Source organism: Panulirus ornatus, chromosome 31, assembly GCF_036320965.1.
Source record: "Panulirus ornatus isolate Po-2019 chromosome 31, ASM3632096v1, whole genome shotgun sequence".
NCBI lineage: Eukaryota > Metazoa > Arthropoda > Malacostraca > Decapoda > Palinuridae > Panulirus > Panulirus ornatus.
Window position 1 is genome coordinate 2,100,473 of NC_092254.1, and position 72,089 is coordinate 2,172,561.

At 44.7% G+C, this 72,089-nt stretch overlaps 1 protein-coding gene and 1 long non-coding RNA gene across 4 annotated transcripts; both read right to left on the reverse strand.

Annotated features, from left to right (window-relative positions):
- Positions 1-28,127: 28,127 nt before the first annotated feature.
- LOC139758676 (pancreatic triacylglycerol lipase-like) lies at positions 28,128-45,280 on the reverse strand. 3 transcript variants are annotated; one of them, XM_071680266.1, is made up of 12 exons: positions 45,141-45,280; positions 41,930-42,186; positions 41,616-41,770; positions 41,008-41,121; positions 38,113-38,259; positions 36,002-36,122; positions 35,596-35,712; positions 35,003-35,125; positions 33,640-33,945; positions 32,449-32,581; positions 31,911-32,102; positions 28,128-30,944 (listed from the first exon to the last, which is right to left on the reverse strand). In XM_071680266.1, exons 2-12 carry the CDS (start codon positions 42,111-42,113, stop codon positions 30,530-30,532), a joined length of 2,007 nt encoding a protein of 668 aa, XP_071536367.1. In that variant the 5' UTR covers positions 42,114-42,186; positions 45,141-45,280; the 3' UTR covers positions 28,128-30,529. The 3 variants fall into 3 exon arrangements, with proteins under 3 accessions (XP_071536367.1, XP_071536366.1, XP_071536368.1); XM_071680265.1 differs by having other exon boundaries at positions 38,113-38,262; XM_071680267.1 differs by lacking the exon at positions 38,113-38,259.
- Positions 45,281-57,124: 11,844 nt separating this feature from the next.
- On the reverse strand, positions 57,125-58,850 carry LOC139758866 (uncharacterized). The gene is made up of 3 exons (XR_011714957.1): positions 58,712-58,850; positions 57,765-57,931; positions 57,125-57,205 (listed from the first exon to the last, which is right to left on the reverse strand). It is a non-coding gene; the product is annotated as an uncharacterized lncRNA (long non-coding RNA).
- Positions 58,851-72,089: the final 13,239 nt, after the last annotated feature.

A 72,089-nucleotide genomic window follows, 5' to 3' on the forward strand; every position in this document is an offset into this window, starting at 1 on the left:
TAACAATGCCCCACACACACACACACACACACACACACACACACACACACACACACACACACACACACACACACACACACACACACACACACACACACACACACAGAGGCCATGGGGAGATATGAACCAAGGATGTGATGGGACAGTAGTTTTGCTCTGTGTGTCTCGAATCATTCCACGTCGTTCCATTACCCTAATCGTCTTCAGTGGCTGATGAAGCCTCCAATCTCATTAACGTTCAATATGATTAGTTCCCTTAGAGCTAATGGGTATGTCTCTCTCACTTCTACGTGGTCCTCATTGACTGACCCACATCACGGACGTGTCCTGAGGTAGAGCCGACCCCATGCCTTGAGATATTAAGCTCTGTTTAGAGCTGTGTTGAGCTCTGGGTCTCAAACAGAGCCCGCAGCCGTAATTATCTACCCCCCCCCCCCACCCCCATTCAGGCAATACGATCATGCCTAATGACACTGTTATGACGAGGCGTTTGTGTTGATTGCTCGCAATGAGATAATTTCTGATGCTTCTCTGATTAGGGTAGTCCGAGGGTACGGGTTCCTAGAGCTTCAGTGCAGGTAGAGAGAGTCTCTCTCTCTCTCTCTCTCTCTCTCTCTCTCTCTCTCTCTCTCTCTCTCTCTCTCTCTCTCTCTCTCTCTCTCTCTCTCTCTCTCTCTCTCTCTCTCCTCCACACACGTCCTCCTCCACCACCAGCAGGTCGCTCGACCTGTGGCTGGGGGAGATAGATAGATAGACTTGCTGTATGGGGCGGCTTCGACCGCTTCCTCCCACAGCTCGACCCTCCTGACGTCAATAGGCCACACCAGGCAAGGTGGTCCGAAATCATCTCCGTCGACATCAGGCCCTCCGTCAGCAGCAGCAGCAGCAGTAATCATGCACTTCAGGCCCCGGGTCTTCTGCCGTGACCTGTGCATGACTGGGTCGACGTGTGTGCATGACTGGGTCGACGTGTGTGCATGACTGGGTCGACGTGTGTGCATGACTGGGGCGACGTGTGTGCATGACTGGGTCGACGTGTGTGCATGACTGGGTCGACGTGTGTGCATGACTGGGGCGACGTGTGTGTATGACTGGGGCGACGTGTGTGTATGACTGGGGCGACGTGTGTATGACTGGGGCGACGTGTGTGCATGACTGGGGCGACGTGTGTGCATGACTGGGGCGACGTGTGTGCATGACTGGGGCGACGTGTGTGCATGACTGGGGCGACGTGTGTGTATGATGGACTGGTTATATTATATTGAGGAACCGACAGCCAGACTCACCAGTACACACAGAACGATTATATTTTCCATTATAATATGCCACTACACACGGAAAGCTGATTATATTTTGCATATGATAATCTCACGCAAATGCAGAATTATATTAAGTACGTAAGTGTCCACGGTGGAGTATAACTTTCTGTACGTAAACATTCGTAATAGATTGTGTTACGTTCCTAATAGTGTGTGACGTCACGTACACCAGCGTTCGTGATAGAGTGTGACGTCATGTCCGTAAATGTTCGTAATGAACCGAAATATCTGATATTGTACCTGTGTTTCTCTCGACCAATCACAGCGTCCAGGGCAAACTGATTGGCCGTTCAGCTGATGCTGGACGTTTTTTTGTTATTGAAACAAATAAAGCAGATTGGTCGCCCTGATGGATGATATTGTCTGGCAACAACAACACACACTACCAACCTTTTGTTACCGATCAACAGTAACTGTTGGAAGGATCTGGTGTTGGAAATGACTGTGTTTTCCTCTATTGGGCTCTGAGTCGGGGGGATGGTGGGGGTGAGGTGGGGGGGTGAGGTGGGGTGAGGTGGGGTGAGGTGGGGGGTGAGGTGGGGGGGATGGTGGGGGGGTGAGGTGGGGGGTGAGGTGGGGGGGTGAGGTGGGGTGAGGTGGGGGAGTGAGGTGGGGGGGGTGAGGTGGGGGGGTGAGGTGGGGTGAGAGATTTAAAACATAGGTCTGGGGGGAGGAAGGGAGGGAAGGGGGAGGGGTAGATTTAAAACGCAAGTTTAGAGGGGGTTATTTAAAACACGAGTCTGGGGGGGGGGAGGGGAGTAGATTTAAAACGTGCGTCTCCAACATTCGTCAGGAAGCAAGGGTGTCACATGTGTGGTATACACAGTGAGAGATCCACAGGTAAACCAGACGTAGCAGGCAAGTTGACCCAGGTCATGGGACTGGTGGAGAGTGACTGGGGAGTTTGGGGAGGAACTTCCTCGCTGTGGGTCGTCTGCTACTGATGGTGGAGCCCCCTGGGACTGGCCTTGGGACTGTCCCTGGGACTGTCCCTGGGACTGTCCCTGGGACTGGCCCTGGGGCTTCCAGAGCCCCCTAACTCCTTCACGATCCCCACCCAAGATGGACAGACGGTGGACGTCACCCACAGCGTCGCCTGCCCACACTCAGTATGGTGAGGAACTGGCCAGAGCAGGGATGAACAGCAGCCTTGCCTGTGGGCAGACAACCACCTCCCCTCCTCCTGTATTCTCACTACTCTTGACTCCTCCACTAAGGCCCGGGGTCTTCCTCCTGCCTGCATTAACCACTGCCTCGAAAATGAGAGCTAATTAAAGTTTAGACTTTGATAATGTCTTAATCACAACCAAGACTCTCGAGTCTGTACGAGCCACAAAGTTACTATGAAATGCAAACTTTTCTTTACCAACTTTACTGAGAGAGACGCGCATGAGGTCATCATGTGAGAGAGACGCGCATGAGGTCATCATGTGAGAGACGCGCATGAGGTCATCATGTGAGAGGGGAATAAGTCATATTTCAGCATATATATATATATATATATATATATATATATATATATATATATATATATATATATATATATATATATATATATATATATATATATATGAGAGAGAGAGAGAGAGAGAGAGAGAGAGAGAGAGAGAGAGAGAGAGAGAGAGAGAGAGAGAGAGAGAGAGAGAGAGAGAGGCGCACCATTCATCATAATCTCCTGTTGATGGTATAGCCAATCACCCAATCCCCATAGAGGGTTAGATTCGCTAATCCGAGGTGACAATTACCCCATGACCTCAGTTCATTACGGGTCACAAGGTCATCATTACCCCATGACCTCAGTTCATTACGGGTCACAAGGTCATCATTACCCCATGACCTCAGTTCATTACGGGTCACAAGGTCATCATTACCCCATGACCTCAGTTCATTACGGGTCACAAGGTCATCATTCACCAGTAGTGTCAGAGACTAGATATTTAGTTGACTGCACAATAAGGGCGACACTGATTCTACTAGTGCAATAGGAAGGTCAGCTTTATCTGCAGGCCAGGCGCACTTTAGTAGCTTTGGCAGTACAGTGCTATGTGAACTGATGTTGAATATATAGGAAACTAACTTTTATTGCTTTGTTTACGATACATAACTTTAATTAGGCACATTATATATATATATATATATATATATATATATATATATATATATATATATATATATATATATATATATATATATATATATATATAATTCTATTTATTCATCTCTTTCTATTTGTCTACCAATTTCTGTATGTATCTAACCCTGGCATCAGAGATCTTTGATGAATCTATATTTGCCACTTCCCGTGCGGCAAAATAAGACATAACCGTTATTTTACCGTGATTCTCAGTGATTGGGTAATCTGCCTTAAATGTTTATCATCATGTGATGGAGCGTGGGTGGGTCAATGACTGTTATCCCCTCACCACTGTGAAACACCAGTTCTCACTTTACCTCCCCCCCCTCCTCACCCCCCCCCCTCCTCCCCTCCGCCAAAGGGGGTAAAACTTGGTAAACTTTTTCTCACGGCAAAATTACACGGAAAAGTTTAGCGCTATCTTGTCCTTTTGGGACACGAAGCGAAAGCGTCTGTTTTTCCTGCCTCCAACCTAAACCTTTCAGTCTTTATGGTCACACGAGGCGATATGGGAGAGCCTTCCCCCCGTTTTCTTCGTTGTAAACACAGGAGGTACTTCAGGGGGTACTTAACCTTCAAGGTATATATTTTGCCTCTGTGGCAGGTGGAACTTTGATCAAGTTTCTCCTGGGGTTGTTGTACCTGAGTCTGGCTCCTCTGTATGTGTGTGTAAGGTTGACTTGATATAATATATATATATATATATATATATATATATATATATATATATATATATGTAACACGGACTCAGTTCTCAACGGTCCATAAACTTGAAATAAAACACTTACGACACAGAGCCACATGAACACAACCCTGAACTTAGCGAACTTTGGAGGGAAAAAAAAAAAAAACTTATTTTTCCTTGGAGTCCCCCCCCCCCCCCACCTGCTGTATTTCGAAATAAGATTTTTTTTTTTTTCAAACACAACCAAACAAGCACACACCCCCCACCTGGCGGGGGGGGGGGGGGGGGGGGGGGGGGGGTGGACCCGGTACTTTTCCCTTGCCGAGGCGAACAATGAGAGTCGCTATGGTCGTTCCTCCCGCAGTTATCCCCACTGACTTTCTGCCTTAAGGAAAAAAGCTATGGATATATTTGACTTTAGTGGGGGGGGGGGGGGGCACCAGTTCAAAATTCCCCTCGTTACGTTGTTATCTTTTTTTGGGGGGTTGGGTTGGGTTGGATGGGGGGCCCCCCCTCCTCTGATTCTCGGCGCTGAGGCTACATCTGTGAGGGTCATTATAGGGGTAATGACCTGTGAAACTGTGGGGGGTCATTATGTTGGTAATGACCCTGGTATTTAAGGGGTTTATTATCGAGGTAACGACCTGTGAGGGGGGGGGTCATTATCGAGGTGATGACCATGTCATTCGTGTGGGTCATTATATAGTAATGACCTAGAAACGTGTGAGGGTCATTATAACAGTAATAACCAGGGATCTTGTTCAGGTCATTATGATAATGACCTGGGAACTTGTGAGGGTCATTGACAGGTAGTGACCTGAGGAAAATATTGACCTAGAATTTCAATGAGACTTCAGAATTCCGAGAATTTTCTTTCTCTCAGAGAACACATGAATGTAAAATATTAATCTTTCATTTTTCAACAGTGAAGTACATCTGACACAAGTGGTGTATAAAACAAAACAAAAAAACAAACACAAGCAAAAACACAAACAAAAAGATGAAAATTATACTCGTTCAATTGTGTTGGTTTTGCCAGTGAACGAGAGGGTGGGAGTCGGTTTCCAATACACGTTCTGTACTCACACAATACAAGTCTAATCATTTCCCGAAGCACTATCTATCGCCCTCCCTAGCAGTATTATCTATCGATGAGCTGGGTTCACCTTCACGACCAATACAAAGACAATGTCTCGTGTGTTCTCATTCTTCAACCTACTGAATGGTTACAGTGATGGATATTTGGCTTTAATAATCTCACTGAATAGAGAGGGTGATTTGGGCTATGATAGATTCTATACAAAACGAGGGATGTGTGGTAAAGGCAACCCTCCCTCCCGAGAGAGAGAGAGAGAGAGAGAGAGAGAGAGAGAGAGAGAGAGAGAGAGAGAGAGAGAGAGAGAGAGAGCGTGTGTGTGTGTGTGTGTGTGTGGATCTCTTCCCTCACACACACTGGGAGACAAGGTTTGAGCGCTGTGTATGGACACGCTCCTTCAATGCCGTAAGATAGATATAGATACGAATAGACAGATAAATAGATGGATAAATGATTGGATAGATAAAGGGATTGGTACATAGATAGACAAATAGATAGATAGATAAGCAAATAGATAGGTATGTACATTTTTCTGTGATAATTTTGCTTTTCGTTCCACAATGATCTCATATGTACTCTACATCACATAAATTAAATATATCTGGACCAGAAATGGAATTTCTGATAAATCGTCTTGCTAATGACCCCTTGATTAATTAGTCTTTGTAATTACACCTCTTAATTACTTGCTCCGTGTGAATGCTAAACACTTTTATTTATGGATTGCGTGGTGGAATTCGTCGTAAAAATGTCCTTAAGTTTTATATAAATTTTAGGCTACCAAAAACAATACCTAAAATTTTAGTTTTGGAAAATATCATATTATTTATGAAGCCATTTATGAAGCCACATAAGCCAGGTCAAACCTGGCTTATCTGTGGGGTTGTGTGTCGGTTAACCCTGTAGGTTATTTGGGGTTCCTGACCTAACCTGACCTGACCAACCTGAGATAAGGGTTAGCATGATGTTGCCCCGAGCGTTGTGGGGTTGGAGAGGTAAGGGTGGATCTGAATGCAAATGATATACTGTTTTTTTTTAGACTTTTTATGTTATGTATTTGAAGTAAATATTTGAAGTAAATAATTCTTGTCGAGTTTTTTCACCATTTCTATTCAAGGGACAAAGGTTTTTATTCATTTGTTCAGCATATCCATTGGACTCCAACCCTCTAGTTCCATTTGTTCAGCAGATCCCATCGCAGAACAAAGCTTTTGTTCACCCGAAAAAGAAAACGACGGAAGGGGCAACTCTGGAAATTGCCAGACGCCTCGCGAGTTGTCGATATACTCTGGTCCTGGCCACGTTCCCAGGGGCGTGATGAATGGACCTTCCCTCCACTGCTTCCCCTCCCTAAGAGAGAGAGAGAGAGAGAGAGAGAGAGAGAGAGAGAGAGAGAGAGAGAGAGAGAGAGAGAGAGAGAGAGAGAGAGAGAGAGAGAGAGAACAATAATCACTTCCTCGGTTATCAGTGTCTGGAATATGTCTCATATCCTTGAGCCTTTTTTCTTTTTTCTCTATATAGTGTTTTTAGTTTTTGCTGCTATCAGGTGTGTGTTGCACAGGTGTGTTCCTGGCACAGGTGTGAGGGGCTAGGACAGCTGTTGGCCAGCACAACTTTTGGCTAGCACAACTGTTGACCAGGACAGCTGTTGACCAGGACAGCTGTTGACCAGGACAGCTGTTGACCAGGACAGCTCAACTCTGTTCATCAAACTTGCCATTCGTGTCAAGTCGTACTCTTCCGTTAGTCTTTCTGGTGATGTTACATGTTTAAGCCTCTGAGGACGATGTAGTTAGGTCAATCGTGATGTAGTTAGGTCAATCGTGAAGTAGTTAGGTCAATCGTGATGTAGTTAGGTCAATCGTGAAGTAGTTAGGTCAATCGTGATGTAGTTAGGTCAATCATGAGTCAGTATACAGTCCCCTGAACTTCCATCATAACAACCTGTGTCGATGCAACGCTTGCTCCGACAGACACCCAGTCTTTCAGAACATTGCAGTAGTATCCCTTGAATCATTGCTTGATCTCCGCGTTTTCTGTTCGTGCATTCTTCTTACAGTGATGGTTCTTTCATAATTCTTTCCCACTGTTCCAGCGACACCTCCGCCATAACTCTCCTGTCTCCCGAATGGCAACTCTGCCATAATTTTTCCCCCTCTCTTACAATGGACGTCCCGCCATCACTCACTTTCCCTACCATACGTCGACGTCTGTGGAAACTTCCCATTTCCTCTCGTTACATTATCCTTTTTCTTTATCTGTGCTCAACTCTGGAGTGAGTCTCCCATCTTCTTTCATCCTAATTTCTTATCTTGTCGGTGTCTGGGGGTCTTTATTAGATAGAAGGAAAGGATTTATTACATGGATGGACGACTTCATTAGACGGAAGAACACGGATCAAAGACGATAGGGAACAATCCGCATCCCATTTTCTCTCGGGTCGTATGAAATTAAAGGTCGAAACAAACTTTTGAGGAAGTTCTCATCATTTGTAAAGTCCCTTCGGTGAGAGAAGCCTCACTCCAACTCATTTACGAGTCTTGCAGAGAATGAGGGGATACCTGTGTTGTGTGCGCCAGTCAAAGAGAGGTGGTCGGCCAACAGACTTTAACTTTTCGTAAACAGATAAAGACGTGTATTTAGCCCAACCGCATCCATGCCTGCAGACCTCAGGCCAGGAAAAGTTGGAGAGAGAAATTCATTTTTAATGAGAAGATCCCCCGTTGCGGCTTTTAACTTGGCATATTTGGAAGGCAAACTCATGTGGTGCAGCTCCGCGTCTCACAGGCCTCAACTTGACTTATATCGGGAATATTTCTCTTTACGGAAATGAGGTAAAAGATGTTCATGGTTTGTTCGTGTTTCGACCCACTTCCCCCACCTAATTTTTAACGTTTTCTTTGCCACTTAAGGATGCAAACATGGTCGAAGTTTGTACCTTGTGATTCGAGGATTTCGACGATGTCAGGTTTTGATTACAAGAGGCTAATGGCTTCTCCCACCAATCGAGACAGTAATTCTCAAAATTTATGGATTCATTTATTGTCTATTGGGTCATTCTTCTGTCACCTGCATTCACTTACTGTCTATTATTGAATACGTACCTTGGGTCATTCCTGTGTCTGCTACATTTCTCTTCCTCTGTTTTATGCATTTCCATTCATCATCTGACGAGTGTCTATCGATTTATCATCCACTTTCATCCCACTTTTATCATCAATCTTCCCGTTTTCTACACTTTCAGGTCCTACTCATGTAAAACCCTGGAGTTCCCTCAAGCCTCAGGCAAGCCGCCTCTCGTGTATGTAAAAGACATGGGGTTTGCATGGATGGCTGGGCCCCTCCCCAATCTCCATGTTCTATTACGTTACCAGTTGAGGGTTAGTGAAACGAATGTAATCCACAAATTACGTTACTTCTTTTCAAACTTAATATGTAAATGAAGATAAACGCAAAAACGAAATTAGCGAACTCGTTAATCTAATTGTATTCAATCCTTTTTTTGTTGTTTTTTGTTTTTCTCCCGGATACAATAACAGCTTCAGAACTAATTTTGATTAGTAGATTCTTTTTTTTTTCCTTTGCAAATACGTTGAATTGGATGAAATATTGATGTTTCAACTTCGTATAATTTTCAAGTTCGACAAACCTCCGCTAGGGTGATGTGTAATTACGTCAGTCGGTTTATTTAGTGTACAACGTCACCAGAGACGACTTCGTTTCGTCATATCTACGTCACATCTGCAATATTTCGGCAGCCTTGGGTAAAATATTGATGCGAAGAAAACGGGATGCATATGTGTCAAATTTTCTTGCCCTCCCCCCTCCAGGAGGAGGAGGGAGGAGGGGGGGTTATCCGAGAGTTATATTGGCTCATTTCCATAATATATTATCGAGTCTGGCTACACAAGATGCCTCACAAATCCAGACCCACAGCCAGAGTTCACTCCTGAAGTTCAGCAAACGTTCATATTTGATGGCGTCAGCGCATACGAGGGACAGGTACCAGAAGACCTGCTTGTGGGTCCATCATGACGGTATCTGCTGAAGGACATTGTTAGTGTCCTGACGTCATACACTCCCGTGGTGTAGCGTTTAGCGTTCCTGACCGTGACGCATTCACGGGACGCTCAGGGTCGAGCGCATGGGTTCGAATCCTGGTTGCGGCCGTCGGTGCACAGTCAACCCAGCTGTTCATCCACAATTATCCATGCCGTCTCAGGGAACGTAAAAGAAATTATCTGCAGTAGAGACGGGATAGTAAAGCAGGAGGTGTCTGCTGCATCCACCTCTCCCTCCTGCTCAACAGCAGGCAGAGAAATAGCTGAGGAGGAACACCCTCGTGTGGAGAGAGTATACTGTCATGGGAATTCTATTGATAAGTGTAAACGGAAAAGTTTCCTGCTTTCCACATGGGTTGTTCCAGGATTCTCAGATCATAGTGGGAATATTTTCATACTGTTGTTGTTGATATAATCAGTTATCAGTCTAACATCTAAGATTTTAACAAATTTTGTATCTTGTTTCTAGCAATTTTCCCAGATGTCATGAAGCGTATTTTGCATCCTCTTATTTTGGAAAATTGGTGTTACATCTGCAAGTTTCCATCACTCAAAACTTTATTTTATCTTGGTTATTTCTTGAATAGTAGTTTAGTGATGAGAAATGCCATCTGTTGGCTCACTTCTGTAAATATTCCCGGACAGATATTGCCATGACCAGTCAACTTATTCCAATTCACATTTTCTATATATTTTGTCATATGTCTGCAAGTTCCTGATGTACCGTTAAAACATTTGTTGGACTGAAGACAAATAGTGAATTTTGCTCGTGAGTCGAGATTTTTGAAACACCCTGTATATCCGTTTTCTCTAACGTGTATATCCGTTTTCTCTTGCGTGTATATCCGTTTTCTCTTGCGTGTATATCCGTTTTCTCTTGCGTGTATATCCGTTTTCTCTTGCGTGTATATCCGTTTTCTCCCAACGGTCACAGTTACACAGATCTGTGGATAAGATCAAGGTTATCGGGAAGGTCTTCTTTCTGGAGGATGAAGTTATTATCTTTGGATGGAGTAGCCTCAGTCGTCCTGTGGTTTAAGATATATTATATTTTTTCGTAAAAATAATGTGTTGGGTAGTGAAGCTTCAACCATCATGTTCGGTGCTTTGGAACGCTGGTTTACTGTTTCAAAGCTTCAACCCTTTATGTCGTTGTTCTAAAGCCTCCAAACGCTGCTTTAAAGTTGAAGTTCTAGATTCCCTGCCTTTGGTTTCGAAACCTTACACTGAGTCAAGGCTATCTTGGAGCCGATGCCACTTGGTTTCAGTTTTTCGAGATCTCGTGATTCTGAAGCTTTGACTCCCCAACTGATGGTGTCTCTTCATTCATGTTCCCAGAACTGATGATCTGAGACAATTAATCTTACGAAATTCATTTGTAATATTAAGACACAGACGAGGACACACAGACATCGAGGACACACAGACATCGAGGACACACAGACATCGAGGACACACAGACATTCGAACTTGCACCAGAAATGAAAAGGAAAACGGGATTCGACAAGAGATAAGGACACGTCAAAAGAGCCAAACAATCAAATGAAAAAGAAAAGACTGATGAAAGTTATTAACTGAACTGATGACCAGGCTTCAGAAACACCACGAATGAGGCTTCAGAAGCACCACGGACGAGGCTTCAGAAGCACCACGGATGAGGCTTCAGAAACACCACGAATGAGGCCTCAGAAGCACCACGGATAAGGCTTCAGAAACACCACGGATAAGGCTTCAGAAACACCACGGACGAGGGTTCAGAAGCACCACGGACGAGGGTGCGGTCTTTCTACAGAAGAGGGTTTAGTAGTGCCACGGACGAGGGTTCGGTCGTGCCGCGGACAGACTCACACCTGGCTAAGACCACCTCATCAAAGCGGATCCATCGCCTAACCATCAAGTTCCAATCCTTCAAACTCGACCCTTACAGAGAGGAACCCGACGCCATAATATTAATCTTGGAGGATTTCTTGGCCTCGGAGGACTCATTCTCTTGCCCCGGCGGCCGCCCTCCAAATTGCAGGCTTAACGCAGCTCAGACAAAAATAGGAATTCTTGGAGGGGAACTTTTGCACCGGAATTTATGCCTTTAGTGTCACGCCCCTGGGAGAGTTGTATTTGTCACAGGATGGAGGAGACATCACGAGGCACTGCTTTGCTCGTCCTCACCTGCACGTCCTGGGAGAGGGAGGGAGAGGTGGGTGCCTCAGGAGGGCCTTCGTCAACACGTCCCCAGCGCTCGTCACGTGACCGGCCTCATGATACGGTACACGTCATGAGAGAAGACCTCATGGATCAGGCCACGTGGCTTTCCCTCCCTTCAGTACCATCTGGCAGGTACTATACCAGCTGTACTGTACCAGCTGCACTATACCAACTGCACTGTACTACTGTACTGTACCAGCTGTACTGTACCAACTATACTGTACCAGTTGCACTGTACCACCTGCACTGTACCAGCTGTACTGTACCACCTGCACTGTACCAGCTGTACTGTACCAGCTGCAGTGCACCAGCTGTACTGGGGACGTATAACAGGGGACAGGGACAGGTGGGAGAGGAGAGCTATCTTTTTCTGGCCTGGGATTTAACGATTTTAGATTTACTGTGGGAGACAAACAATATCTTAGTTTTGCAAATTGCTTTTGCAATACCCGGGCCGAGTTGTGGCACCCGTTATGGAACAGAAATTCGCACAAAATTCTTTATTGACGCAATTTTAATAAGAAGAGATAATGCTTTACTGCAGGACGCGGGAGCGATGTATGGTGGTGTTGTGTCTGTCCTTGTTTACGTACACAGTATTGTATTTACCTGTGTCGTTCTCTCGTCTGCATCCCAGGTTCATAGTGACTAATAAATTACTATATATAAAGGTTTTCAATATACAAATTCGACTTTCCTTTTTTCTTTGATTTGATACGTATTTTTCATGTTCGTATTTACGGGCCGCCCACGGTTGAACGCATAGGTTCGAACCCCGGTTGCATCGACCCAGCCGATCATTCTTCCCAAGGTTTGTTCGGTAAATTGGGTCCCTTGGTAAACAATTTACCTTCTTGTCCACATAATAAGTTTATGGTACGGTCGTTGTCTGTCTTGGACAATCATGTGTTTACCAAAGGTCACCCTATCTACGTCTCTTCGTTGTATATCAACTAACTGTTATATTTCTCTCTTGTGTCTCCCTGATGATGTGATTATTACACGAAAGTGCACTTGGGAACTTGTGTTTCATTTTTCCCGTGGACTCATAGGAATATATATATATATATATATATATATATATATATATATATATATATATATATATATATATATATATATATATATATATATATATCCCACACCCAGCCTTGCTGTTCTTCATCTCCCACAGCCGGCCTTGCTGTTCTTCATCCTATACATCATACAGACAAAGACTGCTACATTCGTTTAAGACTTATGACTCTTGCAATTGTCTGCTGTTCGCTATAATTACATTTTTAGCTTCCTCTGTCTAGATATGACTAATTACAGGAAATTCAGAGATATGAGGCGAGTTGAAACAGTTGGCAAAAACAGCTTAACACCGTTCCGGTCCTCCATTACCGGCCGGAGTGTTCGGGGGCGTATCCGGCTTTTTGCAACCGGATAATTACTGGGCAAATGGATTCTCTGGTATAGCGCGCGTCTCCCACCCGTCCTTCTTATGTAGTGCAATTCTGAAACATTTGCCGGTTCGAGGCCTCAGTTCCAAATTTTAGTTCTTGTATATTGCAGGTTTGAAGCATTTATTGGTCTGAAGTCACAGTTCGAGACTTTAGGTCTTCTTCATTGTAAGTTTGAAACATGTATTGGTTCTGAGCTACACTTTGAAGCCTTAGTTTTAATGAACTACAAGTTTGAAGCTTTTGCTGGTTCAAAGCTATAGATTATAGATTTCAGAGTTTTCAGTTCATGTGTACAGGAAGTCTGAAACGTATCCTGGCTCGAAGCCATAGTTCGTGACTTTAGTGAATCACTTCCATTTTTGTTTTCTGTATATCACAAGGCGTCCCTTGTGAATCATAGGGAAGTGATTCGAAGCTTAAATGAATCACTTTCCGCTCCATCTTACTGTGAAACAGCCAGTTATGCTGTGTGTGTGTGTGTGTGTGTGTTCACACATATTCAAGCAAGTGTCTAACTTAACTCATTCTTGTCCTAATGAGTTTCAAGATATCTTCCTGTATGTGTGTAGCACTATAGTGGCACCAGTGCCGGTAAAAGAGACGAAGGCCATCTAGAATGCCACTGGGATATCCCGCCTCATTGTCATATATCCCAGACAGAAAGCCAGTGTAAGTGCCTTTAGAATTCCAAATTGACGGCGAAATTCAAAAGCGAAAGTGTAAGTGCCACTTGTAGTGCTTATACAAGTGCCGTTTAAATGCAAGAATGAGTGTCAGTGTAAGAAACATTATAGATAACAGTATAAACGAGAGCATTACTGAAGTTGGTAGTGGTGGTATAACTCGCTTGAACACAGACGGACGACCCTGAGACACAATGACGTGGCCCACAGCAACCTGTAAGCCAAGCATCATCCATCGTCTGAAAGGTCGTACCGTCATCGTTAAGGGTCGTAAAGTCGTGCTCAAGGGTCGTACCGTCGTGCTCAAGGGTCGAACCGTCGTACTCAAGGGTCGTACCGTCGTGCTCAAGGGTCGTACCGTCGTGCTCAAGGGTCGTACCGTCGTACTCAAGGGTCGTACCGTCGTGCTCAAGGGTCAGAACACTCCAGGCTCCCTGCCGGATGACCCCGCCAGCTCTCCACACATTGTATATTTTCACGTCAAGTTCCTCAGAGTTGCAGGAATATATTCCACCATTTGTATAATTGACTCTATTTCAGAAACTATTAATTTCTCTCATTTACATGATACTCGTATTTTCCTTAACAATATCGCATTTCAAACTTCGATATGAGAAGTATAGTTGACATGTTTTCACAGAAATGGATACGCTGATTTTGTCGTAAAAACTGATGCAAATACGTCATAACGTTTACTAAAATGTTGTCTACAAATATATATATATATATATATATTTGGTTTATGAGACGCAACACAGAGTCGGAAAACAAGGAAGCAATGTTGTGTTTTCATTTCTCGCTGATTTGAAATAGATTTTGAAACAAATCCTCACAATTTTTCGCCAGACGTTGAGGGCGAGGCTCGGTGCAGCGTGTGTTGGCTGCCTCAGTCGTCCTGCTACGTATAGTTTCCATAATACATGATGGCTCAACTGCACCAAGAACCTACGCTGTCAGCAGCTGGGAAAGTTGAGGTCACATTAAGAATGTAATTAAGGAAAAAGAACGTTATCAATTAACGAATTAATTATAGAGTGAACGTAGTTTTAACGCGCGACGGTACGACCCTTGAACACGACGGTACGACCCCTGGCTATGATGTATTAGCCTTTAACCTGATGTCTTCTGTTTCAAGCTCAAACGATCGTATCAGAGAATCGTACGGTTGTGGAAGAGAAAAATATATATATAAAGAAAAGATGTACCTAAATACGATGAGAGAACCTTACAGGGAAAACCATAAGCCACAGGTTTCGAAGAAATAAAGATAGAGAGAAATGTATGTGACTCCCTTCCTGGCTTGAACAAGTGTCGTCAGCAGACCAACAATTCATTTCGGGGCAAAGCAGACACAAAAACAACTTAGACTAATTGTGATGAAGTACTTTACTTAGAGTGGCGGGATAGCAGATGTGTAGAACAAGTTAGATTATTAAGAAATAGCGAGGGAAACGTGATGAAACTCTGGAGATTATATAACATGAAGAGGACTGCGTGTGTTCATATTACTCATTTACATATAACGTGCCAACAATAACCGTAAAACTATGTAAGAAATTACGTTTAAATGGACATTTGTATCCGAAACCCACATTAACATATGGAACACCTCGTGGGCATGCGTAGCAACAGTTCATAATCAATTCAAGTGTTGATAGAAATAATTCAAAGTAAGAAGTTCCAGAAGGAAGCGAAAAATATGAACTACATTCATCGGCGGTGTAGATGGGAGACGTCATGCGGTCAATGCGGGGTTGGCGGAGGAACACATCCAGTGAGGGCATGTCACTAGGGCTGTGTGGACGACAGTCAGTTGGTAACACTGCGTTGAGAACGTCTACATTACTCTCCTACAGGAGCCTACAGGAGCCTTCTACACGAAGACACCGCTGCAAGTTCATTCCAAAGTGAGTAGATGTGTTGTGACTTAAATATTAAGAGTATTATGACTGGATCTGTCATGTAAATACGGTAGGGTTCGTGAAGACGGTCGTCTAACAAGCGGTTATAAATTAAACCATCATAGTTGCCTGAACTTCCAAAGCGAAAGTTTACGTACAGTCACGCTGCAAGGGTCGGGTTTGTAATGTTTTCGACACACGGTATTTGCATGTAATGATATGCATGTGAATGACAGAGTAGTATACCTGTTGGTTAATGATTCCTTCACATATATATTACCAGTTCTGTAAATGGGTCAACTACACGTTCATCCATTCAGCGACAATATTGTTGTATACATACTGGTCCGTCAACACTGCACGCCTTCCTAGAATGTATACCATTATACACACACACTGACACGTATACACACACTGACACGCCAACACTACATTAGTTCATGGTAAATACACAAGTGTAGCCACACAACTACACCAACACTACACCAGTTCTCCAGTAACTACATGATTGGGTCTTAACCCATACTTTTAACGTAGTGTAAGTACAGTTGTACCTACACTACCACTACAGTACCACTTCACACCCATCGTATACTAAGACCAGGCCAACACCCGACATGTACCATATAGCAGCCACTTGCTATACTGTATAACCCATACATTAACTGTCTCTTTTAACACCCATACCATAACACCCATCCTATAACCCATACTGTAACCCCCATACTACACCAGTCCATTGATAAGTGTAATGTTAGTGTAAGTAGACTTAGTCACTTTTTAAGTGGTGTAGTGAGGGTCGTAAGTGTGGTGTTGCTGTTGTGATATAAGTAAAATGGACGTTACTTAGTGTGTGGTAAAGTGTCACTTATGATTCGACAGGGAAGTGATTGTGAACAATTGGTGGCGTCACGGAGCTCGAATACATGGTGTTGACCCCGGACGACCTGGCGGACGTGGCTGACCTCCTGGCCGGGCATTACTACACTCGCCAGACCTGGTGAGTCATGCCATCTCTGTACACACGTTCATGTGACGTTCATAGACGAGGAATTGAACGAATTATTTCATGATATTTATCGCAATTCAGCTGTGTGTTTGACCCGTTAAGAGCACGACTGTACGACCATTGAGCAGTTTGGATGGTACCCCAGATGGAACTATATATATATATATATATATATATATATATATATATATATATATATATATTCCATCTCGGCTACGTTAAAAGCACACTTCCTCTGCTAGTTTGCACAAAGTAATTAGGTCGTGAAGATTAATAGATACGGTAAATGTATAATACCATTGAGCTTTAAGTATGATACAATAGCCTCATTATCATCCGTTCCTTGATTACAAACTGGAAATTCTCATTACGAGAATGTCATGAGTATGATTATAACAATACAAAGATCAAACTTATAGATTACATGTATTATACTGGTTCACAGAACAGTTCCCCCCCCGGTGCATGAAATGGCACATAACTTAAATTCCTCTTTCCAAAGTACTTCACGAAATCTCACCGAACAACATCATTAATATTTAAGTTGAAATTACTTAGGGTAAGATAGCTGGGCATTTCTCAAGCTCGTCTCGATCATACTTAACTTAGATTTAGGTAAATAGGTTAAGTTTTCTAATAGATATGCAAAGGTAATTTGAGGAAGGTGGATGGAATGAGCACACACACACACACACACACACACACACACACACACACCTTCTCCATGATGCAGACCAATTGGGTTATTATACTTACTGATTGGTGACCCGCTTATGCTGTTGACCTTATCATGCTGACTGCTTGGTGGTGACCTAGTCATGCTGACTACCTTGTGTTGACTTCCTAATACCTGCGATCTAATGCTGATCCTCTCATGCTGGCTTGTTGATCCTATATATTTGAGCTGACCACGTTATGCTGACACCAGTTGAAGATAACCACTTATGCTGATTTGTTAATGCTTACCCGTCATTGTTTACGTGGTGATGCTGATAAGTCATTTAACCCGTTTATGCTGACGCTCCGTTGCTTTCGCGCGTAAGCTGACGCTTTTAAAGTTATGCTGACTTGTTAATGCTGACTCGATTATGCCCACTCGCTTATGCTGAGCTAGAGCAACTAAAATGTTGATTATCTTCTTAAAATACAACTCTGACGAACGGAAATTAGCACACTTCATCAGATGCCCAGGAAAGTTTGTCGCTAAAGATGACTGGCTGATGTGTGTGTGTGTGTGTGTGTGTGTGTGTGTGTCTTGGTGCGCACGATCATGTTCGGATTCCTGGAGCTTCGCTGGAATCCTGTAGACCTGTTCCAGGACCCAGGGGTGAAGCGTGACCTGGAAGTGATCCCAGGGGGTGTGGCCATCTGCATTTGAAGCCCTGAAGGAGGCGTGTGTAGGTTGCTCATAACCCTAACCACACGTTATATATATATATATATATATATATATATATATATATATATATATATATATATATATATATATATATATATATATGTCCGTGATGAGTAACCATAACACCAGTTATACTCATGATTTATTATTGACCAGAACTGGATCATTCCCAGACGACCTTTGACCTGGCCATGAAGCGGGGTGGCCACCTAGCTAGTCGTGATGTCACCAAACCTACTCAGCAAACACTCAAACTAGCCAAGGGTTCGAGCCCCAGGTTGTGGTTGAGCGTAACGCTTAACACGCCTGCAATAGTAACTTGACCCGCGTGACCTGTAAGGTCGAAGGTCATGACCAGACCTCTGCCACATGAGAGGTCAGTAGCCTCCAGTGCCTGACGTGTCTCTTGACCCACATGACGTGTTATACTTGGCTCTGTTATAGAAGCTGTGATATACTCTATGTTATGGACGAAGGTGTGTTCTTCCCTGTTGTACTTGTAAGGCAAAAAGAGAAAACCTAACCATGTTAGATCCAGAGTACCTCAGGACCCTTGTCTTGTTCAGTATGAATAAGATATACGAGAAGAAAAGACAAGATTTTGTGTGTTGAACCTTGGCCAAATGATTCAGTTCTGAGAAAAAACGAAGAAAAATGAAGGTAATTAGTGATTTTGTCTGAGATTACCACTCAGTCTTAATGAATGTTGGTGGTTTTGAACATTACTGGTTGATAGTTGATGAAAGTTTAGAACATTGTTGGTTCATATTTAATGTAAGTTCAAGTTTAGTATTGTATAATTCTGCATTATTCTTCTTTGTCTCGAAATAGTGTCATTAATAATTCCGTTCGAATTATCAGTCTATGATATGACTGGGAAGTATTGTGGACAATCATCATTAGCGTCACGTTGATCCCTTCCTCAATGTAAACAAGTTATATACGAGATAATGGCCTCTCACATCCTGGTGGAGGCCTGCATCACACGGGCCCAGGTTGTAAAGTTAGACATGCATGGTAATTATGGCCCGTCGCCCCCCCCCCCCCCACCACCGATGTTGCCCTCAGGAGGTGACTTAATTTGTGGAGGGAGATCAGGGGGGGGGGGGGGGGGGGGGGGCTCTGGCCTAACTATAGGGAGGGAGAGGAGGTTGATATATCCAGATTACATATACAGATCAAGAGTTCCATGTTGGAGCTTCTCTCTCTCTCTCTCTCTCTCTCTCTCTCTCTCTCTCTCTCTCTCTCTCTCTCTCTCTCTCTCTCTCTCTCTCTCTCTCAGTATACCTGATGTTTCACTACATATATATATATATATATATATATATATATATATATATATATATCAAGATGTGAAATACAGGAGGGGAGGATTTCCAGCCCACCGCTTCCTCCCGTTTTCGTAGGCTTGTGGGTCAGGCAGGGTATACTTGGGTAGTTATGATTAACTGCCTCATTCCCAGGGTTAGGAGGCAAGATCATGATCATGAGAGATGATGCTGAGTACATGTGTCGTCAAGTGTTGTGTGGGAGGTGTGTGTGTGTGTGTGTGTGTGTGTGTGTGTGTGTGTGTGTGTGTGTGTGTTGGAGGCGTTCGATCTGTCTGGCAGCCCACACGTGTAGGTGAGGGAGGAAGGATGACAACCTGAGCCAAAGAGGGGAACTCGTCAGCCACCATAGTGCTGCTTCCTTGAGCTGCCCCTGACGGTCGAGGCTGTGTGTGTGTGTGTGTGTGTGTGTACATCATCGTCGGCAAGAGTTGACAACAGGAGCAACAACAGTACGTAACAGTAGCTGTAACAGGAACATCGTCAGTAACAGGAGGAACAGTAGCCCCAGCAAAGCTATCATCCTCAGTAACAGTCACAACGCCAACAGTAGCACCAACAACGCCAACACTCCCACCAACAGTAGCACAAACAACGCAACAGTAGCACAAACAACGCCGACATTTTCAGCAACGGGAGCAGGAGTAATAACAACAGTAAGAACAACAACAACAGAGGGATCAACAGTGTCGGCTGGCTGGGTCAGAGTAACAATGACATATGTACTCGTACGTAACTTGAAAGAATGGATAACATTTTTACAAATACTCTCTCTCTCTCTCTCTCTCTCTCTCTCTCTCTCTCTCTCTCTCTCTCTCTCTCTCCCATCCCAGGGGGTTGCCGTGGTGAGGTGGTGACCTTCTCCTGTACCCTGGTGAGAGAGTTCGAACCCCTGGACCAAAATTCTACCCATGTCTGTTCCATTTCACCCCCCCCCCCCCCCACCCGCCCCGGTCATATTTATGACGAGGTCAGCAAATATAACATCCATAACTTTAAGCTCCTCCCGTGTAGGGAAAGGCCTCCCGTGTGGGGAAAGGCCTCCCGTGTAGGGAAAGGCCTCCCGTGTAGGGAAAGGCCTCCCGTGTAGGGAGGACATTGTTCACGTTGACCAGCTCTTCCCAGGCTGGGGCGTTGGTAGTGGCGGCTGTGTACGGGCACGTCCCACGGAACCTCACTCCGGAAAAATAAATAGCAATGCCTGAAAGCCAGCGGCGTCCGGACCTCCAGGAAATAACGCTACCCATGTGTGGCCATTGTTTGTGCTGATGAACTCTGCTCCTGGTGGGCGTGTGTACTGTACCCCAGCCGTGATGGAAGTGCCTTGTAAATAAACTCTCATGCCCAGTCAGTGGCCACTCAAGGTCTAGAGAAAATGCCCAACCAATGCTCACTCAATACTCGCTGAAGTTCTACAGAAAATGCCGACAGAAGAAATACAGGAAAGTAACAGTTACTCAACCAAAACCTACAGAAACACTTCAAGAAATACTCATACAATCCCCAGAGAAATTATTCAGCAACGCCTCACTCAAAATTACTGTGGAAGAAGAATTATAGTGGTAAGACACTACAGCATCTCTCGTATATAACAACTTTGACGGAAGGAATGTATAGTTACATGTGACTTACGGTGTGTATAGTTACGTATCATTTAAGGCATATAAAGCTTCGTGTATATAAGTAGACATTGTCGTTTGTATGTCTATTAAGACCTGTTTAACCTCTGTGTAATGCTCCTATGATTGTAGGAGACGACAAGAGAGGCAGACTTTCTTTGAATTATGACTCTCGTGCTGTAGAAATAGTCGTACTAGTTGGGGTAGTAGGAGGATCATCACACACACACACACACACACACACACACACACACACGAGCGTCCGTCTTGCCCTGGTGAGGGCTGGAGACCCAGCCACCGCTGATGCAATATCATAAACTGCCTCAGTGTTGCCCACATTAGGCTGAGGACGCCACTAATACCTCTCCCCCTCAGGCAGGGACCTCAGCCGCCTCACTCCTCCCTCCCTCCCTCCCTTCCTCCCTCCCTCCCTCCCTCCATCCTTCCTTCCCTCCCTCCCTCCTGGAGTCGAACCTCAGAAACTTTTCTCCCACGACAAACTTTGCCTCCCTACAACAACCTCCAAGATCTCACCGGTGATTAAGGCTGCTGATTAACTCCAAAAAAACCCTCTGGCGATTGGTGATTTTTTAGGGGGCCGGCCGCTTCCCTGAGAAAAACAGAATTGTGGATCTCGAATTGGTGGACATCCTATCAGCTGATGGGGTCTGACGTTCACCCTATGATTTGATGGGGCGATCAACCCCTCACCACATCAGTTGATGGGGTCGGAGATGTTGGACTTGCCGTAGAATCTAGAAACACGATTTTTAGGTGGATGGTAAACATTCGTTCCTTGCTGGTGATGCTCACGTTTGATCACGTTCCTAACGCACGTTCATGTCACTTTCCTTCACGGGTTTGTAAGAGCTTTTTGGTTGCCTCTTCTGGGCGTTCACGTTCCCCCCCACTACCCTACACCATTTTCCCGTTCACCTTGAATGTTTTTTTGCTGATTTTCATCTTATACGTTCGCTCTTGGTTGGCTCTCTTCACGTTCACATGTTCCTTTCACACGTTCCTGTTGAAATACCAATCCAATAATTGAAATACATTCTTTCCAGACGCAATTTGTATATTTTCGCCTCATATAACACGTTCACAGGAACTTGAACTATGTATACGTTCTCTTTTTACGTTCAGGTCACACGTTCACTCTTGAGTCAATGCGCTCTTGAATTTTTCCAAACACGAGACTCGCACACGTTCACTGTTTACGTTCCCTTAAGTGTTTCTTCACGTTCAGGCAGAGAAAGTGTCTCAGAATCCTAATCCTTTCTTTTAGCTCACGTTCCATCGAGCCAGTATTCATTTTTCATTCCATACGTTCACTGTTCACGTTCATTATGTCAGATCCAAGGTGCAAACCTTCACCCCATACGTTCCGTGTATACAAACCATGTATAGCTCAGAAAATACTTAGCGACCAGGCGTTCAGTCCATGCGCTCAGCGCTTACGTTCCACTCGACAGGTTCCATTCCATACGTTCTCCCCTGCTCCCCGTTCCTCCTAAACGCCAAGGGTGTTCCCCTTTCCAAAATGAAGCATTTATAGACAGCTTTACTATCCATACGAGGTTAAAAACTCGATGCAAATGACATTCTGGGCGGCTTCTTACTCAGACTTTATAATGAGACAAACTGGCTGACGTATCCGCCCGTAATCGCCGTGAGATTAAATCACTTCCTGTAAATCCTCTCACAAGGTATTGGATTCCTTTCCAAGCGTCGGCCATTTATCTGGAGGTCAGCAGAAGGCGATCACTCTCTCGCCAAACATGTCGCCATTTTTTATAATATATCAACATTTATCAGGATTGTAAGGACGAAATTAATATTTCTGTCAAACTGGGGAAATATCGCGTTACCCCCGAAAAACTGTGCAATATATCAGGGGGATCTGGGCCGGGCTATATCACCCCAGAGAAGGTGGGGATTTCTTCCTCCGTCGGTGTGGACGTTTTCCCCAGCAACACAAGAGCCAGTGTTGACGTCAGGTTGTGTTGCGAGACAAAACTGGGCCAACAGCCCGCGCACACATGCATCACACTTCCCTTCTTCTAGTAACACTCCCTTCCTCCGTTCCCTCAACACTGAGGCAACACTTTTTACCTCCCCAGCAGCACTCCCCTCCCCCAGTCCTTCCACACTAAAGCAACATTCTTCCCTTCCCCTAGCAACACTCCCCTCCCCCAGTCCTTCAACACTAAGACAACACTCTGCCTCCCTACTCAGAAACCTCCCCCCCCCCCCCTCCATCTCCTCATTACCCTGGGGGTTCGACCTTAATAACGTTAGTTTCATCAAAGTGTCGACACTTCACCCTCAAATATGCAAATTTTAGGTACCTCTCACTCGCGTATTCACTTACGATCAGGTGGAGTATTTTTTGTTATTATTATTCATGAAGAATGAAAGTGACGACGGTGTATAAATAGTCCTTCATCAGGGGTAGCATAATGGCGATCTTAGCCGAGAATAAGAGAGATCGTAACCAATGCTTGCCTCTATCATACATCTCTCTCATTGTCTCTGCTGAGTATATACCGCTGTATCTCAAAGCTATTTTTCGACTCGCTTGAGAACGTCTTTGGCTTGCAAGGACGTAAGCTTGAGGGGGGTTTTCCCTCCTTCCTTCTCCTGCCCAGTGGACGGCAAATTGCCTGCAGATTCCATTAAGTCGTAAGTGGAATAATGGTCCAGGTTATTGCCTTACCTAATGTGTAATGATAGGAGCCAAGGAAAACTTTTCCTCAGTATATACAAGGCTGTATTACGGATGGTATGAGTATCTGGGCCCTTGAGTACGAACGCACGGCCCTTGAGCACGGCTGCCCGACCCTTGATCGCGATGATATCATCCTCACTCACGATGGCATAGCCCTCGAGCCTGAGGGTACGATCCTAGGGACGATTGCACGATCCCTGAGCAGGGCTGTTTAACCCTTCATCACGACTTGCGACCTTTTTTGGTATGATGATGTACCTAGGGGTCGTACCGTTATGCTCAAGGGTCGTACCGTCGAGCCAAAGAGGTTTGTCTTTACAATTTCATTTGAAGCCAAATACAGAGAATCGGAATTACACTTGCAGTAATTGTTTCATTACATGTCACCAGGAAAGTATTCGTCTGGAAATCACATCCCACCAAAACCCTTAAACAATCTGTCCGTCTGTCGCACCCCTGTCGCATCCCTGTCGGACCCTTGTCGAACCCTTGTCCTCCACCTGTGTCAGCAACTGAAACCAGCACAAAAATCCTTTGGTAGTCATCATTTCCACTATTCTTCACTCGGTCGCCCCCGCATGGATGTATTTCCCATCTATTGAATACCTTTTACCAATATATTTGGCCTTTATATCATGTTATTCATTTTTTAAACGTACATAATCCTGCAACCTTCACCAAAAACAATCCCATCTGGCCTTTCCCTGAACACACACAGCTGTAGCGTCCTGGTTCTCTACGGTCTTTATAAGATTAAAAAACTGTTTGTTTGCGACAAAATAGAGTGCTCAGCCGTTCTGCTACGCCGTTCACTTACTTGAATTGCTCAGGACCAGAGGCAGAACTGTAGATAGTCGTGTCCTTGTTGTTTCGTGCTATAGGTAAGGCAAATGGTCCTGTGTCAGGTCCTTGATGTGCTGTTAGAGGAACGTTACCGAAAGGACCCTGTGGTCTGTAATGGTCTGAAGACCTCTGTATTCCTGTTGTTCTCCGGTTTCTAGTTGACGTTCTTCGGTTTCTAGTTGACGTCCTACCATGTCTTGTGTTCTTCAATGAACACTTAAGATATCTTAGATTTTGTAGAGGAAATTTAGGATTCATAGAATCAGAGGTTTTCCAGGAATCCATTTGAAATATTTCGACGAATTTTCAGATGTCATTTTCTTTTAAAGTTTTATAACAGGTATTTTTTCATGTATTTAGATCAAATTTTAAATCTGTTATCTCGGGTGATTTCACCTGTTAATTATTACATACCTGTTGATAATGAATATTCTTTTTTGTATAGGTAAATGCAATACCCATGTTGATTAGACCCTTCAGTATTTATATGTTGGGCTTATTTCACTATGCTAATTAATGGTATCGCGTCCGAAAATTGTATTCCAGGTATTTAGACTTGCTAATGACTCTTGGAGTAGTTAGCCCGGATAATTATACCCGATAATTACTGGCCAATTGTAAGTTTTAAGCACTTATATTTTTTTTTAGGACTGGAAGCAATAAAGGTGCAGTAACCCTTAAGCACTCCATTTTCTACATTGATTTCACCAAAGAAAACGAAAATAGTCAACACGGTAACTTTGTTATTTTACATATGATTGAAAATTCTGTTATATAACTTAATTTCACAGCTGTTATCTAACACGCTGACAAACCTAAGCCAGATAGTTAGATTAGGATTCTAAGCAGCGACGCGCCGTAGCTCTTACAGAGGATTTAATAGTCCAGAGGAGGAGTTGTAAAAGGCGAGAGAATGATATACGAAATGGGGGGAACCAGCAGAATATTAAATGCTTCTGGTGACATGAAGGAAAAGTTTTAGGTAAAAGGTTTTGGGGAATATCGTGGAGGGAAGTGAAAGGATCAGGGAGAAGGTTCAGAACCGAGAGAAGTAAGATGGAAGAGAAAGTAAGAGAATTTAGATAAGAATAAAAGAATGTGAAGGATTGAAAAGATATGGAGGAAAGGATCGAAAAATTCAAGTGAGGAGAGAATGAGGTATTTATATATGTCTATCTATCTATCTATCCGTCTCAGTGAGTCTTCATCGCTGCCAGCTGCCAGAAAAGCAGTGTCCTGTTATCGTACTCAGTTGTGTATTATGTAAATATAACGAGTGAATGCATTGTGGATGGAAACCGTGAAAGCCAAGTCTGAAATGTTAATGCAGAGATGTGTTTGGAAGGGTTATCTATGAATAACGAATGAGCTTGACTGGTTGGTTAGGTTAAGACCGTCACCTGTCAGGGTCATTAAAGCTGTTCGTCGTCAAAGTTGTAACCAACAATCGAGAAGTCCATTAACACTTTGTTCAGGTAATTCCAGGACAGTATATCTTGACTGCATAGTTGGCCCTTGTTTAAGACAACCTTTAAGATAGAAAACGTAATGTAAAAGTTGATAAAAGATGTTGAATGAGTGTTAATATTTGACCGAGCTCCTGTCAGTGACATCCCGTTTTCTGGTGTACCATTCTGGCACAGGTCAGGTTTGTGTGTTCTCGCAGTGCCACTTCTGCCACAGGTTACGTATGTGTAACGTGTTGAGTGCTCTTACATGGATTGTGTGATGTAAAATGGTATGAATTGATTCGAAGTACATTCAGTCAGTGAAATGTGGAATGGAAAGTAAAACCAAAGAAATTGAAGTAAATTCAAAGAAAACGTGAGAGGGTTAAATGCAAAACCATGTGAAGAGAAAACAGAAACGAAATGTAAAGTGAAAATGCAAGGAGAAAATGGATGGAAAGATTTGATGAGAAAAAGTGAATAGAAAATGAGGCAACCCTATTCAAAACAATGATCAGCTGATGTCAGGGAGAATAATGCCCCGACCGTTCAAAGAAAACGGGGATATTCCTCCGCAGATGACGCCGTGGAAGCTGCCAGACGCCACCAAGTTTCAAGCATCGCCCACATCTTTTCCCCTCGTGACGTGGAAAATGGAAAAGTCTGGGGAAAACGACCAACCAGTCGGAAACTCTTACTGTCCATCTCTCTGAGAACGGGAAAAATTCTGTTCTTTCTAGTATATTCAAATTAAAATCCCGTGAAAATGTGGAGACTCCATTCAGTAAAGTTACCCCCCCACTCCCCATCCTCTCGAATGTTGTGCATGTGAAGGCACCGTTGAGGTAGTTCGGATGGTAGTTTACGACCTATTGTATATGCTGCTTAGGTTCGAGATTACGCTGCTGCTGTTCACTTGTTTTACACCAGTTTATGGCTAGTTAGAGCACTATTAATGAGAATTTAGACTCTATAGTATTATTGAGTAATACTTTTTGTTTTTATTTAGATATAAGGATTTATTTCATCAGTCTTCAAATTATTCATATTAATTTGTAATGACTTTCGTCCGTCTTCCATTTAAGTATTGTATCATTGTCGTGTTGATGATTACAATCAGGTAATTACTCATCCCTGTTAGTGGTTATAGTGATTACCGGTTGTTAATTCAATGATTGATATTTTGCCCAGCACTTGTGTGATTGCTCTGGCTAATCATTAATGTGATTACTCCTACCTAATTACTCACTGACCCCCGTCTGTTTGTGACACTCACTTCCTCACCTCTGTACGAGTATAGTCTGGAGAGAAATTGTCAGAGGGAATATACATTCTCTCTCTCTCTCTCTCTCTCTCTCTCTCTCTCTCTCTCTCTCTCTCTCTCTCTCTCTCTCTCGGAAGGATTTCTATTGCAGCGACCTTTTTCCTTCCCTAGGAAGAATACCACCATTGTCGAAGTATCAGATTTTATTCCCAGGCGGCCTGGATACTCACCTTTCCATTTCCAGGAGCTAAGAACTGGATCGACCAGTTATACTTGAGTTGTGGGTAAATGGTTCCATTTAGGTTACATTTGTGATTCAGTGGTTCCATTTATTAGATTGTTTTAGTGAGTGGTTACATTTAGGTTACATTTGTAGATAAATGGTTTCCATTTAGTTTACATATGTGAGTTATTGGTTCCATAACGTTAAAGGTCCTGTTGAGGACCATTTTCTCTTCTCCTTTGAGTAAATGGCTTCGTTAAAGACCATTTGAACTAAACTTATGTTCCTCGTTAAGAACGTTTAACCTTGTGTTTTGAGGAAACATCAGCGGAACTTTTCAGAAAGCTTTCCGTTCTTATAATTTCCAGGTTTTAGAAAGACTATAACAATGCTGGAAACTTTTAACATTTGCGAGACGATGGTGATCGATGTTATGGATCGTACAGTGTCCCTTACAACCAATAGATGGCAGCACTGCACGGGTCGAATCCGAGGAGACGTGTTTATTGTCTGGTATGAACATGCATTGGTCGAGTTAAGTAATGTATTACAAGTACAAATCATCCTTTTACGACCCAACAGACTACAGTGAAGTCGTAAAATTATCATATTAAATCTTCCATGTTTCCGCTCTGTTTACACCCTCACTGTCTTCTCTGTGCTTTCCATTTTCTGTTGTGAAGTTATTGGAAGTATTGTTGACTGAGGTCATTCTTTTTCTCTATCTGTGGAACATAATTACTTCCACTCTATCTATTACTGGAGTCTCTCTCTCTCTCTCTCTCTCTCTCTCTCTCTCTCTCTCTCTCTCTCTCTCACACACACACACACACACAACGACCATGCCACGTCGGGACCACCGCTTCTCACGCGATCAGAGCTGCACTTGGTTGGGTAACTACCTGGGAACACAGGGTATATGTGGTGGGCGGTACGCGCAGGCCTTAGCCTCGTCATATAGCAAAAATATCCTCATAAGTATTCCTCCCACACCTCATAAGTACTCCTCCCACACCTACTTTATTAGTAGTATAAGTTGTAGTAGTTTGTTAAACCTTTCCCATCACTTGCAAGAACTTTAGAAAGTATTGTATTAATATGCTTGGTCTACCCACGACTCTGCCCTCAGAGAAGACCACGTGTGAAGACCATCTGTGCTTTGGTCCTGAGCTGATGGCCTCATTTAGGGTCTGTTACACTTGTGCTTTCAGTTAATGGTCCCATCCAGAACCAGGTACATTTATTGTCTTAATTTGTCCCGTTTAGAAATAGTTAGATTTGTGTTCCGAGTTAATGGTGTCCCATTTTACATTCGATATATTTATGCTCGTGAGGTAATGGCTCCCAATTAGAACCAATTACACTCAGGTTATGGCGATGATGGCAACTGTTTCAGTTGTAGTTTGATATAACGACCCTGTTTAGGACCACCTTCACTTCTGTTGTGAGTAAATGGTCCAGTTTCCTACCACATCCCATTTCTGATCAAATGGTCGCATTTAGTACCAATTAATGGTTTCACTGAGACCAGGTATGCTTGTGTTGTGAGTTAGGGGACACATTCACACCAATTTTCAGCCATAATCTCGTTTGCTGAGTTTTTCCTCAAGGGAAATTTTGGCGTAAAAGGACATGTACATTGAGAATATATTTTATTGAAAATACATTTTTATTTATAGAGTTGTAACGCTAAGCATATGCGTGTTATTGAATGGTATGATTAATAGATATGAATTGACAGGTATATGGAATGAGATGCCTAGTGTCTTATTGATATGGTCCGATACATACATAAATATTTATGAAAATGAATATTTTACATGCGAGCATTAGAAAACGGGATGATGAATCACACGTCGAGTGAAGAAAATTGATAACATCAAATTATACAGGAAATTGTTGGTGACATATTATAGATATAAATGCACAATAGTTTTTTTTATATGTGTCAGCTTTACTGGAGCCTGTATTGATGGATATGTTTATCTTTTTAGCCGTTTATTATTTAACAAAGTTTATAATGGAAACTGGTTAATTGTAGTGATGGGAGGTGGACGTTGGTTGTGTGTGTTGGGGGGATGAAAGGGGGGGTGGGGAGAGAGAGAGAGAGAGAGAGAGAGAGAGAGAGAGAGAGAGAGAGAGAGAGAGAGAGAGAGAGAGAGAGAACAGCGGAGGGTTTGTTGGATGGGAGGTGTTATGGATCGCTTGGTGCGCCCTGCAGCCGCTAGATGGAACCACTGCACGAGTCCGCTCGGGGAGAGGGTGGGAGGAGGAAGAAATCACTCTCTCTCTCTCTCTCTCTCTCTCTCTCTCTCTCTCTCTCTCTCTCTCTCTCTCTCTCTCTCTCTCTCTCTCTCGCTAGTCAGTTTTACGATTCACTTGGATGTGTATCAGTTTACTTCGTCTCGTTTCCCTCCTCAGAAGAGCCAGGGTAAACAGTGTGGCTTAGCATCCTTCCCTTGCAGTTTTCCGCTTGCCAGCAGCTTTCCCCAGGCAGGAGGCGCTTGCCATTACTGTCTTTCCTCCATGCATGGAAATATGTTAATGTTCCAGGCCCTCTCACTCCATGTTCCAGGCCCTCTCACTCCATGTTCCAGGCCCTCTCACTCCATGTTCCAGGCCCTCTCACTCCATGTTCCAGGCCCTCTCACTCCATGTTCCAGGCCCTCTCACTCCATGTTCCAGGCCCTCTCACTCCATGTTCCAGGCCCTCTCACTCCATGTTCCAGGCCCTCTCACTCCATGTTCCAGGCCCTCTCACTCCATGTTCCAGGCCCTCTCACTCCATGTTCCAGGGCCTCCCACTCAGTGTTCCAGGCCCTCTTACTCAATGTTCCCGGCCCTCTCACTTCATGTTCCAGGCCCTCTCACTCCATGTTCCCGGCCCTCTCACTTCATGTTCCAGGCCCTCTCACTCCATGTTCCAGGGCCTCCCACTCAGTGTTCCAGGCCCTCTTACTCAATGTTCCCGGCCCTCTCACTTCATGTTCCAGGCCCTCTCACTCCATGTTCCAGGGCCTCCCACTCAGTGTTCCAGGCCCTCTCACTTCATGTTCCAGGCCCTCTTACTCAATGTTCCCGGCCCTCTCACTCAGTGTTCCAGGTCCTCCCACTCAGTGTTCCAGGACGCCACTCTACTTTAGCCTCTTTGACTACTTTTCCTCTCGTTCCAGCCGCCGAAGAACTTCCAGACTTTCCTTGTTCTCCACCACCTGCCGAGTTCTCCGATCTTGTCCTTCATCCTTCTCTTTTTATGAACGCCTATCCTTCTCCTGGCGTTCTCCATGATCTCCCTGGCGTTCTCCATGATCTCCCTGGCCGCCTGGTTGGCCGAGGAGGCCAGATTATTGATGAGCTGACCATTTCCCAAGCTATTGAGGCCACTGTTGACTGTGGCGATGTTGTTGTTGATGGTGTCCTCCACGTCGAAGTTAATGATGGTGCCGAGGATGGAAGCTCCAGGAGGAGGCTCCTGCCCAGGACACACCGGCTGCCACTCCAGCTGCCTCTGCGTGCCGGACCTGAAGGGCATATCCAACCCACAGAACTCATACCTGGAAAAACAAAAGTATGTCCAGTCCGCAGATCTCGGCTGGGAAAAAAAAGAGAGAGGAGGGGTCGGGGGGAGGGACATGTCCAGGCTTCAGAGTTCGGAGGCAGACTTAAAAAAAACATGTCCATGTCTGAAACCCCGCCCCTGGAAAGCAAGACTGACATGTACAAGACTCACAATTCGTGCCTGGAAAGCCACAGTGTATGTCCAAGCAGAAAAATCCGTGCCTGGAAAATAGAGGGGCCATGTCCAAGCCTCAGATGCCTTACCCTGAAAGGTAGAATGCCATGTCCAGACCTCAAAACCCGTGCCTGGAAAATAAGAATAGCAGGTCCAGACCTCAGAACCCGTGCCTGGAAAGGAAAGACTACTAGTCCATTCGGCAGGTTTTGGGCCTGGAAATTAAGCAGAGCACGTCTAGGATAGAGAACTCGTTCATGGAAAGCAAGAAAACTAAGTTCAGTCCAACGGTTCTTACTGGAAAACAAGAGAGACAATTCCAGGCCACAGAACTTGTGTTCAGGAGGAGCGAAGCTGTCGAAGACCACACTTGTGTATGCCTCCTGTGGAATTCATTTTTTCCAAGAACAACAAGACACAAGTTCCGACTTCAGTGGGACATGAATTCATGATCACCTCAATTCTTACCGTCTGGTCACATCAGCATTTACCATGTGGCCACATAGAGACATGTGGCATCACATGTGAGAGCATAACACACTGTGGAACATGTGAAGACATGTGGCATCACATGAGAGCATAACACACTATGGAACATGTGAAGACATGTGGCATAACATGTGAGAGCATAACACACTATGGAACATGTGAAGACATGTGGCATAACATGAGAGCATAACACACTGTGGAACTTGTGAAGATATGGTGTTGCACCAGTAGACAATGTAGAATCACTGGAAGTCCAACTGACGTTTACCATTAGAGACAGACACTAAGGGTGACGCACCTCTCCTGCATTTCGATGGAGTCTATGTGAATCCGGTTGATGTAGACGACGGATTGCGACAGGAGGCGCCAGGCGAGAGGGTTGTAGTAAGCCGTGACGTATACCCACTCCAGCAGGACGTACTGCAGGTGGCCCAGGTCCGCCGTCCCGATCATGTACGTGTAGACGTTGCCGGGTTCGAAGAAGATCTCCCTGGCGGAGGGAACGCAGTGGAACGGAAAGGCTTTGAGTAGATGTTGACACGTATTTCAGAGGCTCTATCTATCTCATCCACTCTACAGCGAATAGGTTAGATGATAGATTTGTAATAGACAGATACATACATCATTAACCATGAATATAAACACAGTTACAAGCACATAGACATGCATCTATACCATACTCTTACGTATATAACCACCCCAAGGTCTCCATTATCGCCTCCCTGTTCAAACCTACACCTTCTGTTTGCCATTCGAATTACATACACCTCGGTCAACACCCATCCCACAGCTCTCCCACAGCTTCAACACCCACAGTCAGTCAGTCTCTCACGTACTCCTGGTTCAGCTTGATACGTCTGGAGGCGCCGTGGGAGCCGAAGAGAGAGAGGTAGAATACACCCATGTCTCCCCCATGTTGTCTGGCCTGCCTGGTGAAGGACATCACGACGCTGACCCGGTGGTGGTAAGCTGCAAGGGCAAGGTCGAGGTCAGCTGCGCTCGTCTGGGGTAGGGGGGTCAGGTCGGGGTCATCTAGGGATCATGTCGTGTTTTGGAAGGTCACGTGGGAGTCAGGTAAGGGTCTAGGTGGTCATCTGGGGTTTTAGGGCGGGTTATAAGGGTCAGGTCAGATCATAGGGTATGGTTTGGGTAGTGGTGTTGAGGTCAGCGGGCAGATGGGGGTGATAAGGGACTGGGGAGGTGTGGTAGTGATGGGTCATGTCGGCAGAAGGAAGCATTACGAAAGGATATACAAGTCATGGTATGTAATGTTAATAATTTGACCAAATTGGTATTTATTTTTTTTCCTAATTTTGTCGAATGTCGAGATAGGGAAACCTCCATTGTGTGTGAGCAGCCCGTGGGCACTGTGTGAGAGCACTGTGTGAGAGCACTGTGTGTGAGCACTGTGTGTGAGCACTGTGTGTGAGCACTGTCTGTGAGCACTGTGTGAGAGCACTGTGTGTGAGCACTGTCTGTAAGTGCAAGTTGTACTTACAAGTCGCACTTGTTGTTGGTGTGCTACAAGGCGAGAGCATTGCACTCGTGTGTGTGTGTGTGTGTGTGTGTGTGTGTGGAATTCTTGCCAAATAAAAGACATAAACCACAATACATACATAACACCACGACATGTCACGTGGCTCACGTATCACAGTCGTATCTCTCTCAACCCTTTCAACACGACAGTACGACGCTTGAGCATGACGGTACGACCACCTCGTCAAGTGGTGAGGTCATCCATCATACCCAGTGGTCGTACCGTCGTGTCCGTGGGCCGTGCCGTCGTGCTACCGGGGAGAGGGGAGAGGGGGCCATTACGCCTGGTGCTTGGGGAGAGTGGAAAGCCGCGTAAGCTGTGGTTTGATGACCACATATTACTGTAGTCTGTGGCCAGGGACGCATCATGATGCGAGAGACTCAACGCCTGAGTCTTGTCTCTCTCTCTCTCTCTCTCTCTCTCTCTCTCTCTCTCTCTCTCTCTCTCTCTCTCTCTCTCTCTCTCTCTCTCTCTCTCTCTCTGAGCTTACTACAGAAGGGGCTGTCGTCTGCAGTGATGAGGTACATCTTCCTCCCCTCGGAGGAGGTGGAGGAGGTGGAGGAGGATCCGCCGCCGTGGAGAGGGTCGGTGTGGGCGCTGTGGTTGAGGGAGGTGTCAGCATGCGCGCCCATCCTGGCACATCTGGCCCACTCCTGCCCACACTGCCAGCACAGGCCCCTCCAGTAGTCCTCCCACGTGCCACACTCGATGGAGAGGAAGGGGCACCCGCTGTTGATGGATTCCGTGAAGTACTCATATGATCGGATATGATTACAGCCGATGAAGCGACGCAGGCCTGTGAGGAGAGAGAGAGGGAGGGAGGGAAGGGGATTTAGACCCAACTTCAACAGGATTTTGGGAAGGGATTTGCTAATATTAGAGGGATTTATGGAGATGCTTTAACACTGGCGTGATTTCATTAAGGGGATTTTCGTATTCCATCCAAGTCTAGGTAAAATCTCATCAGTAGGAAGTGGATGACTTGAAATCATTTCTGGAATCATGAGCGGCTTTGTGAGGGGCATTTGATGGGATTTAAGATACGATATCCAGGAGAAAAGTGGCTCAGCTGATCAAACGGTTGCCAGGGAACTGACGAACTAGAAGGCATTATATTCTTTTTCAGATTTTTTAGGAGATTTCTCGAGATCTGTGCGAGAAATCCTCATACGAGATATCGACACAGCGATTTTTTCTGTATGTGTATCACAAGGAAAAGAAAAATAACTTCTTAATTTTCATCGTTGTAAAAAAGTAATTTAATCAAATGTTTCTCAAAAAATGATTTGTGTTTTGTAAGAAGTAGCTCAATAATTTTGATCTATGGAAAGTAACGTAATCAGTTAGGTTGGTGGGGAAGTAACTTGATAAATATGAAAACTGACAATAAATTATATATGTATTTTGCTGCAAAACATTATTACCATTTATCTTATTCGGTAATGATTGTAAATCATTTATCAAAATAGTCCTTGTGACCTTCAGTATGAGACTTGGCCTTACAGAAGTTCCTTGGTCTTACAAGAAAAGGATTTGACCTCAGAAAAGGTCTTGACCTTAAGTAAGGCTCTGAGCTTGAAAAAAAGAAGGCAGTGTCCTTACAGAAAGGTCCTGGACCTTACTATTATCACCCTGGCCAGAGTCCAGCCTTGATTCCTCTGACCTTACGGGCTGTGATCATTTGTTTAGGGCTTTGACCTTACTGTACAGGTCTTGACCTTCCATAGGATTATGACCAAACCATATATTTGATCTCGCTCATGCTTGACCGTATGGGAGGCTGTGTGACCCCATCATCAGGACCAAGACCTTCCTTTCCCCTGTCCCCAAATATGACCTTAAGGTGACCTTACCGTAAGGGATGTTTCCCTGCTCCTTGGCCACGGAGTCAACAAAGTGCTCCCCACAGCCTGGCATGGTAATTCCACCGTTGGGGTAGAAGTCTATATGGCCGACGGACTGGAGCATTCCCAGACCTGTGGGTGAAAAAGGACACAAATGTGAAAATGGACTGGAAGATTTAAAAGGCCGAGTGTAACAGAGAGGAAGAAGAAGATGGAGAAGATAGATGGGTATTGGGAGGTGGTAGTGGTGATGACGAAAAGAAGAAAGAGATGGTATTGATGATGATAAAGATGATGATAAAGTTGATAAAGATGAAGATGATGATAAAGATGATGAGGGGTTTTAGACAGATTTAAGAGACTGTGTAGACGGCTAAGATGAAAGGATAAAAAGACAGGCGTGCGTCTGGACCACCTAATTTGCATATACTGGCAGACCAAGCCTGTGTATCGTATCCAGTGTTACACAGAAGCATTCACACTGCTCAGTACACTGCCGTTTCGTCAAGATACTCAGTACACAGTGTTGTGAAGTCGCTGCTCAGCACGAACGGTGTTTCATGACACACTAGGATCCTCATCCAATCAGCTACACGCCATACCTCCAGTGAGTATTGGTCCAGCGTCCGTGTGAATGACGTCCACAAACGTTGCGTCCGTGGCGTCCAGACGGACGACGGCGTCCGTCCCCTCGAAGTACGGCTCAGCCGGGTCAAGGCCTGCAGGTCAGAGGTCAAGGGTCAGGTCAAACTAGATGCTATAAGTGGTTAGGTTAAGGTGAGGTCATATTACTGTTCAGGTCAAGTGAGGGTTTGGCAGGTCAAGTGGGGGGTCAGGGGGTCAATTAAGAGTTTATATTAGGTCATGTTGGGTCAACTTAGATTCTTTCAGGTTAAATCACAAGTGCCTTCCCTACTACCTGTGCTTCTGCCCCAACTACCCATGGTTCCTCCCTGCTACCTGTGCTCAGCCCCACGACCTGTGTCGCTATACTAGTGTACCAGATACCTGTGATGCGGCCCAGGGCTTCTCCTCTTGCCCGCAGGTAATGCCCCGTGTACCCGGCCAGGTGGGCCCCCAGGCTGTGACCCACCACGTGCACGTGGCTCGGAAGGACGCCCACCGTCTCCTGTAGGGGAGGGAGGGAGAGAGAGACTGAACACGTGGTCTTCGTTATACATTGTGAGGAGAGAGAGAGACAGAACACGTGGTCTTAGTTATCCATTGTGTTGTGTGTGGTACAACTTGAGACTGTACCCTTCACACAACCTCTATAACACAGGCCGTATAACACAGCCTGTATGATACAACCTCTATATCACAGGCTCTGTAACACAACCTGTATAACATAGCCTCTATAAGACACGGTCTGTAACAAAGCCTATGTAACACAACTTCTACAACACAGCATCTATAACATAGTCTCTATAAGAGGATCTGTAACATATGTTGTACAGCACAACCTGTGTAACACAACCTGAACAACACCATCTGTAACTGAAACAACTTGTACTTTGTACCCATAACACAACCTTTATCTGTAATAAAACCCATTTATCCAATGTGTGGCATAAATCCTTTAAGAAAAAAAAACAATATCCAGCGTTTTTTTTTTTTCTAGCCTTGAAAAAAACACTTCTATTCTTTACGGCCAGTGAGGATCTATGACGTGACGTGGGAGGGGTGGGGATAGTGGCTCGTAACGGATAAAACGTAACGAGGGCCATTCGTGGTACGGTAGTTGGATAACGTGGGAAGTCTGGGAGTCCATCTCGGCCCCTCGTATCCCACGTTACCCTGCGAGGGCCAGTGTATCCCAGGGGTCGTCTGTGTACTGCATCAGGAGGTTGTGGCCATCATCACCGTGGGGGTCAAAGGTCAGCTGGGACACAGTGTTATATAACCACACTCGGCAGTTAGGGTCAAGTGGTAGATCTAGGGAGAGGGAAAACTTTTAACTATCGAGAGACTTTAGATTTAGAGGAGAACTTCGAATGTTTCAGGGTGTACTTTGAATTTAGAGAAGGAGTTTGAGTGTAAAGGGTCACTTTAGATTTAGAGGGAAGCCCCCGACAGTTAAGGGCGAGTTGGACTTGAGTGTGTGAGCCATCAGTGTGGGGGAGGCCCGGCTCCAGCTTGCCAAACCTTCCACAGTTGGTGATGTGTTTTGCATACCGATGCTTCGCTCAATGGTCGGTTGTGTATACCTCACACACACACACACACACACACACACACACACACACACACACACACACATGCACACACCTTTAGCAATAGCTTCAGTATTTACGAGGTGAAAACAAAGCATGATTTAATACCTTCGAGATATCCAAGTGTAAACCTTTCCAAGTCAAAAACTCTGGAAGAGCAATATTAAACATGTAGATTAATTGGTCTAAGTAGATGTATATTTTCAATAACGATAAAATATTTTCTAAATATATTATACAAACTTTATAACCGTCCCTTCCAGTAAATGGAATCTAGAAACGCGTCAAACTTGTGATGTTTATTGGATGAGTATCGTGGTGTGAGGACGTGGCATGTTAGGCCATACATAACAAACTGATAAGGATGTTCTTTGCATAACAAGAAATACGAGTACAGTATGTGGGTCATCAGAAAATCATGATAGTGGGTTTGTTAAAGAATTTCCTTCGTGTCTGTTACTGTCTGTACATGTGTTGATACGTGCTTCTTTGTCTGGCTCTTTGTCTGTGATTGTCTGTCTCGCTTCTTGTCTGTCCTTGTCTGTTTCGCCCGAGAGGTTCGAACCCACGGACGTGTGATTTCCCAGATCACTGGAAGAGCGCCTCTCTGCCCACTCACCACCACACATAATGCATCCAGATGACGTCAGGGTAGCTGGGTCGTCCCTCAGACTCGATGCGTCCTTTAGCGAAGGTCTCTTGACCCGAGAGCAACGCCTCCAGGACAAATATGATGATCTCATGGTCCGCACATCCACACATGATGAAACAAACTCAAGAGATTTCTACTTTTTTTTTTTAAGTTCTGCCACCAATCTCACCAGCAGCATAGTGTATCTCTACCACCACAACTACTACCACCACGACTACTAACCTTCAGATCAAGCTACCACCATCATTACTGACCTTCAGATCCAGCAGGAAGTGGCCCAGTATGGCCCCCAGCAGTCGTATGTTGGCCACAGCCTGGGTGTAGGGCGGGCCCGAGGCCGACAGCCAGTCCAGGACGACAACATTGAGGTCGTCGTACTGAAGGAACTCCTGCACCATCTTCTGCTGGGGGGGGAGGAGGAACCTACGTTAGAAGGGAGGTACTTCCTGAAGGAGGAGGCTGTCTGGCGACTGCTTCCTGCCCGGGTGGGTGGGGGCGGGGCCTGGTGTGTGTACCTTCTGCAGGAATGCAGTGTGTTGTGTCCCTCTTCAGGCAGGATATGCCGTGTTCCTGTCTATCTGCCTCACACATTTTTTCCCACATTTTTCTTTTCTTGTTCTCTTATTTCTCCCTCCTTCCTTCCCCTCTTCCCATCTCCTCCAATAAACCTTCCCCTGCAGCGCCCCTGTGTGTGTGTGTGTGTGTGTGTGTGTGTGTGGTATGTGTGCACCACCACACGGCCCAACACGAGTGTCAACACTGGCAGAGGTGACCCACCGTCCTCCACGCTTCAACAATTACTTTCCCGCTTCACCACAGCTCACTCCGGGCCCCGCCAACACTCGCCAAACACACTCTGATTTTATAGAATATAGAAAGCAATCGCCGTTGGTTTACTTGCTATATAGAACGTTCAGAAATATTTTCCACCATCGATCTCCATTTCTTCAATACAGTTAACGGTGACATATGTATCATTTCTTAAAACTTTCACGATTATTTGTCTTCTTTGTATTCAGTCCTCCTCTTCCCAAACTAGATTGTCGCTAAAAAATAGCACATGTGTGTTCGCTTTTATAGTTCACAAAAAAAAGTTTTTTGAACGCCAGTGTTCGTCTGTCTTTCGAAGCAACCATAAATGACTTGCTGATCAGACAAAAGAGGAAATGATTTATATAACACCAAACCTTTTCTGGTCATTAGTGAAGCATATTAAATCACTTTTAACTCACCATTTTATTTTCCATCTTTCCTTACAAACATTTTCTCTTTCTTTCATTTCCTGTTCCACTTTGGACGGTGGAGCTCCTGCAAGTTGGAAGGATCCAAGTTTTCAGAAGTAACTTTCCAGAATTCCAGTGATCCTGGAAACGATTTGGTCTGCGATTCTTATCAACACTGGAATGTTAGACTGTATTTGTATGATTCTGTGTTTTGTATCACGAAATATTCAAGCTAAAGACTGCTCGGTCTAAAGCTAGCGTAGTGGCTGTCCTAACTTAGCTGAGGGACTTTCCTAGCATAGCCTAGGAAAAAAAATCTTACCCTAATGCGGAGCTTTCCTAACCTAACCTAGCAGCTCTTCTGACTTATGTCAGCTTATCCTAACCTAACCTAGGTTATTATTCTAACCTAGGACAATCTAATATAACATAGCATAGCCCAGAGAAACATTTCTAAACTCAATTACACTCGCCTAACCAAACATACCGTAAACCTAGCCTAACTTAACCTAACTTATCATAAGCTAACTCAACACAGCTTAGCCTGACCTAACATCCCAGAGTCTGAGTTAACCCGAGCTATTCCAATGGGCTTCTCCCTCGGGCGTCTCCCTCCTGACGTGTCTACAGCCCACACTTGTGGGACACTGGTGGAAGAGGCCTCATGCTGGGCCTAATGTCTGCTCGAAGCGACTAATGGCGAAGGCGCGCATCCCTCTACACAGACTTAAACTCATTATTGAAGCCTATATTGAGTATGTGGTGGGTGCGTGAGTGTGTGGTGGGTGTGTGAGTGTGTGGTGGGTGTGTGAGTGTGTGGTGGGTGTGTGAGTGAGGGGGGGGGGGGTGGTTGGATGTGGATCTCGGGGTGTGATGGAATCTGTGTGAGTGCCATTTGCAGGAGGCTGGGAGAATTTAAGTGTGCTGGCTGAGAGGTTTTGGAGCCTGGATTGTGTGTGTGTGTGTGTGTGTGTGTGTGTGTGTGTGTGTGTAATTAACCATTTGCACATTACAGGTTAAGATTTCTACACTCACAGGATCCCCATCTCGCTATGTGTTTACACACACATGTGAAAATATATATGTAATTAGCTGAACTGTATAAGCAGAGACAAAGTCTACACTCGTGTGGAACTCATCTCCCTGGTAGTATCTCTTCATTAAGTAAATACCTGAGCTTCATAAGGTCTTCTGTCTTTATCCTGACGACAGTTGAGGCGGAAGGAGAGGTGGGATGGGAAGGTGCCTTCCGCTTCATCATCATGTTCCTACCTGTATTACATTTTTGTCCCTTCAAATAACCTCGTTATGGACCATCAGGCCTCTTGTTATCTGTACTTCCATGTCCTTTTGTACAGTTGTCCTGTTTCTATCATTATTCTTACAACACCAGTACAGATAACCACGCCATGGACCATCAGATCTCATGTTATCCACGTCATAGACCATCAGATCTCATGTTATCCACGTCATAGACCATCAGATCTCATGTTATCCACGTCATGAACCATCAGATCTCATGTTATCTTCCTTCTTCCTCACCTCCCGTGTCTGCAGCATTCACAACTCCAACAGACACTATAATGCCACACGTATCTTCCTTCTTAATATGCAAGTATTTCCTAATGGTCTAATTTAACTTGTATTTGAGTAGTTATATTGTACCTTAGGGTCGTCTACTGTACCCTAGGGTCGTCTGATGTACCCCAGGGTCGTCTACTGTACCCAGGGTCGTCTGTATCCCAGGGTCACCTGATGTACCCCAGGGTCGTCTACTGTACCCCTGGGTCGTCTGATGTACCCCAAAGCACCCGACCCTGTAACCCCGACCCCACCAGAGTACCATAATACATTAGGGTACTGTCGAACAATACAGTATGGATACAATGAAACAATACAGTAGGCTACAGCAGTAGAATACAGTACCTTGAGCCACCTCTTGTCTCCATGTTCCAGATAGCCATGCGTCAGCACCTTGACCCTTCGGCCAGCACGGAATCCAGAGCCCTGCACGCCTCTCAGGTCGCCCACACGCAGCCTCTGCCGACAAGCCAAGTCACAGGTCAGTCAGGTCAAGGGTAGTCTAGAAGTAAGCTTAGCGTTGGAGAGAGAGAGAGAGAGAGAGAGAGAGAGAGAGAGAGAGAGAGAGTTGTTGGAAAACATGGAACAATATTAATGGTCCTTCATTTCATGTTATAATTACCTTTAACCTTCACACCCGCTGACCTGCCTCCCACCTACCATCGTCACCACCACCCGTGAACACCCCATCATCAGCCCTGGTAGTCCTCCTGACCAACCCCTAGCCACCCCTGACCAGCTCTGCGTTGAGCCAGAGGGAGAGGTGTATGGGGGTGGTGCCTCCTGCTTTACTGTCTTAATTTGAATTACAATTTAGCTTTAGAAGTTAGATCAACTCGTCCTGAGTTATCAGGGTCTCCTAGTATGTCCTTCCCATGTACTGACCTGGTAGTACTACCTATCCTTGCTATGTACTGACCTGGTAGTACTACCCATCCTTGCTATGTACTGACCTGGCAGCGTCTGGGGTTAGCCCTGGTGTACAGGCAGAGGTCGGGCATGATGACGTCCAGTGGTAGAGGGTAAACGTTGAGGGGTCTGGCCAGGGAGAGGAAGGGCTGGTCGATGCTGAAGCAACCGTACACGCCGTAGCACCGCGTCGTCAGCGCTGTCGTCAGGAGAGAGGGAAAGAGTCAGTATGTATATATCATAGAAAACAATTATTTTTTTTACGATTGAGGTCATTGCTTTCTTCTCGTACGCATTTAGGCTGCGTAAGTAGGAGAGACACGACCAATGTAAACAGAGAGACTGAGATGGGACGTACAATCTGTGGAGTTGCTGACATGAAGGCTGGTGGCCGGGCTGACGGACGTGGTGGCCTCGATATAAGGGGTGTTCCCCCTCCTTGCCACACGGTCTGTCACCCCAGACCGAGTGTAGGGCAACAGACCACTCGGTACCAGCGTCAGGAAGGCCTGCAGGGCCATGATGAATGCCGTGGGTGTCATGGTTACCGTACAGCACAATCACAGTCTTCAACACTGTTGCATCTCTCTTTGACGATAGTCTCAGCCTCTAACCCTGCAAGATAGATGTCTTGGTCAATCTTTACACACACACACACACACACACACACACACACACACTTTTGGTGTAGTGGCTAGCGTTGTTGACCGTGATTTCGCGCAGGCCAGCATGGATTCGAATCGCACCGAAAGTTGGTAGTAGTTTATATAAGTACTTTGTTAGTGGGATCCGTAGAGTACAGAGCGTTTCATAAAGTACTGAAGTTCCGACTTGATTTAGATGTCGGTTATTTAACATCGTGTTTAGAATAACATTAAAGATTAATTGTATTTTGTAATGGTGGACGATGCCTACCTCTGCTGAGCCCCGCCTGGCAACAGAAAACATACAGCGAAATGCTAATTGCAGCTAAGAACAGCCCAATTAAACTTTATTCGGAAATAAACTTTGTATTTACACTTAAATGATAATAGCAGAGAGGGCTGGAGGAGTATGGAAGTTTTATGAAAGGAAATTATAACATGAAGTCGCTAGTTTGCCAACAGTTCTACTTAGTTTATGGTAATATAAATCCAGAGACTGAATATATATATATATATATATATATATATATATATATATATATATATATATATATATATATATTTGACTTCATGTAATTACTCTCAAACATCACATTGTTAACACACCAGATAGTCACCAGCAACAGAATATGAACAGCTTCAGTGACCTCTGCTGAACTATGTCATTTTTCTGCTCTGTTATGGGAGAAGAAACGTCATGAGAACCCCAGTCATGCAGCGTGGCCTCGATGCCAGCTTTAGCACAGCTTGGAAGCTTTACGGAAACAGTTTTTATAACATTACATAGACCCTGGGAGTGGCCAGCTAATCTGCCTTCACACAAAGCCACAACTGTGTGAATAGTTTGGAGGCAGGGTAGTGATGTCATGACTGTATTACAGAATGACTGTAATCTGGTGTCATGTATTACAGGATGACTGTAATCTGGTGTCATAAATGATACGATGTGGTCCAGGTCTTCACTCTGATGATGTGTGGTGGTTGTACCCGATACTTGTGGTCCATCTGACTGTTTGATCCAGCCAGAGACTCACACACTACCAGTAATGCTGATGCCGGAAGCCATGATGGAGGGTAGTGTACTACGCATTATGAGGTGGCGATAGTTGATGTAATTCCCTTAGTAAATGTTCGTTACATCAGCGATCCTGAGGCTAATAGTAGTAGTAGTGGTAGTAGGTAGTAGTGATAGTAGTGGTAGTAGTAGTAGTGGTAGTAGTAGTGTAGTAGTAGTGGTAGTAGTAGTGATAGTAGTAGTCGAGGTGGGCTGGTGTAGCCTGGTGGTACACACGGTCCTGGGGGTCAGTGAGGAACATTCCTATCTCGTCCAGTCTGGCTCTGGGTAATTGATGATGGGGAGACGTGAAGCACTGGTATCTGCATAGCTACGTCGCCCCGCACAGGAACCTCTCTGGGGGAGAGAGAGAGAGAGAGAGAGAGAGAGAGAGAGAGAGAGAGAGAGAGAGAGAGAGAGAGAGAGAGATAGAAGATGAGGAACTGAGAGAGAGAGATGGAGAGAAGAATAGGTGTGAAGACAAATCATAGCAAGAAACACACACACACACACTCACACAAGAAGGAAGTTACTGCACCAACCTCGCCACCGTCACCTCCTATGATGACTGTCTTCTCGTGGTCAGAAGATGGCCTAAGGAGGTCAGTTGATAGGCTGGAAAAGGTCAGGAGACAGTATGGGGGGGGGGGGAGGTCAGGTCTGGGTGAGAGAGACGACACAACAGTAAACAGATCCCCTGATGTAGTGACCTAACCTTGGGAACAGTTTTATGATGACAGATTTTATCGTGTGTGTGTGTGTGTGTGTGTGTGTGTGTGTATGGTGGACGTCCTTACCATCTGGCTTGTCATTCTTCACTTGGATCAAGACGACTAACGGTTGTAGGAGAGGACCTCTGTAGTCCTCCACCCATGACGTCCCACCCACGTCAGGAGGGCGACAGCCTTGCCGTGTGCCTTGTCTTCCCTCACACCATCTTCCATCCACCTCCTCCTCCCTGCCTCCTCCTGATCCAGCATCTTGTAAGAGCAGCATCCGAGCGGGACTGTGTCAAAAAGCTTTCTGACAGTCCACATACAAACAGCCCACTCAACCAACTACTTTTCTCCAAGACAGAGTTCACTCTCTCGTAGAAATCTACGAGGGTTGTTGTACATGACACTGTTTCTCTACAACCATGTTGTCTCACTGAGGTTGTATCACTTCTGTAGGAAGTTATTCATTTACCTTTTCATTAGTATTACAATCTCCCGAACCTTACAGGTGATAGTCCTTCACCAGTTTGGTCTGTATGTCATTACTATTTAGGAGAGTTTTTCATACTCGCGTTGTGCCCTCGTTGAACTTGTATATATGTGTATTTCTGTAAATGTGTGCATGTGTGAATGCACGTGTGAGAATACGTATATTTTTATATGTTTGGGTGCATTCATGTGTATATAAACGCGCAGGTGTGTGTGTCTGAGTACAGGTGTATCAACACAGAAGGGATAAAGCTTTAATTAAAAAATTCAGAATCCTATCAATATTAAATCCCACACATGCGACACTGCGTCAGAGAGAGAGAGAGAGAGAGAGAGAGAGAGAGAGAGAGAGTGGGGGAGGACCTGTTCATGACACCCCCCCCCCCCCCTTCTCGCTTTGGCAGTCTGGCCATGTCTCCCCGTGTGTAGCTCTGATGTAAATATATATATATCAGTGAACGCACGAGTAGATATCAGTTGATATATGAATATGAAGTGTGTGTGTGTGTGTGTGTGTGATTCTTGCATGTGATTATATATGTAACACCAGAACTCTTTTATTGAAATTTGTCCTGGAGAAATGACTACTCACACAGACACACACACACACACACACACACACACACACACACACACACACACACAGACTCACAGAGAAGTACTCACATATTCAAGTCGCTGGTAATGTCCAAGTTTTGGGGGTCATTTATGATATCCTGTTACGAGTGGTCACTCCTGACTGTCTCAGTCCTCACACTGCGTCACCTCACGTCACACTGCCTCCGTAACGGTCGCGCTGACCTTCAAGTATGTCACGATTGAGGTGCCACGTCATGTTTTTTGCCTGCGTGGGTGTGTGTGTGTGTGTTGATGCAAGATGGCCGCGCTCTTGACTCATTATTGTTATTTCTCTCGTAATCGTCTACGTTACTCGAGTTATTGGTTGTTACTCGTGTTACCAGTGTTGTTACAACCCATGTAACCGACAGCGTTACCATAGGTGTTACACGCGTTACCAACAGGGTCACCAGCGTTACCACCACTGGTGCTACCAGCGTTACAAGCAGTATCACCAGCGATGGTGTTACAACTCATGTTACAAACATATAACATAAACACACATCTTTAAGTCACATCTTGTGGCCACACTATGACGAAGATGTTGTATAAAACACCTAACACACTAATTGCTTTTCATAACATCAATTATCGTAAACTGAGATAGGAATAATTAAGGTCAATGTAGATTACCAGGCGTTCATCATGGTAGAAATAAAAACGCAATCACTTAAGTCCTTCCTATGTGGGAGATGAGAATTATGTGTTTACGATGGATGGCCGAGGTAATAACTAGGAATGATAAAGAGGCATAAAGTACAAGGAAAGGACAAGAGGAAATATAACTTTAATTATATGTCTTTGAAAAATGTTAATTACATTATGTATGCATAGTGTGACGTGTATGTGTGTGTGTGTGTATATAAAAATGATGCATATATACAAGGTAAAGGGAAGAGGCAAAAAGAGAGAGAGAGAGAGAGAGAGAGAGAGAGAGAGAGAGAGAGAGAGAGAGAGAGAGAGAGAGAGAGAGAGAGAGAGAGAGGCAGGCAGGCAGGCGCGAGGCCCACAACCCTGGTAGTACTGGTCAAAGATTAACCCATCAATCACCAGGCGATTACAAAAGAGGATTCCTGAGGGATTACTTGGCTGTGTGGGGTGGGGGGAGATCAAGGGGGTAGTGTAGATCCTCCCGGGGATCTGAGCCTCACCGGATACCTCGATAAATAAAAGCCATTTCATATACACTCTGATCCCTCTCCCACCTCACCAGCCAGGGAGACTGATTCCTCACTGAACGGTCGTGTGTGTGTGTGTGTGTGTGTGTCTCTCTCTCTCTCTCTCTCTCTCTCTCTCTCTCTCTCTCTCTCAATTTCCACTTCACACCCGCTGAGGTCGGCAGATCCCGCGTCTAATCACGAGTTTGTAGAGAAAGGTTGGAAGGCGGAATGTTTCCTGTTTCATCCATTTTTCACTCGAAGGAAAAGAAAATGTGATGAAAGAGACGAAAAGGAGTCACTACCAAGGTTGAAAGTCTGGCTAATGGTTTCCCAGTGTCGCTGTGGATGATAGCGGTACGTTGCTTCGAATCCTGGTTAATAAGGATGAAGAACCCGGATGTTTTTTGTTTTTTTTTTGGAACCTTGTCCAAAAGTCTCGCTATCTTGGTTCGAAGCCTCTGTGCTTGGGTTAGAGACTCCAGTGTTTAGACACTATATTACAGTACCGTGGTTCGAAGCCGTTAGCTAGAGATCCAAACGTACGTCGGTTCGAAGCCCCGGTATTTTAGCTTGACATGCAAGTATCAGGGTTCGATGCTTGATGAATGGTTTCTATATGGGTTTAGATTCTTACGAAACAGATGTAAGAGGACTTACCCCAAAGGTTGTGTTCGAACGATGGATGGGATGGTATTGTGGGTCGACCTTCTCTCCACACGACTGAACGGATGGTTAACAGTTGGCAGGTGGTGAAATAATGAGGGTCAGATGTACACCAACAGAGGGAGGGAAAGATAGGGAGATAGAGGGAGAAAGAGAGGAATGAGAGAGAGAGAGAGAGAGAGTAAAGGGTTAAAGCGAAAGAGAGAGAGAGAGAGTAAAGGGTTAAAGCGAAAGAGAGGGGGGAAATAATAGGAAGAATTAAAGATAGAATAAGCGAGAGAAGAGTTAGGAAATCTGGTGTTTCCCCAAGGTTGAGTTCCTATACCTCTCATGACCCACCTGACCACACACACACACACACACCCAGTCAGCCAACCAACACATGTGACGTAACCCAACGTGAGGTGGTATTCCTCCACGAGAGCAAGATTTGGCGTCATAGACTTGTTTCTTAACACTGGGTAGTAATAAACCACGGCAGCCATGGTGATCAAGACAAGTGGTAGAGGAGGGGGTCTTGTGGAGGGTCGTCTGGTGTGTGGGTGCACCCGTCCTCTCCCTGCTGCTGAGTGTAGCGCAGCCTTGGAGCTGCAGGAACCCCTGGGTAATAGAGAGGCGGATTCTTAAACTTCATGATAGTATATGTGTATTAAGGTATATGTTCTATGTATGTATACATGTACGTGTGTTTGTATAGGTAGATGTAGGTATACATGTACGTGTGTATACATGTAGCTTAACGTAAACTGACGACACAGACAGCTCCAACACGACCCGGATTCATTAAAAAAAAAAGACGTTTTTAAAATTCCTTTAAAAAGCATGATAGAAACTTTATTATCAATAATTCTAAAAAGCATGATAGAAACTTTATTATCAACAATATCTAAAAGCCAAGAAATGTATGTACACAGTCTTGATATATCAGTATAAAACTCGTCTAAGTCTCTTAATGTAACGCCTTCATGTTGGAGATGATGGAGACAACGTTCGTCAGAGGACAGTCGGATTAGCCTGGATGTTTACAACTCTGTCATCCTGGCGACAGACGTAAATAATTATCAGTCGCAACCATGCGTTACGAAGCGTCCAGTCTCGTAGTTTCTAAATGGGACGTAATTTCCATGTCATTTTTCTTTTGAAATATACACTGTGCAGGTCATATGTCATGTTACTCGTTTATAACAAATGATTACATCCAGTAGAGAAACATTTCCGTTGGACGTGTGAAGTTAATTTAGATCTGCATATGAGGAATGATCAGGCATTGTCAGTTGAGAGGGAGAGAGAGAGAGAGAGAGAGAGAGAGAGAGAGAGAGAGAGAGAGAGAGAGAGAGAGAGAGAGAGTAACGATACACTCCACTCCTCTATGCCTCCTGGAACCCATCCAATCAGCTAACTCCTCATGTAAATAAACATTGAAGTCGTCCTATACCCCCACGCTCCTTTCCTGCTGTTTCATACACACACACACACACACACACACACACACACACACACACACACACACACACACACACACACGTCATTCACATCCAACGCTTCCCAAATGTCTTTTAAATGATTCCTTTAATCAAAGGGAATAATGCCTGTGATGGTAATTAGGACAGAGAAGAAAATAATAGGCCCATATATCAAAGGTGTTCTTAGATGGTCGTTAGCTTCTTGCCTAATTGAATTACATTTCGTTTGTTAAAGGATGAGACAAACTACGTCTACTTCCTGTAGAATTTCGTTTCTTCATTATGTAGAAAGTGTAGAAGGCAAACAGAGAATTATAATGCGTTTCTCACTGAAGTGGTGATGAGAACTGTATCATTGCCCAGGTATTTAACATGTTATATTTTGAGAGAGACAGGATGAAGTCATAGTTTAGGCATTTAACATGTTAATCCTACTAATCCCAGCAGTTCTTAATCCCGAATCCCAATCTCACCAACACGCAACGATTAATCCCAGTCCCTAGCATGACTCCCACACTCTCCAATCTCTCTCTCACCAACCCCAATCATCGCATTCCCAGTCTTTATAACCCAAGTTCCAATCGCCACAATCCCAGTTCTAATCTCACCCGCCCCAATCCGTAATCCCACGAAAACCCAACCAATCAGTGAGGTTATCCTCGTCATTGTGAGTACAACCCTTCACTCTGCCTGTCATATACAACATACCAGAGCGATGTATATGGAATTCCATAACAGTGGACGTCCATTCATCAACTCCCCTGGGGTAAAAATAGAGAAGATATGAGGAATGTTCTAGTTACAGATGACGGAAATGTCAGTTTTCATACCTGTCCATTTTCTGTGATGCGTGGTAGAAGATGGGATACACACACACACACACACACACACACGCGCACACACACACACTGTAAATGACTTGGTTGAAGAGACAGACTCGTACATTAATGTGTTTGCTGATGATACAGTGGTCGTGAGGGACGTTAGAAGCGTGGGCGACTGCATCACTATACAAGGGGACCTTGACAAATTCCAGAGTTGGTCAGATACGTGATTGATGAAGTTGAAGCCATACAAGTGTAATGAGGATATGGTTTATGGTGTGAGAAGACCTCGATATCATGGTCATCTGGCAGGAAAGAAGCTGCAGGAATCTGTGTGTGAGAAAATATTAGGAGTCGACATCGTCTCCCTAACTTGACGCCAGAGTCCAACCTGAGAGGAACAGTTAAGGAGACCAACTGTCTGTTGGCAAAGATTATAATTGCCATCAAGTTCGTGGATAAGGAAGTGTAGAGATCTTGACATCATACATTTGGCCAAAACTAGACTATGCTTTTCAGGTTTGGTTACCGCATCTGAAGAAGCACAAAGAGCCAATAAAGAAGGTCCAGAGGAGGACAACAAAGATGGTATCAGAATTAAGAGCCCTGAGGTACACGGAAAGGCTATAGAGGCCATGAATTTGCCCACATTGAAAGAGAGAAAGGTGAAGGGTGACTTGATCACAACTGTTATGGTTATGTTCTTAACGCAGATTGATGAAGTGGACAGTGAATAGTTCTTCAAAAGATGCAAGAATTAGAACAACACGAAATTAAGCAATTAACATAGCTATATAAAGCAAAACTTTTAGAGCATAAAAGTTATAGATACAAGGAAGAAACTGAGGAATATATTATGAATGTGGGCAGGAATAACAAGTTAAGAAAGTTGTATAATGAAGTACAAGAGACGAGGCCCCACGAGTGTAGAACTCCCTCCCTGTACAAGAGATGAGGCCTCACGAGGGTAGAACTCCCTCCCTGTACAAGAGGCCCCACGAGTGTAGAACTCCCTCCCTGTACAAGAGATGAGGCCCCACGAGTGTAGAACTCCCTCCCTGTACAGTACAGATGGATGATTATACATGTTAATTTGCTGAATAAAGTTACGTGCACTATTCACCATTCCCCAGGACTCACCTTTTAGTCCCCCTCCCTCACCCACGTCCCCAGGCAATGCCCACAGTCCCCTCCCACCTCCGCTTACCATTGGAAACATGTGTCAATAAAACGGTGGTTGGGAGCAGCTACGCAGCACACCATCACTGTTGTCTCTCCCTCGCTCGCTTTTAGGGAAATATGTATAATTTTTGCTTTTTTTTTTTTCATTGAGATATATTTAGGGTTTTATATATGTATATATATCTATAATTTACTGAATCTGCATTTCCAACAGATGGACATTTTGAATATTTTTTTTTTTTATCATTTTACATTTTCATGGCAATGTTCCATGCAGCGCCCCACTTGATCTGCATTGTATATGTGAGTGAGTGTATGCGTCAGTCAGTTGGATAACCTGGGAACGAATCGACGACCCAGTCAGACAGTCTGGCACTCGGCCAGTCAAACAGTCGACCAGTCATTCATCAGTTGCGAGATCTTGGTCATTGTCTTGTCAGTGTACTGTGAAGCTGCAAACCACACAGTTTGACAGTCACTCGGGCATACAACTCGTGAGTCAGACAGTCAGTTCCAATAGCTACCAGTCCCCAACCAGTTAATCCTCACCACCATGTATTCTCTGGCCTGAACTCTCTTCTCTCTAGTGACTTCTACAACCCAGTCATTCAAGATACAGTCTCTACAACACGTTACACTTAGATGGTCTCAGGGGAAGATCTACAAGAGATAATAAAGAGATAGAGACAGACGGAAGAAGTGGAGAGATATTGTGTTTGTGGACAAACAGACCTTATTGAGAAAGTGTAGACATGCGGAAAGATTCTCTCTCTCTCTCTCTCTCTCTCTCTCTCTCTCTCTCTCTCTCTCTCTCTCTCTCTCACTGTAGGGGGCATCGCTGCCATCTCCTGGTCCATTATTCACCCCAGCCATCTCCGCCCCGACAGCCAATTACTTAATGGGATGGGGAACCTTCAAACCACCCACGTGCCGGAGTTGGCAACGATGTTAGATTCCGCTGACCAGATTACAAAGACTGAGAGTCTTTGTCTCACTAAGTCTGTGTCCAGGACCGGGATTACGACTGTGTTTATCTCTGTGTGTGATTACCAATCTGTTCTGATCGGTGAGGGAGATCTACACTCGTACCCCCGCCACCACCAACACCATCACTTGAACTCTTCTCCTTCGTCAGTTGGAAACTTGATAAACTAAAAAAGTTTATTAAGTATTTCTTTGTCATCTCATGACATGACCTCTGGTCGTCTTGTCCTCACATATTCAGAACTGTTCACCGAAGCGTCAAAGTAGTTAAGATATTTGGAGAGTATGATCAAATCACCCTTGACTCTTCTTTCTTCCATGGTGAACATGGTGACCTCCAACCTCGCACTGTCACCCCATCTCTGTGTCTGGTACCATGCGTGTTGACCTCCTCTGGACCTCCTCTATCAGTTCCCTGTGCCTTCCCAGGTGTGGCTACCGAACGTGTGAACCATGTTTTAATTTTGGCTGTGTGTAGGAGGTTGCACCTTTGTCCTTCTGTCTTGCTTAGTGTGTGTGTGTGTGTGTGTGTGTGTGTGTGTGTGTGTGTGTGTGTGTGTGCCTTCCCTCCTCCTGGCTGCTAAGGTTTTATATATATTCAATAAAAGTGACAGGCATGATAGTGAGAGAGAGGGAGAGAAGGGGAGGGCTCTCCCTCTGTAGTGTAAAGTGTAAGTCATGTGTGTAAGAGTGAGTGAGAGAGGGGAGGAAAGGGTGGGTATCTCCCTGCTTCGCCCTGAGTGAAGGATGTCACGTGGATGAAACAGAACACCCGTACTCCTCTGTGCAACAGAAGGCCAACAGACTTTGATCAAGAGAACAGTGAGACGAGGTGGTCTGTTGACGAACAAAATAGCACAATACTTGTTAGAGCAACAAGCTGACCCCAGGTTGACCCCAGTCTGACCCCCAGGTAGGTAGGAAAGGTGTGTAAATCAAGGGGTGGAGTGTAAGACAGGTCGTGTAAACAAATTTACAGATGTGATTGTAAGTCATGTTTACATTCATGATCTTGCCCGAGCAGATCACACAGTTGACCTTGTCCTCATTCGATAGTTAACCAGACTTGGTCGAACCCCGTTCTTCCACCAGGGTCAGGTCAAAGGTCAGACTGTACTACCAAAGATCATGCCGTAGTTCTGAAAGGGCTGAAGAGGTCTTTTACTCGTAGCGTATTATGTGTCAGTCAACCTTATCGCCTTATACAGACGTGGCCAAGGATAGGTGGCCAAGGATAGACCCAAACCAAGGATAGGAGTAAGGTAGCACGTGAAGACTAGGCAGGAGGTGCCCCGTCCCTCCTAGCCAGCGGTCCCTGGTGTGTGTGTGTGTGTGTGTGGGTCAGTGGTGAAAACGTGTCGTATCGCTGGACCCAGGATCGATCCCCAGGGTACAGACTCAGGCTGGCTTCTATCTCGGGAGCTCTAGTGACCAGCAGCTGAAGTGGCTGATTGCTCTCTCTCTCTCTCTCTCTCTCTCTCTCTCTCTCTCTCTCTCTCTCTCTCTCTCTCTCTCTCTCTCTCTCACACCAGAGCACGTAGACAAGCACCCACAAATGGCCTAGGGATAAATGGCTGTGTCTGATGCGCTAATCTCGTGTTAATGGCCTCTTGAGCTGTTCATCATCCTGCACCTTCCTCTGTAGGATCCATCAAGCTTAATCCTGATTGGTTACCGCTCAAGGTGCCAGTAGCCAATGACAAAGGTTGAGAGATACCCCTTAGATCATCGGCCCCCAATTGCAGTAATTGTATTGGCTCTTCAGCCGCCCATACTGATCTATATCTATCTATCTATCTATCTATATATATATATATATATATATATATATATATATATATATATATATATATTATTATATATTATACTTTGTCGCTGTCTCCCGCGAATGTGTTTAATTATATACATGGATAGGTAGGTAGGTAGAGAGAGAATCAGAAATAGACTTTATGATATTTTCCCTAAATACACTTGTTGATTATATTAAGAGGAAGGTAATTGTAATTGGTTTGCCCAATTACACCCTGTTACTGGCCAGTTGACCCCCTGGGCCATGTCCTGCTGTGGCCTGAGGTTGTAAATGGATCCGCAAAAATGAAAATTGGCCTCATTTTTCGCCAACTTTGTTGGTAATCTGGGTTAACGATGCAACGATGGTTAATGGTTGTTTCAAACAACGCCCATTCGTTACTTTGCTTAATTGTCGTTTATCCAGGATCCGCGTGGCATGCATAGCCCAAAATGTATTAATTATTTTCTTGCTAAAGTAACAAATGGCAGATTGTAGTGGTATGTTGCTGTGTTGTTACGTATGAGAAATCTCTTTGATCAGTTGTGATGGTGATTATGATGAATACGTGAATTACATTAAACATTTCATTGCAAACTCGTAAGTATTCTATCATGAAGTCTAATATCACAATTGGGTTGTATCAGGAACTGAGAGAGGCGTTTGGCTAACTATGGTAGAACGTCATTCAAAGTTGTGTCAAAGACGAAGAAAAACATTAAGAAAACTGGATATAGAAATAGGAAAATTGGATATAGAAATTGGTGAAAGTCTGTAAAAATTTGGTACAGAAACAGGCGAAAGGCATTTAATAATTGGTGACAGACATAGGGGAAAAGTTAAAGAACTGGTTCGAGAAATAGGCGAAAACCAATAACAAAATAGGGTATATAAATAGGCATTTAGCATCTGACGACGCCATTTCAACTTCCTATTGCCCAAATTACAATTACACTAACCATTAACTTACTAATGGTATCCTAAACTCTCAAACTTCAGGCCAGCACATTAGGGATAACTACGATATATATATATATATATATATATATATATATATATATATATATATATATATATATATATATATATATATTATTTCTAGAACCCACTATGTAAAGGTTTCATGAAGATTTGGTTAAATATTTTGGCGTACATTTTGACAAATAACTGTCATTGTAAGCGTGGTTGCCCTCGTCCAGGCATATATATGCAAAAACGTGGGTGATCTATATGCAAATTAGATCAGTTTAGCACATTAGGTTACGAGTGAACAACTTGATTCTGGCAGTGTGTTCGGCCGCTGTGTATAGTGTGTGTGTTTCTTTGTGTGATTCATCGATCGAATCCGGCTCGAAATATAGTGTAGTATATATATATATATTGCAATATATATATATATATATATATATATATATATATATATATATATATATATATATATATATATATATATATATATATATATATTCCTATGAGTCCACGGGGAAAATGAAACACGATAAGTTCCCAAGTGCACTTTCGTATAATAATCACATCATCAGGGGAGAGACAAGAGAGAAATATATACACACACTGGGCAGACGAGGGGAATACCCAGGGAAGATTTTGTTTTGCTTTCGGATGTCTGGTCTGGAAGACTTCTCATGTATAGTAATGAAGGTGTTGTCGTCCCCCACCCCACGCACCGTCCCAGGTCCACCAGCTCCTCCCCCCTGAGAGAGAGAGAGAGAGAGAGAGAGAGAGAGAGAGAGAGAGAGAGAGAGAGAGAGAGAGAGAGAGAGAGAGAGAGAGAGAGAGAGAGAGAGAGAGAGAGAGAGAGAGAGAGAGAGAGAGAGAGAGAGAGAGAGAGAGAGAGAGAGAGAGAGAGAGAGAGAGAGAGAGAGAGAGAGAGAGAGAGAGAGAGAGAGAGAGAGAGAGAGAGAGAGAGAGAGAGAGAGAGAGAGAGAGAGAGAGAGAGAGAGAGAGAGAGAGAGAGAGAGAGAGAGAGAGAGAGAGAGAGAGAGAGAGAGAGAGAGAGAGAGAGAGAGAGAGAGAGAGAGAGAGAGAGAGAGAGAGAGAGAGAGAGAGAGAGAGAGAGAGAGAGAGAGAGAGAGAGAGAGAGAGAGAGAGAGAGAGAGAGAGAGAGAGAGAGAGAGAGAGAGAGAGAGAGAGAGAGAGAGAGAGAGAGAGAGAGAGAGAGAGAGAGAGAGAGAGAGAGAGAGAGAGAGAGAGAGAGAGAGAGAGAGAGAGAGAGAGAGAGAGAGAGAGAGAGAGAGAGAGAGAGAGAGAGAGAGAGAGAGAGAGAGAGAGAGAGAGAGAGAGAGAGAGAGAGAGAGAGAGAGAGAGAGAGAGAGAGAGAGAGAGAGAGAGAGAGAGAGAGAGAGAGAGAGAGAGAGAGAGAGAGAGAGAGAGAGAGAGAGAGAGAGAGAGAGAGAGAGAGAGAGAGAGAGAGAGAGAGAGAGAGAGAGAGAGAGAGAGAGAGAGAGAGAGAGAGAGAGAGAGAGAGAGAGAGAGAGAGAGAGAGAGAGAGAGAGAGAGAGAGAGAGAGAGAGAGAGAGAGAGAGAGAGAGAGAGAGAGAGAGAGAGAGAGAGAGAGAGAGAGAGAGAGAGAGAGAGAGAGAGAGAGAGAGAGAGAGAGAGAGAGAGAGAGAGAGAGAGAGAGAGAGAGAGAGAGAGAGAGAGAGAGAGAGAGAGAGAGAGAGAGAGAGAGAGAGAGAGAGAGAGAGAGAGAGAGAGAGAGAGAGAGAGAGAGAGAGAGAGAGAGAGAGAGAGAGAGAGAGAGAGAGAGAGAGAGAGAGAGAGAGAGAGAGAGAGAGAGAGAGAGAGAGAGAGAGAGAGAGAGAGAGAGAGAGAGAGAGAGAGAGAGAGAGAGAGAGAGAGAGAGAGAGAGAGAGAGAGAGAGAGAGAGAGAGAGAGAGAGAGAGAGAGAGAGAGAGAGAGAGAGAGAGAGAGAGAGAGAGAGAGAGAGAGAGAGAGAGAGAGAGAGAGAGAGAGAGAGAGAGAGAGAGAGAGAGAGAGAGAGAGAGAGAGAGAGAGAGAGAGAGAGAGAGAGAGAGAGAGAGAGAGAGAGAGAGAGAGAGAGAGAGAGAGAGAGAGAGAGAGAGAGAGAGAGAGAGAGAGAGAGAGAGAGAGAGAGAGAGAGAGAGAGAGAGAGAGAGAGAGAGAGAGAGAGAGAGAGAGAGAGAGAGAGAGAGAGAGAGAGAGAGAGAGAGAGAGAGAGAGAGAGAGAGAGAGAGAGAGAGAGAGAGAGAGAGAGAGAGAGAGAGAGAGAGAGAGAGAGAGAGAGAGAGAGAGAGAGAGAGAGAGAGAGAGAGAGAGAGAGAGAGAGAGAGAGAGAGAGAGAGAGAGAGAGAGAGAGAGAGAGAGAGAGAGAGAGAGAGAGAGAGAGAGAGAGAGAGAGAGAGAGAGAGAGAGAGAGAGAGAGAGAGAGAGAGAGAGAGAGAGAGAGAGAGAGAGAGAGAGAGAGAGAGAGAGAGAGAGAGAGAGAGAGAGAGAGAGAGAGAGAGAGAGAGAGAGAGAGAGAGAGAGAGAGAGAGAGAGAGAGAGAGAGAGAGAGAGAGAGAGAGAGAGAGAGAGAGAGAGAGAGAGAGAGAGAGAGAGAGAGAGAGAGAGAGAGAGAGAGAGAGAGAGAGAGAGAGAGAGAGAGAGAGAGAGAGAGAGAGAGAGAGAGAGAGAGAGAGAGAGAGAGAGAGAGAGAGAGAGAGAGAGAGAGAGAGAGAGAGAGAGAGAGAGAGAGACAAAACTCGCTCTCTCTCTCTCTCTCTCTCTCTCTCTCTCTCTCTCTCTCTCTCTCTCTCTCTCTCTCTCTCTCTCTCTCTCTCATGATCATCATTGACTGTAGTGAACATGATCCACCTTGTCGTCGACACAAAACAAACATCAGTACTGAGCATGGTTTTTTACCCTCGCCGGAATGCCTGACGAAGGGCCTTACTGTGTAGTATTCCCGCGGGTCTTCACAACGAGCTTGTCTTTCTCGCACCCCGGGGAATCCTCCAGGTCGAACACCGGACAATCGAACTGCAGGTACGTGGACATCTTGGGCCTGCAGACAATCTTCCGTATACACCTGTCGGGGTGGCCACAGATGCGGGTTAACAGATGCGCAAGATATGTAGGAACTGAACTGATGTTTTCATTCTTTGGGTCATTAGTGCCTCTCTTATGTCACACAGAGAGTTGGACACTTCACATACATGATTTATTATGCCTTAAAAAAAAAGATTACTGGATTTGTGCCAGACTACCATTTATCAAGCAGTCACGATGACAAGAAAGAATAGTTGGGTTTGGCTGTGAGTCGGTTGCCCGGTCTGTCAAACTCACACACGTATCCTTGAGGGATTACCGCGAGAAAAAGCCATCCTTCGATAAGTCTGTTTCATTGTCAGTGGGCGGGAAAGAGTACATGTTCATCGTAGACCTTGTCCACCTGACCCTGCTCCTGTTTGGAGTGTAGCCTCAAAGCTACAAACACACTAGATGAGGAGAAGGGGATGTGTGGGTCCTTATGGTAATAACAATACATTCCATAGCTTCTTTGCCGTTAAGTATTTACATACAGGAAACACAGACTGATGTTAAGACAGAGGAACACGTCAATACATAGTGGATGATAAGCGACTCACCATTCTTGAGAACCATAATTCTGGGGAAAGTTAGGGGACTGGACGGTCACCGTGTCCTCCGGAAGTATAATGAAAATACCACAAGACTCTGCTTGGTAGGTGGTGGCGGCCATGACCAACCTTCCAACCACGGCCAGCAGCACGACTGGATACACCATCCTGATGGCCTGAGAGGGTCATGGGTTAGCCAAGCAAGATGGGCATATTGTGTCTTAAGATTATATTCCTTAGATAAGATGACAACTGAGGAAGATGAGCTGAATTAGTTTGGACATATTGTGGGAATGAATACGTCCTGCCCACATTTAACCAGTAGGCAGGACAGAAATGAAATAGTAAACCCGATTTATAGAACGGAATGCCCAGGTTAGCAGCCATTAACCTTGAGGTTAATATGGCAAACATGAGTGTCTTCATGAGGTACCCTGGTCGCCAGGCACCGCCGCTGTGCAGGGTCATGACCTGAAGGTAAGAATCATAGGCCGTCAGCACGCTAGTTGTTATCGTCATTGCAATATAACTTCAATATAAAACACCAAAACCACTATGGTCTTACATTCAGTAAATTCCTAGTCGTTGGTCATGTACCGGAAGTATATCTTTCCTATGAATTCATCGAAGAGAGAAATTCGAATTCTGAATATTGTTAGTCTTCACCCAGAAGCTAAATAACTTTTATAAGTCATAAAGAAATACATTGTAATGTACGGTTTGTTTGGAGTCGAGAACTGGTGGTGTGGTTTGTATAAACCTCACTGTTCTTGGTGGCGTTCGATGGCACGGAATCTTGAAACTGTTAACTTCACCAGAAGTTAAAAAGACTATTGTCTGTTGACTTCAGCTTGTGAAGACTGACTCGGCTGGTTCACTGGAAGGGTCGAGGCGTCGACTAAGTTGTTACAGAGTACCTAAGCCATCTTGGTTGTCGCACTGAAGCATCAACTCACCTGGTCAAGACTGATCGAAGCTTCGATTCCCTCTGTGAGTGCCAGTCGGAGGAATGAATCGGGCAAAGGCGTCCAGGTGACTGCCTTATATACGACCAGATGTACACACCAGGGTCAGCAGGTGGGCCTCGCTACTGACTCACCACCACTACCCATCTTCCAGGTGTTGAGGGAGGGGAAAGAAAGAGTTTTAGAGAAATATTCTCAATGTTTTATCTCTCTCTCTCTCTCTCCCAGAGGATGAAGTGGTCTATATTGCTCTGCTGTCCTCAGCCTAGTTCGACTCTATATTGCCCTTTAGATTACAACCACGATACTGCCCATCGCCTGCACTTCGGGGCTAAAGTTGGATGTCCATGTGATTATGATGAGACACACATGAACACCTGACTGAAACTGTGATTACGTCAGAGTGCGAAACTATTTCTTACACAAACAGGATGACCCATTGGAAGTAGGAGAGCTTCAGTTCCCCTCCCGGTACAGTCGCTCTGAAATGTGTAACGCACTTGTAGTTTCTGTGGTATAAACACTATGGGTAGGCATGGTGACGTACGCTGCAGAAAAAAAAAATGAACACTTTCAATAAGTTAGAAGAGACGATTGAAGAAGCTTGAGTGTGGGAGGATGAGGTCGTATCCATCCCTGCAACACTCGTGATGTCTCACGTGACCTTACCTATGTAGACCACCATCTATCTACTGCCTCTCCTTCTCCCAGGTGTCCAAGGCTGCTTCCCTCCCGCAGCATCACATATCTGACTACAATCTCTGTTTCCATCCCTAGGCTGGCGGGCACCACTGACCTCCCGTCACGTTCCTTTTTACAGTCTTAAGTCTCCTACCTTGGACGCCTTGTGACAACCTAAATTTGTCTTCCCCTTATACGTTTTCCCTTTATATTCTCTCTCTCTCTCTCTCTCTCTCTCTCTCTCTCTCTCTCTCTCTCTCTCTCTCTCTCTCTCTCAACGGGATGGTCCCAGTGGCAGCCGAGAGATGATCATCTTCACTCCTGAGCGATCTGGAACGGTAACACCCACCACGACCGTTATGACCGCTCTTCCAACACATCTTACATCTTAACCCTCCGACGACATTATTGTTATTGATGTTTTTACTGGACACGTCCACCTTATATTTCCCTTCGAAAAGGCCAAGTTTGATGTTCTGCGAGCGCTTCGCGGTCACCCTTCCTTCACGATCATACCTCCACAGCTTCTTCGTTGATCCTATCTTGGATGGGTAGTGCTTCGTCGTCCGGGATGCCACAAGCTGTGTTGACTACATAGCGGAAGTTATCATGGTTGCCATGTAATGCCACATTCCATCTAGTAAATCGTTCTCCCTCCAGTCATGGTTTGGTCTCTCCTGACCTGATGCATCTCGCGTAATGAGCCACTTGCAGTGGAACAATTCCTGATGAACTCGAGCACACCTTCATTACAAAGATGTGCGCTGATTTGACCTCGTCCTCCACCGACAAATCTTCCTCATCAACAGACAGCAACAGTCTCTGTGATTCAACCTCGGTCATCATCTCTTCCAATCTGATCAATCTAACTCTAACTCTCTATCTAATACAGTCGCTCTTTTTAGTGCCTTCATTTCTACAAGATCACTTCTGTGTAATTGAGGATTTAATCCTCCGGTCCCATCTCTCCCCAGTGAACACCTTGTCATCTATATTTCGCTGGGACAGGGTAGCCCTGTCCCAGCTCCGGGTGGAGAAGGCGTCTGGCTCAGATGGCATACTTCCCCGAGGGCCTCGGCGCTGACCCCAGGTCCCTGATCGCTTATTTCGCCAGCCCAAAAAGCCCAGTCTTTTCCTTCCTGCTGGAAGCTCGCCTGGGTGCAACCCATCCTGAAGAAGGGGACCGCTTTAACCCCTCCGGCTATCGACCAATTGCTCTCTTCTTCTGTCTCCAAAGTCTTTTGAAAGTTTCCTTAACTTTCACCTTCTCAAACACTTCGAGACTCCCAGTCCCTTCTGCCTGATCACCAGTATGTGCTGCGTCTACTGGTGACCACCTCCTGTGTGCCTCACCTCTGCTCCTCTGCTCTCAGGGATTTTGGTGAATCTTGTGTCAGCGCCTCGACCTCTGCCTAGCAGTAGACGGGTTGTGGCATAAGCCTTTCCTCTCTCAGCTCCTCTTCCTTGATATTTCTTCTTACCGCACCCATCAGGACAAGGTATTCAGTATATATATATATATATATATATATATATATGTATCAGTATATATATATATATATATATATATATATATATATATATATATATATATATATATATATATATATTGGAAAGTATCACAATTTTGCGCGTGATCAAGATATTCCTATGAGTCCACGGGGAAAATGAAACACGAAAAGTTCCCAAGTGCACTTTCGTGTAATAATCACATCATCAGGGGAGACACAAGAGAGGAATATAAGTCAGTTGATATACAACGAAGAGACGAAGCTAGGACGCCATTTGGTAAACATGTGATTGTGATTGTTTACCAAATGGCGTCCTAGCTTCGTCTCTTCGATGTATATCAACTGACTGTTATATTCCTCTCTTGTGTTACCCCTGATGTGATTATTACACGAAAGTGCACTTGGGAACTTTTCGCGTTTCATTTTCCCCGTGGACTCATAGGAATATATATATATATATATATATATATATATATATATATATATATATATATATATATATATATATATATATATATATATGTATATATATATATATGATTATCAACTCGCCTTTTTTGCGAACCATAATCCGAGGGAAAGTTAAGGGACTGGACGACCACTATGTCTCCTGGAGTCATGGTAGAAATGCCACAAGGCAGTGTTTCCAGGGCACGGGCGGGCAGGCACCACCAACCATCGCCAGCAGCACGACTGGATACACCATCCTGATGGCCTGAGAGGGTCATGGGTTAGCCAAGCAAGATGGGCATATTGTGTCTTAAGATCATATTCCTTAAGATAATATTTGGACGTGTGTTGTGAGGAATGTCATCATCAGGTGTTGCAGTTCGCGAGGCACAAGTTCGTAGTTCCTAGCTATGTTGTAATGTGTCTTCTGTGCGGTGAACACATTCTGGATTATTCGTATTTCCCAGTGGCTCGGAGCAGCTCAATAGAAGGATCGAAGCTTCAACTCACCTGGTCAAGACGGACCGAAGCTTCATCTCACCTACTCATGATAAACCGAAGCTTCGATTCACGTGGTGGATGAAGACAGACGGAAGTTTCAATTTACTTGGTTCAGATGGATCGAGGCTTCGACTTGCTTGGTGAGTGTCAATCAAAGAAGTGAATCGAGCAGATGTGTCCAGGTGGCTGCCTTATACACAGCCAGATGTATACACCAACTCCAGGGTCAGGTGGGTCACGAAGTGGGTCTCACCACTGACACACTACCCCAGGCTCGCAAGAGAAGGGAAGAAAGACGCGAGATAATTCCTCAATTTTCTCTCCGTCCCTCTTTCTCTCTCTGGCTGGGAGAACATCGGTGTAGCACAGACGCATCACGAAGCAATTCGATTCAAATTCAATGTTTTACAAAGAAATGCTGAGCAACGACAGACTACTGCGTCCTTACGAGACTGTTTGTGATAGTGGAAGAGTCAAAATTGAATGTGGACAGTAGAAAATAAATATTTGAGGAGAAATATCAGTAAAGCTTCTAACCAGGGAGATGCAAAGGGTCTGAAAGCCGCGTTGATGTTTTCAACTACTGTGGTCGGTTGTTATTACAAGTGTTAACAGTCCTCACAGAGATGTGATGACATGACGCGTGCGTGAAGCACAGAGACGTGATGACATGACGCATGCGTGAAGCAGGGTTGTACAGGGTCGTCAGCCAGCAGAATCAAACAGTTCTAATCTTGAAGGTGGGAAAGTCATCAGTCTTCAACCATAAAAATTGGGACCATTGGCACCGTGGGCTAACGTCCCTCCACACACACACACACACACACACACACACACACACACACACACACACACACAGCTGTCTAAAGCAACGATTTCGTCAGAGAACTAAAAAGATATTCCTCCACTAACTCAGGGTCAGGTTAGGTGCACTTTTCCTCAGCAGCAGTAAAGTTCCTCACCATCTTCATCATGACCGTTGAACATAATCAGTAAATGAAAGTACCTGAGACAACCAGGGGTCATTACATTAAACAGCCTTAAATAACACACTTAAGTTACACATTGAAAGAGATGCGTTGACAGGCGTGAGCAAGACCCAGGGAGACTACACAGTACTGGGATAAATATAACTGGCAACGCTTGGTCGAGATCATCCTTGAAGTACAATTTCCATAACAAACAACGTTGCCATTAACGTCTTGTTGACGTTCATGATTAGCGAGACGGATTGTGTGTGTCAAAGTAATGACGTGTTTTGTCGCTTCTGAATTATGAGAGAAAAAAAAAACATGGGGATGTACTTGAGTTGACCATATAAAAGAGTCCCATTACAAATCATAAATCTTGTTACTAACATTTTACATGGAAAAGACAATGGGATAAGCCTGGCCTAGAGAAAGAAAATGGAACGTGGCGAACCCGTCTGGTCTCCACTTTTTGCTGTGTATATCCACCTTGGCGCGAGAGACCTTTGGGGGGGGGGGGGGGGGGACAGGACTGGTTGGCTTAGACCACGATTGACCGAGGAGGAGGGGTATGTGGGTCAGGGGTTGGGGGGAGGAAGCGCTGATACGAATTGATATTAGCTGCAATACCTCACGCCAGGGGCGCTGCTGGTGAAGACATGAATGACCGATGTGTGTGAGGCTGTCATATGCAAATACATTCAGGTGTGAGGCGTTATGAGCTCCACCATTACTGATGTAGTTCACTACGATGTAAACAAATACATATACTCAATACATATATACTTGATACATATATACTCGATACATCTGCTCTTACATACATATTTACCTACACATGTAATAACCTACATATTAATCTTCATCATAAGGTAATTTTAGAAATGATACTTTGCATTCTCAAACGTGGCAGAGGTTTTTTTTTTTTTTTTTTTTCGATACTTGTGTTTTCGCCGTTTCCTGCTTCATTGAGGTGGCGCCAGGAACAGACGAAGAAAGGTCGCATTCTCACACATGCATGCTCTAGCTGTCATGTGTAATGCACCGAAACCATCACTCCCTATCTATGACCAGGCCCCACAGATCTTTTACTATAATTATTATTATTATTATCATAACATAAAAGGAGACAATGACTCCCCTTGGAGGAAAACGGTGACATATTCGTCATCAGCCAATATTCCTATTCATAGGAAAACTTTCCCAATCATTTTGCGTGTCCGTACATCCTGTACGTAGGCAAGGTATCCATACCTGCACGTAGGGCAAGGTATCCATACCTTCAAGAAACAGTGAAGTATTGTCAATGTTAAATCTGCACAGTAATATAATTTGACCGGGTTTTGTACCCGTGGGAAATAATTCAATTCAAAACAAAGTTTTAAGATAATGTTAACAGATGTAGCTTAATGTTATGTTTCATAATTGTTCTAATGATATATCAGCTTCACTCTCTAGTGACTACATCAAGATGTCTGTATAGAGTTAGGACTTAATACCAACTTGAAAAAAAAAGTTTTAGTTTTGTGGTTCAGTAACGAATTACAATCAAATATGGTTATCCCAAATGATACACTTCCTCAGTAATTAGCGTTAATCATCTCGTTATGATAAAGACAACACAATCAGTACATTAAGTAAATGTTATATTCCCTCATCTCTAACAGCACGATATTATCCACATCTTCTCTTCATAATTCTTTGTCGCGACCCATCATAATGATGTACAGGTTATTATGTTGGATTGTAACGTGTTTTTAACGTGTTTATTACGTCTGTTTATGTCTATTTAAGAGAAGTATTGAGGGAAAATTGAGCTACGTTATTTGCAGTTCGAACTTCAGGAAACACGCATAAACTCGCATATGACATTTTTCTCAATATATTTTCTTAATTTTCTCAAGTATCAACATCAATGACATATATATGATTTTGAATAATCAGTTCATTACTGAGAATTTCATTTTGAATTTATATTCCTGATGGTAAAGAGAGATGATGAATGAACGTGTGTGCGCTGCAGCAAGTAGCAGTGTGGTGTGGCCTTCCTGTGTTTCTGAAGCCAGCTGGACTCCTGGTACGTGACAGTGAACGAATGATATACATGTAAAACAATAGCGAGGACTAGCAAGTTGAACTGGAAGGCAGGAGACTGGAAATACCTGCCATGTGTGTGTGTGTGTGTGTGTGTGTGTACATACATAGGATTAGAGACATGGTATGTGTATACAAGGTTACGAGACGAGGCCACACGAGTGTAAACCCTCTCCACGTAAGACACAGTTTATCATCACTCGTTTTAAATTCGTGTGTGTGGTGATTTATAATACTAAGATATATAGTCTATGATTTTAGCCAAGTCAATATACGAAAGGTCGGCCTCAAAAATGCATTTTTGCTCTGGCAAGTTTAGCCCATCAGTTATCGTCGCCGACCCGAGTAAGATTCGACAAAATGTCTTCTTGTCAAAACTCTGGTGACGGTGCAATCATGTGGGCAAGAACCCTCGCCAGGCACCACAGTTTGTGTTGATCTCCGCGAATTTAGGAGAATTTACGACTCGGGAACCGACAGCTGCAGCAGGAAATTGTATATTATTGGCACATCTTTATTTAGTCTCTCGCAATGACGTTAACCATCTCAGAACTGTGTTAGTGGAGGGAATTTAACAGACGCATATTATGAAATATAGTTTTTAGGTTTATTTTTGTTTAGGTATTTTAAGTCATCCTTTTATAGACAGTGACCAAACCAAGGATAAATTATATTACAAATTCAGATACTTCTGCCAAAATTCATTTAATGAAGCAAATAATTTGATAGCTATTTTCTTCGATCGCTAGAGGCGCCTCCCAGAAGTAGGGCATCAAAGGATTCCCATTTTCCCGACAGTGAGGCTGTGATAGCGACAGTGAGGATGTGATAGCGACAGTGAAGTTGTGATAGCGACAGTGAGGCTGTGATAGCAACACATGGAAGACAGGTCGTAGGAGGGAGGGTCGAGTAGGTAGAAGTTCCTGCTATATCAAGCATGGTCACTCTGTGGTGTAGTGGTGGAATTACAGGGCCATCAACGGGGATGGTGAAGACGTAGATGGAGTTTTGGAAGGAAAAGTCGCTGTTGTCTTTTCTGGTTGTTAGGGTGTTTCCCTTCATATAGGAAATCGTGTCATTCTGTATTAACAGGTGACTGAACTGTTTAGGTTAAAAGTTTCAGTTTGACAGTACATTCTATTTTTTTTTTTTTTTCCAGAGAAAATTCGTATTCAAAGCATCGATTGCAAACAGAATCTGAGGCAGTAATTCTTCGTAGCCGAAGCCGAGACAGCGACGGTAGGTCGAAGCAACGGTAGAGAACCACTCGTGAAGCCGGAGGGAAATAGATCACAGAGATAAACAGGTTAGTGATTTATACATTGTACTTCACTGAAAGACGCACACCATATGTCAGGCAGCAAGCGATGCTAGTGAAACCATCTTTCAGTTGTCGTAATTATATATTTAGTTTATGAAAACATTTTACCGTTCACACCTACCCCGAGGAAAAATCCAGGCTATCCCACTTCGGGTAATATATGCAAAGCGTTGAAAAGCCCAGCTCTAAAGAATGTCAAAGTTACCCATAGATCGTGGCTAATTGACGTTTTCTCTTAAAGTTAAGAACGAAAGAAAACGAATAATCTGAAGATGCAAGCTATAACTATAACATATAAAGTGTCGGACACGTTACCCATAAATTGTAAGATTTACGTTTTCTCAAAGTTAAGAACTTGAGAAAACGTACATCTCGAGGAGTGACGCTATGAAAAATGTGGACAGCTTACACTACAGTCTCCGGTGAACAGTAGGAATATTTGGCAACTCAAACGTTGCAAGCAAGCAGTATCTTTTTTTTGTGAAGGAAGCAGCAGAGCGTGTTTTCATTTCTATAGGGTGGAACGTGTGGGATGGGACACCTGGCAGTGCAAGGGACGCGATGTGACGCGGGTCACGTCATGTGACACAAACCATCTCCTCCCTCGTAGTGACCAAGGAGAAGGGGAAGCTAGGGGCCAGAGACACCCCCGTAACCTTTATTTGACATCCCTATCCATTATCCAGCCCTCACTCCCAACAAATATCCCTTCCATACCCCACCTCTGGGACTTTCCCCCTTCCCCACCACCACCCCCACAGCTCGGCCTTCAATACGGATCCTCCCTGTTGGCAAACCTCAGCCATCAAGGTCGTCCCTCCACCCTACTTGCATTAGGATTCTCCTCCTTATTTCCCAGTCTCTTACAGCGTGTGTTACCCCCTTGTATAGGTTCACGTGAATTGTGGTGACGTCACACGATGTATCCAACGAGAAATTATTTCCTTGTATTTCATGTCCTTTGTCGCGTTGCCCTTGTCCCACCATCCAACACCGTGCCTGTGGCTCGACACTGCAGATAATGTATTCTGGACGGTAGGACAGACGCAAGGAAATAGCTAAATACGACCAGGGGCGGAGAAAAGTCCTTCTCCCTCTTTCATTAAGTGTGAATTTTATGGCCTTGTCTCGTGACTTCACGAGAAGAGAATCTTAGTGTCTTGTAACAGTATTGAGATGAGTCACTGGTTATAGGCTGTAGGGGAAGGGACACCAGTGGTAGAGTCTGAGGACACATCCATCAAGCACATCCATCAAGCAGGCACATCCATCAAGCAAGTACATCCATCAGCAGGCACATCCATCAAGCAGGTACATCCATCAAGCAGGTACATCCATCAAGCAGGTACATCCATCAAGCAGGTACATCCATCAAGCAGGTACATCCATCAGCAGGCACATCCATCAAGCAGGTACATCCATCAAGCAGGTACATCCATCAAGCAGGTACATCCATCAAGCAAGTACATCCATCAAGCAAGTACATCCATCAGCAGGCACATCCATCAAGCAGGCACATCCATCAAGCAAGTACATCCATCAGCAGGCACATCCATCAAGCAGGCACATCCATCAAGCAAGTACATCCATCAAGCAGGTACATCCATCAAGCAGGTACATCCATCAAGCAGGTACATCCATCAAGGCATCATATATAAGGATGAGGCAAGACAAGAGTGCCATCTTGGTGTGCTGTGGGAGGCCTCGGAAGCGCACAGTCTGACGGTGATCACTGAGGACGTACGTCTGCACCGGTGCAATGAGATTTTTCCGCAGCTGAAGGTTGATGACTGTGTTGGCCATTACGTTATGGCTGCCTTGGTCGACAGCTTTGGTGAAGTGTAGGAAGGTGAGAGCAGTAGGGGCGTTGCGTCTCTGTCAGTTGCGACAGATCAAGTCTGGGATGGTAACGAGGCGGAGGATGGTAGAGGAGGTCTTCGTATTACCAGGTTATTGAAGGTCTGTACAACTTGTATCGTCTGCGTAAGTCCAGTGGAACACATAACTTTCCCAGAGTAAGTTAGGGATCTGGGTGAAGACGAGGGGTCACTCTTCACTGAGAGATCGTGGCAATGTTGACTTCAACGTTAGGCAGACATGTGACGTCTGCCAATCAATGGGTCTTAACGATTGTTCGAGAGAATTATTGACGGTGGAAGAGCGGGGAGTATTGTGTGTGGGTGTGTGTGTTGCAGGGGGAGTGTGTTACACCCGTGTTGCCCCGTCGCATAACCTTGTACATATATATGTATCATGTATTTACTTGTATATACCATAATCCAGGCGGGTTTGTGCTGACTCATGGTCATTATCTCTAACCGCTACACCACAGAGATGTGTGTGTGTGTGTGTGTGTGTGTGTGTGTGTGTGTGTGTGAAGGGTGTATATCCGTCAGTGTTATTTGAGAATCACCTGAGCTCCAACTCAATGTATACACACACACACGTGCCACATGTGTGGCCCTGAAACATTGCATTGTTTTACACCGAATGCGAGCGAGGGAGTGAGCCACTACCGTCTTTATAGCTATACACCATAAGGTAGCCAATTATATATTCTAAGCCGTTCAAGGTGATGAAGATGGGGAATGACAGTGCACAACCCTCCCTTCCCTTCTCTCCTTTCTCTTTCTCTCTTTCCTCTGTTTTTCACGACCATTTTTCTTTATTCTTTTTCTAGAATTTCTTTCATGATGATATCTATTCATTCGCTGTTATTCCTATTGACTCTTATTTAAGTTTCCTTTTTTCTTTCCTTTATTCCCCATCTTGGTGTAATTCTTGTCTAATTCATCTTCTGTGATCATGTTTCTTCATTTATCCTTTATTTTTCTTCATTTTTTATCAAGTTCGGTTGTATCTTGTTGTGTTTGGATAACAAGAGTTGTGGCGTATTGTTAAGGGTTTATTTGTATTCCTTGTTCTATGATCCAGTCCTTAAACCTTGCACATAGAGACACTGGTTAGGCCATCTTCACGATGGACGAGGACTGGAAGCATAAAACTACATGAAAATAACAACATAACAAAAGTGACAGTTTTGAAGAACATGAAGGCAAACAAACAAAAGCGGAGATCAAAGATAAAACAGAAACAAAAGAGCAGCAACTAGAAACAAAACCAACAATTACACAAACCACAGGAAGAAGTCGAGACCTGAGACAATAGAAAACGAGAAAAACATCAACAGTGACATAAAAGATGAATAGAAGAAAATGGGACTACGACTGAAAGACGGGAGGTACTTAGTACTTGATGTTCAACAGTTACGTCAGAGACAACATTGTAAGCACCTCAGCAGCACAGCAGCATTAAGGATTATACTGTGGGTTGGTGAGGCACGAGGAGAAACCCGGACGAGGCAGCCATGTTCAAGTGTGTACCAGAGGAAGTCTACCATCCATACGTTTCCAGGTTGTGGCCAAGATTGGAGGATGATGCCTAACCGTATCGTGTGCTAAGCGTTGGTTGTAGGAGGAAGGTGAAGTTGTGGCGAAGGATGAGGTTATGAAGGGGGACAACAAGGTCGAAGAGGCAAAGACACAGTAATCAAGGGAAGCTGTGTAGATAACAACTTCATGAGATACAGAAAATGATAAGACTTTTTTTATGCGTTATATCACAGAGCACAAACCTTCCTCACTATAGAACCAGAACAAGACATGAAGTAAACACGTCACATACGAGGAGAGGGTCTAGAGGAAGCTGTATGACCCCCTGCCAGGCACCACTTTTGACCTACTCACCTCCTCCCCCTCCCCTTCTCAGAAACCACCTCCCTTAACCCCCCACCCCACCAGAAGCCTTACCTCCTACACACATCGTGTACACACACAGGCCCCAATCCTTTCGCATGCATGGAAGAGAGAAAGGGAGAGTCGAATCTCGTGGAGTCGTGGCGTTCCCAAGGGGATGTTGTTGGTTCCGATTTTATTTATGACCATCATAGATGATGACCTTGGGATGATGATTGTGATGATCTTTATGAATTGGCTTTACTACCTGCAGGAACCAACGAGTTTGACTGTAGTTATGGTGGGAAGGATCATATTTCAATACAGCAATGTGCGTTGGTCAGCTGTCTTGATCCTACTAGTGGTGTTCAAGTCTGCACCACTGCTGTTTGTGATGCATTCATGTCTCTAAATTCATATACATATTGTTATATGACTGGGTTTTGTTAGTACTGACTTAATCGTCTTTCAAAACTCATTTTCCTCTGAAAGTTTTGCACTCAGTCTGTCTTATAATTCCCGATTAAGACAGACGTAACCCCGCTCGAATCCCGTTAAACCGTTGGCTCCCGGTGATTAAAAAGCTTACTGTCAATAACTGTGATAAGTGCAGTACTCTCCTATATGCCTAGTGTTGATAGGTAGGTGTCCAATATGACGACCCCTGGTCATATATTAGGTCACGCTATCTCCACGAGCCCCTGCAATATATGTATATGTAGGTCATACTTCCAACTTCATATATGATGATGTTTAGAGGTCAGATCCTTACATGTCGTCCAGGTTTGTGTAATAAGTTAAGAGCAAGATCTTATTGAGGTCACGGCGTACACTGCAGGAAAATTTGTGTCCATGACTCCTGTTGTTTATCGGAGACGTCATCCCCCCAGGCAGCCAATCGAAATCCCTTGACGTCAGCGGCTTTCGGAACCCAGCTTGATCATTGGTTCTTAAGGGATGGCGTCACCTGCACATCATAGTAGCAACCAATCATAGAATGTGACGTCAGTCCGCCTGAAACTGGATAGGTTGGTGTCGGCCGATGTAGAATGACGTCACGGACGCGTCATGGGTAGGGAGGTTATTAAGCCAGCATGTCCGGTCGGCCAAGAGCGAAAGTGGTCGAGGTTTCTTTTGTGTACGTGTTCCTTGCCTCGTATGTGTGTGTGTGTGTGTGTGTGTGTGTGTGTGTGTGTGAGAGAGAGATAGACACGCATACAAGTCTTCTATCCAGACCGTTGGTGACTATCTGACTAGCCCCTGTCCATTTCCTGTTCCCTCCTGGATAGTGTCATTCGGTACGGGCGGGCGACAGTGAAAGTCGGCGCGGGATGATCGCTCGGTGGCTGGTCAGGCGGACGGTCCGTTAACCAGACCTGACCCGTGGATAGGTGCTTGGACGCTCGGGCTAGAAGGCTAGAGGTTTGGTAGATGGGGTAAGGTGAATAGGGGAAGAAGGATGGAGGGATAGACAGATTAGAGAGATGAGGACATACGGATAGGAACAGTGAAATGACTTTAGAGGTGTCTGGGGCTAGGTAGACGAGTCATAAGGGTGAAGAATAGGTGGGAACTCTGTGGTTTAAGACGAGGCGAAGGATAGGCTAGGGGCTAGAAGAATCGTTCTAGGATATAAGCATGATCCGAGGCTAGTAGGAAAGGCGAGGCTAGAGGAACAAGCTGGGCCTAGAAAGATAGGATCGAATCAGAAGGATAGATCAAGGCTAGGAGGGTAGGAAAGGGCAAGAAGAGTAGCTTTGGGCTAGGAGGCTAGCTAGTCTGGGCTAGGAGGCTAGACCCGGACCAGAAGAATAGCCCATGGACAGAAGGATAGGCAGGGGCTGTCTGTGATCATCCATCATCACTTTATGATGCAGCTGCAGCAGACGCCTCTGTCTTTATCAGGTCAGCTGTGGTCCGCTATGCCTAAGCTAGGTACCCAGTTTATCGGCCAAGCCCTGAACGGAGGATGAACACCTGGGTCGACTGCGGACCGGCTGCCGCAGCCAGGATTCGAACCCACGTGCAGCCGACCCCGGCCGGGTTATGCATGCTTAATGGTCTGTACAAATAATCCTTATCCACGGCCACACAGACACAAGACCTCAC

What these genes read in the sequence shown, in the direction of transcription:
- LOC139758676 (XM_071680265.1), bottom strand. Translation starts at nt 42,113, where the DNA reads ATGACACCCACGGCATTCATCATGGCCCTGCAGGCCTTCCTGACGCTG. An exon ending in GAGACAAGAGGTGGCTCAAG is followed by an intron (nt 38,263 to 41,007) that starts GTACTGTATTCT and finishes CTCCCCCCCCAG; the next exon opens with CAGAAGATGGTGCAGGAGTT. An exon ending in ACTTCCTGCTGGATCTGAAG is followed by an intron (nt 36,123 to 38,112) that starts GTCAGTAATGAT and finishes CCTCCCCTACAG; the next exon opens with GAGACGGTGGGCGTCCTTCC.